The sequence below is a fragment of the Juglans microcarpa x Juglans regia genome, chromosome 3S (genome assembly GCF_004785595.1).
Source record: "Juglans microcarpa x Juglans regia isolate MS1-56 chromosome 3S, Jm3101_v1.0, whole genome shotgun sequence".
Taxonomy (NCBI): Eukaryota; Viridiplantae; Streptophyta; class Magnoliopsida; order Fagales; family Juglandaceae; genus Juglans; species Juglans microcarpa x Juglans regia.
In genome coordinates, this window is record NC_054599.1 from 14476859 (window position 1) to 14548947 (window position 72089).

The following is a 72089-nucleotide window of genomic DNA, read 5'->3' on the forward strand; positions in this document are numbered from 1 at the left end:
GTTTCAAACACGCCCAAAAATATTTTCTCACATGAAAACCCAGTCTTCAAATAAACACATGAACATGTATGCAATTATGCGAAAACCCAGTTTTCATTTACAAACATGAACATGCATGCAAATATGCCATATACATGAAATAACACCACAACAACCAACAATTCACAATACCAACCAAACACACAATTCCGTCCATAATCCATTCGACCCCTGAACTCCTCGGACTCAGTCCGGCATGTCCAACCAGATCACAATAATATGTGTTAGTGTAAAAATACATTTAAATCATGAAAGTTCTTTGGAAAAATACTTACAGTGCTATATAATAATTTCTGAAGGATCATGGAGCTGCAAAAGGTGGCGACACTGTGGCCGTGGGTCTCAAATACCCACTTTTGAATGGGGACAAACTAAGACCCGAAATTGATAGGGTATGGCCTAGAGAGGTCGGTGAAGCCAATGGTGGTGGTGGTTTGCCGTGGGTGGCGGCGCAAAAGGTGGTTTTAGGCCAAAAATACCCAAATCGGAAATGAGGTTGGATGTGCTTCACCGGTGACGGATCGGAGCTGGGGTTGGGTCCATTGGGTTGCTAGGAGGTCGAGGATGAAGTGGTGAAGAGATGGTGGCCGGAGGTGGCGCGACGGCGGCGCTGAAGCTCAAAATGAGCTGCGGCTTGGAGTGGTGCATGGAGGCTAACGGCGGCGATGGAGGAGCTGGAAATGGAGGGGGGTGGTCGCCGGCCGGTGGGGAAGCTGATGGGAGGGGCGGTGTCGCCCACGCGGCGTGACGGAGACTGGCTGGGTGGAGGAGAAATCGAACGGGAGAGAGGGAGGGGCCGCGCGCGCGGGGAGAGAAAAGGAAGAGGAAGAAAAAAAAGAACAAAAGGAAAAGAAAAGAAGAAAGAGGAAAGAGAAAAATGGAGGGAAAGAAATGAGGTTCAATCCTCACATCTTGGGTCACATAAATGATCCAATGGAAAAGATTTTAAAACCGCAAGTCAATTAAAATAATTTAAACGTAATGATACAATGCAAATAAAATAATTAAATCCAACACTCAATTAATTTAAAAGAAGAACAATTTAAATGCATAACAATAATGAATATTAGGGAAACATCGCAAATTAATTTTTTCACAATTTAAAGATCATAAAATAAAACATCTAAAAATAACCGATATATTTAAAACAAGAGAATAAATTTTTGAATTAATAAAAATAATCCTTCAGTGAAAATACACTAAAATACGGGGTGTTACAGAAACCTCTTACAAAAATGAAAAAAATAAACATATTTCATTATATTACAATACATAAAGCAATTATACAATTATCTTACTACACAATGCAAGATATCAAACCAAAATTTAAGAGAAGAGAAAAAAGAGACCATATTATAGATATAATACTGGACATGGATTTAGAAACATGAGAAGCCACCAACATGTACCAATTACGATCATGCTAAAATGAATAATCGATACTAGTAAAGCATCATACAATTATATACTCCATTTTGCAACAATTTCACATCCAAGCAAGATCAAATACAATACTCACTTTTCTATATTATACATAAACAACATGTATCAACAAAAACTGTAATTAAGAGGTCGGAGAATAAATATACAAACACATTCCAAACAAACGCACATGCATGCAATATAATTGTGCAAGTTGATATCATCCAGAATTTTATTTAAAGATATTCAATGCATGCATAAATCTATGCTCATACAAAAACAACATAAATTTCTTACAAGTTCACGAACAATAATGTTATAAAAGAACCACAAAAGTCCCATATATGCACACCTACAACAAGAACATGACAGGCGAACTTGTGCAATTAAATCAATAATCATGCAACTTCAAGTTCAAAACAACTTCAAGCTTTTAGGCTAGAGAAAAACCATAAGAAATCAAACAACGTCAAATTTCCCGGCAAACGTGGGGGAAATGTCTTCTGGAGTAATGACCAACGAAAACCTTATGTTATGTGCAGTGACAAATCATCCCTGCAAACATGTTGAAATTAACCATTTTGGATGGAACACAGTACATAAATGTTTCAAACACATGCCCAAATCAAAGTACGTGGAAAAAAATGTGTGGCACAAGCTAAAAGGATTGATCGATCTCAATTAGCTAATTAATAATCTCTGTGAATTTAGTGCTAATAAGAGGTGTATTTCCATATATTGTTTGCATTTGAAATACAAATTCTTGTCTCCCGATTGTGGAGCCAAAATGAAGACACATTTTTTCATCAAGCCAAAGATACTCAATGTTAGAGAATATAACTGTAACACACGGGTCCAGTGCCAAGCTGTTTTAAAAAACATTTTGGATTTATATGTGCGAAAAGTCCATTTGAGTTTTCAAATGTGTATTTTTTTAAGAAGACTAAGGGTCTAAAATCTCTGTTTTGGTGGATTATGATTTTCTTTGGGTTTGATATTTAAGTTAAAAATCTTTTTATGGGTGGAGATAATTTTTAAACAAGTTGGATTTTTTTATTTGAGTTGAGGTCCAAAATCCAGGGAAGAACATTTTATAGATTTCCTTCACTATTCAAACCATGGGCCCAAATATTTTAAATGTGCCCTAGCCGATCACTCAAAGGCCCAAACCTTGCACCAAAACCCAATCCCATGAGAATGAATTTCCAGACTCCACACCATGCACGTCTCCACACCTGTCCCCGTGCCATGCACATTTCTCATGCATGTCCCCCTTTCTTTTTGTTCTCATCTAGGATTTTCAATCACCTCTATAAATACAAATATTTCTCTAAAAGAAGTCACCGCTAGCCATTGCCCAAAGGTTAGTCTACCGCACCTCAACAAGCCATGGTGATCACCTCCGCAAGCCCAATGCCCCATTCACACAACCCGTAGCCCCTCTGCTCAAGCACCATGTCACCCAGCCAAACTACCCAACTCAGGCCGTGTGAATCACCTATTTTTGTTTCCCAAAACAGAGCACATCTCCTCATTCTCCTCCACCATAAGCAATGCAAAGCCACCACATAGTCAGTCACGACCCCAACCTGCTCAGCCGTTTGGTACCACCTCTATTTTTGCATCATTGAGTAGCAGTAGTTACAGAACAGCCCAAGCCACCATAAGCTCATCCACCTTGACTTCCTCCACCGTAAACTATCCCCACCACGTTTTTCATCACGAGAAATGCCGAGCACATGGATTGCATGGCAAGTTAATAACCACTGAAGACCCCTTTTTTAAGCAAGAAAAATAGAGCACATCTGTCTCCTCTCAACCTGCTGCACGACGGAAGTCTAGCGGTGTTGCCAGCCTCCCATGTCGCAGCTCCAACCTCTGACCATTGTTGTGCAACCACCAAAAATAAAACCATTGCAAGAGTTGCCCTGATCTGCCACACTGAAACAAAGAAATTATTTCCCCACCGTGAGTTAACCTAACCACCCCATGACATGAGTCCCCTCCACTTCGACGCCACCAATTGTAACGACCCGATCCTTTATTTTTAAGGATAAATTACAGATAATTTTTTTTTAAGCTTAATAAATGAGTTAAAGGTCATATGAGAATTATCAGATGATTTTTTTTAAACCTAGAGTTAAGGCTCCATTATTATTATTTTATTTTTTAGTTTTTTATTTTTTACTCCAAGCACGTGTGTGTTAGAGTCCAAACACGATTACTATTCTTATTTCCTCTTCATAATAAAACTCCTAACTACCAGATTTTATTCTATATATTTCAAACCCGCACGAAATCTAATCCACTTCCATGCTCGTACGTTTCTTCTCCTTCACTAGGGTTTTCACTGGTCTATATATAGAGCTAGGCTCATTACGTCCAACTCGAGCCAATTTTTCCAGCGTGAACCACCAGCCTCTCCTCAACGCCGCTGCCAGCCCACACCCCATAAGCCACGAACACACAACCTTCCTCCTCCACCTTCCCTTAGTTCGTCCACACACTGGCCAGTTGCACCCAAGACCTCCTCCGTGACGACCACCGAAAACCACAGCCACAGCCCCACGTTCTGTCCCGCAACACGGCTACCCCAATTCACCACCTAACGTTCACCCTCCAACACCCCTAGCTCACGTCTTCTCCCTCAGCCAACGCGTAACCAAGAACCACCAACTTTCCCACACGCAGCAACTGTAGCTCTTCCCTCCACCACCGTCGCCTAGCCGTTGAGAAAACACACCAACAAAATACTCTCTTTTACTGCACCGAAACAGAGGAAATATCCTCACCCAAACCCAGAGCCACGTTCTGCCACTGTTAGGTCGCGACGCCACCGCCAGCAGCAACAGATGACGTCGGAGATCTAGCCTCCACCACCCAGTGACGCCCCGCGCACTGCCCGAAGCCCCCATGCACACTACGTGGTGCGTAAACCTTCTCCCCGTAATCTCTCTCTCTAAGATTCAGTTTCTCTCTCTCTCTCATAACTCTCTCTCACTCTCAATTGCATAGCCGCCACTCGTCGGAGTTGACACCATGCCCAGCCACCAGACCCACCGTCGCGACTGCGTTCTTCCTCTCTTGGTAAGCATCGCACCACCCAACCTGAATGCATGCAACCCATTCACGCGTAAAACCCAACCCGAATGCATGCAACCGGTAAAATCAATTTTAGGTGGGTTAGTTAAATTACAAAAATGCCCTTTGTATTGTTTTCCAAAAATACCCATGCCTATTTAGGATTAAAAGATGAGAATATTTTAGTGCTAGGAAGAATCTAGGTTTAGGAATTATAGACTATTTTAGTATTTTAGGTTTTAAATAAAATCACATGTTTAATTAGAAATTTATGCAAATTAGGTGTATATTTTATAGGCGACCGATTACGTGCTGAAAATAGTGGATTATTACTGCAAGGTAAGTAACATGATCATACCCTTACACGTATGTACAGTAAATGGCATGTATTTTTATTAAAATATTTTGCATGTATGCCCTTCATTGGAAGCTCCTCTTTACGTACCCAATCATAATATGTTTATGAAAATCTATGATATGAAGATTTATCCATTAAATCCAGGATTTTTATGTGAGAGATTATTCATAAAATTATTTAGGAAATGCATGATTTTATGTAAGAGTTATTTCATAAAATTATTTATGAAATGCATTATTTTATATGAGAGTTATGCATAAAATTTTTCATGAAAAGTCATGAATTTATGTGAGGAAACATATATCACGATATTTATGAAGAATGCGATTTCATTTGTAATCTATGATACGATATGACAAGTATGTATGTGATTTCTTTTGAAATCTATGAAATGACAAGTATGCAAGTATGATTTTGATGAAATATGTAACGGCCTATGTTATAATATGGAGACCGTACCTATGTTATGGGCATATTACATTGTCAGGTCGTGCATACTGGTAGTGCACCCAGTATGTCTTCCTTATGTATGGATTCCATAACTCGCGGCCACGGGCAGAATCAGAATCTTCTTAGATTCGCTAACCGTAACTCACGGGGGTTAAGAGTGGGTAACAGCCTAAGATAAGTGAAAGATAAGTTCATGTTCATGTTCTTGTTAATTACATATATATTTGTGAGTATGCACGTTTTTCAAGAAACCTTATGTTTATTATGTTTACTGTATGATGTGTTGCTTATTGAGTATTCGACTCATTTTATTTTATTTTTATGTTTTAAACTATCCTAGGTGATGACATTTATGAGGATGAGACTGCAGGACAGGACTTGACCTCGAGAGGCGAGGCAGAGGCCTAGACAGATTATGCTATGATTATTTCTATAGTTTATAGTTTAAATAAATTATTTTGATAAGCACATGAGACTTTCGTACTTTTTTTTAAATAAGTGCTTTCGCAGACTTTATTTTGAATTTTTCAGTATTTATTAAAGGTTGTTATTTATGGTAATCTTTCGCATCTAGTGCTTTGTTAAAAAGAAAAGCTTTTAAGTTTAAGTTTAGTAGTAACACACTGACTTCCCGAAAATTTTAAAATGTCTTTTTGGGAAGCGGGGTGTTACACCTGCACAGAGAGTTTCGTCAGCCACCTCACGCCACCCTAAGCTGCCAGCTCCGCCCATGTCTCCGCCACCTCGCAGCTGCTCTTAAGTTAGTCTCCGTCACACAACTACCCTGGGTCTAGCGAGTATCTCCCTACAACAAGCTTTAGTTTATGTTTTTCACGTAAGCCCTTTACGTAGGAGGTAGGGAGGCATAGTTTTAGTAAATTACAACTTTGCCCTTTCGGCCACAAGGGCTTGTTTTCTACCGGTGTTCTTTTTGTATTTGAGTGTGTTTTGTTAAGTTATTTAGAAGTTAAATGTTTTGGGTCGGGCTTGGTTTCTAAATTATTTTGAGTTCGGGTTCTAAATTATTGAGTCAGGTAATATTTTTATTTCAGCAACTTTTCATTTTTAAATGGGTTGGCTTTTGATTTTTGTTAAATAAACTTGTGAATAAGTGGGAATTAGGTTAAGTGAATATTAAGTGGACATCGATGAATTTGGGAAGTGATAATATTTTAGAGTTACGAGAATTGTAGATTATTTTTTAAGGAAAAATAGATTACTTAGTATTTTAGGTTTAAGCGTTGATATACGTGTTCGATTGAAAATTTATGGGAAGTACATGGCTATTTTATATGTGACGATTGATTTTCATTCAGTACTGTTGTGAAGAAATTAAAAAAAAGTAAGAAGTTCAGGTAAGCGGGGTTCTTATACTAGACTTTGTATAAAAAGAAAATGAACTGAGGTTGATTTATAAAAATGTGCATTAAATATTTGCTTTTAAAAGAAATGTGAAAATAATCTCAGTTTTTTGCTCTGCATTACTTATGAGATCTGTAAGAAAGAGAAGAGTATTTTTGTCATGATTGGTGTAGACATGAGCTGGTTTTTTTTTGTGCATTCTGTTTCAGAATTGTGCAAAAGAGAGCGAATATGAAATTTTGTGTGAAAGTTTTGTTTTGTTGAAATAAAGATATTCTGATGCATGAGATCTAAAATTTTTGCTGCGAATAAATAAAGATGTTTTGATTCTGTTTATTTCGGAGATGTGAAATTATCTTGAGCTGTTCAGTATTTGGTTTTTGGTATGATGTGGCATCTGCAAACCTTGGCATGAGATTCTAATTCTATATTCTAATTAAAGTCAGATTTTGTTGGTTTTGTTCTATTCTGATAACGCCCAGCCACGGGTAATAATAGTGGATACGACCCAGCCATGTGTAATAATAGCGGCATACGACTGAACCACGGGTGATAATAGTGGATACGGCCTAATCACGGGTAATAATAGTGGATATGGCCTAACCATGGGTTATATTAGTGGATACGGCACTTCCACGGGTTATAATTGTGATTTATAATCCTACCACGGGGGTTAAACATGGTATACGACCTAACCACTGATGATAATAGTGGATACGACCCTTCTACGGGTTATAATTGTGGTTTATAACCCTACCACGGAGGTTAAACATAGTATATGTCCCGATGTGATGCTTCGATATGATGAAGATGAGATCTTAGACTTTGATATGCCAAAGGATTTTTTAATAAGATTGTTTTCTGCAAGTTTCGCTTTGTTATTTTTTATAACTAGTTCTGGTTTTGCATTCTAAAAGCAAATGTTTCTAATTATGCATTCTGAAATTAAATATTTTGTTCTACATTCTGAGTTCGGTAAATGCTCATGTTTACATGCTAGTATATGTTCTCTACTTACTAAATTGTTGATAACTCACCCCTTATCTCCATAATATTTTTTAGATAATTTTGATACCTCAGCTGGAAGTCAAGAGTAGGAAGAATTAGCATGGTTTGATGATCATAGAGAAATAAGCGTTAAAAGGTACACGTTTTTATTTGAGAGTCTTATTTAGTAGGTTGATAATTTTATGTTATTTGGTATTTGGAGTTATGGATATTTCCGAATCTTTATGGAGTTTTTAAATTATTTCATTGAATTATTTATTTGGTGTCCTGGTGGAGGAACATATATATTTGGTTTGAATAAATGGATTTGCATTTTGATGGAAAATTTGGAGTATATAAACATGTTATGAGATATGGTTGTAGGTTACAAGAGCTAACTCTTTGGACCTCTAGGAACGGGGCGTTACAATACTAGCCCTAAATTACAACATATATATTACTTTAGCAGAGAAAACAATTGATAATAGAATTTGTACTCTATCATAGTCCCAACTTTAAATCCAAAGTCAATTCTGAAAAAGCATAAGAAGAGGAGGAACCTTTTTCCATTGGGGTAGGCATATTCAAATCGAAGCTAGAACACAGCTCCTTTGACGTTCACTTAGCATTGATGGCTCATCCCCTTTCTCCCAATGGAGACCAAAGGTTTAGATCTAAATGCAAAAATAAAAAGCACCCAATAGGTAGCAAGGAAGCAAGCACACCAATATCGCGATATGAGATTTTTGTAGATATACTACAAGAACCAGTGAATATTTATTTCCCTAAGGAAGAAATCGACAATCAAGATCTAGATATAGAGATGAAGCTCTTGAGGAAGAAATCATTCGTGAGAGAAATAGAATGAAAGAGGGAAAATAGGAAGAGGGAGAGAACTTATTGAAATGGAGACCGGGTAGAGGAGATGGCAGAATACCTTGGACTGCGATGACACCAGGTGAGGTAGCCTAATCACGGAGGGAGAGAGAGCGGCAATAGTGTGTTAGTGGGTAGATGGCTTGGGGAGGGGCGCGAGAAAATTCAAATGAGAGAAATAGGGTATTGGCAGGGGGAGAAGAAATAAAGGGAACAAAAAACACACTGTTTTGATTTTTTTTTTTTTTAATTTCCATATCGAACTTTTGCGTCGGTTTAGTGTCGCCACAAAAGAAAAAAGACATAGTGTAATTAAATATTTTCTTTTATGGACTTTTGCTGTGGTTTAAAGTATCCGAAAAAAATTAAAATGCGTCAAAAATTATATTATGAATTTTCATTTATGGCGTTTTATGGCAATTTAATTTTGTTGCAAAAGACTAAAAAATGCGCGGGAATCTTTTTTCCCGTCACAACTATTTGCGACAATATATTTTCGAAGCAAAAAGTAACTTTTAGCGACTAGCCCTTGTTCACTAAAAATAAAACGACTGGAACATGAAAAAATTAGATTTTTTCGTCTAAAATTATATCACCACAAAAGAATTTGACCCAAAAATTCATATATGTTGTTGCTAACAACACCAACAATACAAGCTTAAACACTTTCAAACTACATCTAATTAGACTTTTTCCAAGAAATTCAAATAATTGAACCATTAAAACTGTAACACCCGAGTCTAGCAACAAGCCGTTCTATAAAAGTTTTGTTTTTGGACTTATACATATGAAGAGCTTAGTTATTTTTTTTTTAAAGCATTTTTTTTATTAGGGCCTAAAATCTTTGTTTTGACAGATTATGATTTTATTCGGCTTGATAATTAGGTTGTTTTTTTAAAGGGCCAATGTGAGAATTGAGCCGAAAAATTTCTAGAACAAGTTGGATTATTTTTAGAAATTGAGTCGAGACATATGACTCAAGAAAAAGCACAAGACCCAAGCCCACACCCGATTGTTTTTAAACCATGAAAACCAACTATCCATTTTATGATCATTTTCGCCGCCACGCATGACTCCACTCCCACACACGTCTCCCTCATTTTCTAGGGTTTCCATCGCCAATAAATATATATATATATATGTACCTGCACGTGATAGTTTACCAAGCCTATAGCCGCTGCAAACCTCCCATGGCAGTCTCCACCCACGCACACACAAAAGCAGCTCCATCCATAAACTATCGTCCACCACAAGCCGCCACCCTCCATAACCTCCATGTAGTCACCGTCGCTGTCTCTACACCTCCACACACACAACATTAGACCTCGCCTGTAGTTTAGTTGCACGACCTCACCATCACAAAAACCCACGCCCGTGTGCGCTCGGCAGAACGGAAACCACCCCCGTGCGAGTTTCCCCTGCACGACGGAAGCCTCTAGCCATTGCCTAGCCCCTTGTGAAACCGTAAGCCACCGTTGCCCAGCCATGTATCATCCCCAACCCCTTGGAGTACTCTGTTTTCTATACTAAAAGCAGAGCATCCCGAACGCCTCCTCCCTCTGCCACCATGCACCACCAAGCGACACCATCGGGTATAAGCCCCTTTCACCACCCAGAACCTCCCCCGTGACCACCACCTGAAGCCACCATGGCCCTGTTTATAGGAAGCGAAGCAAAGCTATTTTCTTGCTCCTCCACGCTGCACTGCACCTGACACAACCCAGGCGATGAGGTTTCACATAGAAGTCGCCGCACGTGGGGCCAACCACCATGCCCGGTCCTCCACCCCTCCCGATTCCCCTCTCATGCTCTGCCGTTCGGGATAGCCACCGTCACTCAACCATGCTGGAGATTCATGGCCGAACCCACAATGCACATCGCATACATACACTGCTCGTGTGTAAGTCACTCTCCTCCACTTCACTTATTGAGACGTTAAGCCCCTTATAAGTAAATTACATGTATGCCCCTCTTAGTAAGTGATATGCAGTATGTGTTATTTATAATGATTTTTGTAATAGGACGAGTACTTATATGTTGGAAGTCGCAGATATTTTAGGTGTTTTTAAAGTATTTTGGAGGATTTTATGTGTTCAATTGAAAATTTATGAAAGTTACGTGTGACTATCTTATAGGTGATGATCGATTTTCTTTTCTGTTGGCATTGTTGTGAGAAAATTCAGAGAATTTAAGAAGTCCAGGTAAGCGGGGTTCCTATACTTGACTTTGCATAAAAATAAAATGGATTGCGGTTGATTTTTAGAAAATATGCATGTTTTGTTATGAAGAGAAATTTGAAACGACCTTAGTTATTTGTTTTGCATTACTCATAAAATTTTGTATAAGAATAAGGTATTTTTTTGGCATGATTGGTGTAGACATGAGCTTATCTTTGGCATTCTATTATTGAACTGAGAAAAATGTGCGAATATGAAAATTTGATAAATTTGCATGTGACGTGAAAATGTTCTGAATCTGTTTTGGAAAATGTGAAATGATCTGAATTTCAGTACTCTATTTTGATATGATGTGTTATATGAAAAACCTTTGACATGACTTTTTGATTCTATTCTGACTCTAATTCTGATTCTGATTCTGTTTTGTCCTGATATGTGGCCCTATCACGGGATATAATAGTAACCTCTAGCCCTATCACGGGAAACAATAGTGACCTCTGGCCCTGTCACGGGATATATTAGTGACCTCTGGCCCTGTCCTGAGATACAATAGTGACCTCTGCCCCTGTCGCAGGATATAATAGTGACTTCTGACCTTGTCACGAGATATAATAGTGACTTCTGGCCTTGTTACAGGATATAATAGTGATATCTGTCCCTACCACTGGATATAATAGTGGTCTCTGCTCTGAGTGCAATCACTTTGATAACATGGTGATTTATGTCCTACTTGGCTTTCCGCAGAATGCACAACCCTACCGCAGAGGTTAAACATGGCCTCTGTTATGATATGATGCTCAGATATGATATGATAAGATGAAAATGTTCAGTCATGTCGTGCCAAAGGAGTATTTGAATATGAAAAGTTGGTTTTTGAATATGAAATGTTTGAAATATCACTCTAATTTTTTGATAATATGTATTTTTGAGATTTGTATATTGAAACTGAAATGTTTTGTTTCTGTATTCTGACTCCTATGAAAATGCTCATGTTTACATACTAGCATATGTTCTCTGCTTACTGAGTTGTTTATAACTCACCCCTTATCTCCATAACATTTTTTATATATTTTTATGGTTCAGCTAGAGAACAAGAGTAGAAAGTATTGGAAAAGTCTAATGATCATAGATGAATGAGTGCTAAGGGTGCAAGTATTTTGGAGGATCATATTTAGTAGGTTTATCTCTAGCGGTTATTTTAGTACATCAAGATATGAATAATTTGAGTCTTCGTGGAGATATTATTTTATTTTATTGAGGTTTTTGTTTAGTATTTCTATGGAGGAACACAGATGTTTAGATCGAACAAGTAAGTTAAGTATTTTGTGGAATTTCTGTTTATTTATTATTGATTATTGGAGATGTTCTTGAGTAATAAGAGTTAACTCTCCAGACCTTTGAGAACGGGGCTTTACAAAAACTCTCTAAGTTGATACAACCGAAGACTCATTAGATACTACCACTTCCAAATCTTTGAAATGGATGCCTCCTCCTCAAAATGCTATCAAATTAAATTGGCTGATGCTGCAATTGACAAAGTTAGCAGTCAGGTTGGTATTGGAGTTATAGCTAGAGATTGAGAAGGAAAAGTCATTGCAACAATGAGAATGAAAAGAAGTTTACTCCCTGATCCACTACTTGCAGAAACCTTTGGGGCTCTCCCAGCAACCATATTTGGTTCTGAGTTGAGGCTCACAATTACAATCATTCTTGAGGGTGATTCACTCCAAGTTATTCAAGCTATTTCCAAAGTGGAAGAATCATGTACCACTAGTAATGGGATGCTTTTTATTAGTGTCAGTACATCATGTTAGAAGAGATGTTAATGTACTAGCACATGTATAGGCTAAAGATGCTTTACACATTTATGATGTAATTGTGGAGATGCAGTGTGTGGCGCTTATACATTTTATAATTATAAATATTATTTTTTTTCTTTTTATAAAATTTTGCAGGTCCCAAAACTGTATATATAATTTCTCTTGGTCAGTTGCCACGTATAACTTTTGTATCTCTACTTTTATTAGTACTGGCCAACAAACCGCCCAATTAACTACGAACTTAATATTGAAAAACTTTTGAATTGCATACTTTTTTTCAAGAAGTACAAAAGACGTTAACAAATCTAAAAGCTGTACGTTAATGGGGCCTAAGTTATAAGTAAGTTCTAAGATTTATTCTTCCTTAATTAATATTTTACGGCACTAACAATAAATAGCAGCAACAACTTTTTGAAAATTAAAAAAAAAAAAAAAAACACCCTAAAAGGACGAGAATTACATCATAAAAAACAAATATAGAAGAGACTAATCCACTTTTAACAGCCCAAGGATGCTGGCCGGCGACTACCAGCAGGACGCATCCGGCAAGCTCGACAGTCCCGCTTGTCACCGGCTGGAGGACGAATTTGAGGAAGATAATTATATATATTTACAGTCATAAAATGTACAAGTATCGTACAATTCTTTTAAAAAAATGAGTTAATACGAGACTCACATGATATAAAACTAATTTTTTAATAATAGAACTTATATTTTTTTAAAATAATTATGTGGCGCTTACGCATTCTACTACTATATTTAGTATTACTCTTTGAGAAGAAAACAAAAGCAAGAGCAAGTGCCGACGGTCCCTCGTCTTTACCCAAAAATCAACCATTTTTTTTAATCGTCCATTTAAGTTATTTTTTCTTTTTATGATAATATTTCGCTGTCCATTTTAGAGATGATTCTATTTCTGATTTGGGGTCAAATTTTGACAAGATATTTATTTTATTCCATATGTTAATTTTATGGAATAATTAGAAATTTTCCTTCTCATGTAAAATTCTCAATATTGGTGATTGTGCAGACTTCCTTAACCATTTAAGCCCGATTTTTGAGTTTAATTCATATTGACATTGAACTAAATTCTATGATTATTGTTCAGTGGGTTCATAAATCACATTGTGGACTTTGGTACTTTGAAGATGTTTTGGAGGAAATTTTTGGTATTCTTAAAGGTTTGAACTACTCTATCACTACAACATAATTGTTTTTTAGTGACGGTTAAGAAATTGTGACAGTCCCTAGACCGTCATTAAAAGGTATTTTCTGTGACAGTTTCTGCAAACCGTCACTAAAGATAGAATGAGATTTTTTTACGTTCCAACGTATGGGAAATATGCGTTCGAACGTTACATATACGTTCGAACATTATGTCTGTTTACGTTTGAACGTAAAATGTTTTGGCGCAACCGTTTGAATGTTATTAATTTTACGTTCGAACGTAAAATGTTTGCACCAATGTTCGAACGTAAAGTAATAACATTCGAACGTTCATTGTAAATTTAAATTAAATGACTTTAATTTAAAAATTATGTGGTTTTTATTGTGCATAATTTGTGAACAAGTCTAAAAAATTGAATTGTATATATTTATATATACACACTTTGTAATATATAAATATATATTATTGATTTATATATATTTGAAATGTAGTGATTTAGTATTAAAGTTGAAAAATATAACATCAAAGAAGATTAAAAATTGAAATTAAAAAACGATAGAAATACTCAATAATATTTTTCGTTACAAATATTAAAAATAAAATACAAAATTTGATATTAACAGTCAGATGATAACGTTATCCGCAAAAGTCGAACTCCGTACCTCCTCAGTCAAGGTATCAACCTTGTCGTTAAGGATAGTTACACGATGGGTGAGTTCGGCAACAGACGCCGATATAGCTTCGAGCGATCGATCGATCTTATGATCGATATGCGCAGTCAGCTGTGAGATGACCGCATCAACCCAAGCAGGCCGCACATCTCCTGCAGACGTACTCGGCGTATGCTGACTACTACTCCCGACATGACCTGGCTCAGGCTGCGTCGGAGGAACTAGATCCTCTACAGGGGGTGGCTGACGTCCCCTCGCCTGTCCAATGCTACGTCGATGCGTGGTCATGTCGAGGGGGCTCATCTGATCTTTGACCCGCTCCTCTGGCTGGGTCGGCACTCCCCGTGCAAGTAATAGTCGGCTGATGAGGACACCATATAGGAGATTATCCGTGGAGACGATGCTCGCCTCGTAACGGATCCTCTGAAAGATGTGCAATGGCAAATCTATAGGATCTCCACGTGCCACTCGTATCAAAAATTGTGCCCGAAGCCGACTAAATGTGGTTTTATGAGCCACAGGATCGACATTTGTTGCAACAATAAGGTGCAACATACGGAAGAAATGCAGCAGATGGTTCTGGTTGAAGGCGTTCTTCCGCTCGATCTGCATGCGATCCCTCCCGGTGAGGATGTAGAAATCCTCGTCTCGGTCATCATCCCGAGCCTCGACGCCAGTATCCTCAGCCTCTGACTTGCCTGCATCTCTGGCTGATGCTGGCTCACATCCCCGACCAGTAGATGATGTAGAAGTGCCTACATCCTCACGGGGTGTCGAGTGTGCAAATGTCTCCACTCCTCGACGAATCCCAAGGTGCTCGCCGATGACATCTGTTGATACCTCAATGGAAATACCGCGTACAGTCACGGTGTGAGAGGATGCATCCTGAGGCATGTCACACATCCCCATATAGAATTCTTGAACCATTGAGGGGTATACCTTCCCCCTCAATCTGCAGATATTTCCCCAGCCTCTACTGAGGAAAACATCTCTCAGGTTCATCTGCTGCCAATAGAGTTCGTCGAACTCATTAATTAAGACCTCTCGCTCTACCATAACAGTACGAGCTCCGATACGGGCAGTGTCCGACGTGGCTCCTTCCCTCCCTCGTTTCCTAGTATGCAGTGGAAGAGCCATATCCTGAAAATATAAAAGGAAAAAAAAATTATTTACAATAATGCATTTTTTTGTATTAATTTTAAGATGCTCTGCCGTAACGTTCGAACGTTTTATCTTTAACGTTCAAACGTTAAAGATAAAACGTTTGGATGTTTATTTATACGTTCGCACGTAAAATAATGTCAATATATTTACATTCGAACGTAAAACAAATACGTTCGAATGTAACAATGTACGTTCGAACATAAGCAGTAAATAAATATTGGCTGACGTACGTTCGGATGTTAAAACAAATACGTTCGAACGTATTTGTTTTACGTGTGAACATAAATATGAACGTCCGAACGTCGAAGCATGAATAATGTAGAAAATCATTACGTTCGGATGTTATAATTAAACGTTCGAACGTGGAAGCCGTAACGGCTCTGTAATTTAAACGTCGTACGTTCGAACGTCTTGGTGAAACGTTCGAACGTTTCGATGCAGAATGGCTGAGTCGACTCAGCAATTATTGAAATCTCAAAAATTTCTCTACACGGTTCTAAATACCGAAATGTCACCGTGCAAATGAAGTATACACTTCAAGAAACATTTCTACGGTGACTATTCGGCCAATGACTAGCCGTGGTGGCCGGAAAATGAAGTTGAAAATCCGGCAACCACTTACCCGGTTTTAAACAAAACTCAATCCAAATCTCAATAAAATACATGTTACTTGAATAAAAGATGAATGCCTACATTCAGTGACGATTGTGGCGGAGTTGACGGCGGCGGTGAAGGAGGCGTGGCGGCGTGCTAGGAAACGACGATGATACGTATTGGAAATGTCGTTTCGACGTTCGGTTTTGGCCTTATATACACAGAACGTTCGAACGTACTTATTATTACGTTCGAACGTTTTTCAATTTAATATTATATAAATGTTTATGTTATATATTAGGATGTTATATAATATTATTGACAATTAGATTATTGGTTTTTTTGTGAGTGCTTGTTATATTTCTAAAGTTTAGCAATATGTTTATACATATTATTGTGATTTTATGCTTACTCTTGAAATAATTGTGATTATTGTTTGTGAATTTTGTGAATAGTTTATGAGCTTATGGTGTTTATTGATGATTTAATAAGTAGTATATAGTTATAAATAGATATATAAAATATAGTATAAATATTATATTATAAGTTAGTATATAATAAAGAATTTAATAAGTAACAATTTAATATATATTATTGATTTATATATATGGTATAATTTATATATTATATACATTTATGTTCTCATTTAAAATATTATGCTATCATACTATACAATGTAGTATATAGTTATAGATAGATATATAAAATGTAGTATATATATTATATTATAAGTTAGTATATAATAAAGAATTTAATAAGTAACAATTTAATATATATTATTGATTTATATATATGGTATAATTTATATATTATATACATTTATGTTCTCATTGAAAGTATTATGCTATCATACTATACAATGTAGTATATAGTTATAGATATATAAAATATAGTATACATATTATATTATAAGTTAGTATATAATAAAGAATTTAATAAGTAACAATTTAATATATATTATTGATTTATATATATGGTGTAATTTATATATTATATACATTTATGTTCTCATTGAAAGTATTATGCTATCATACTATACAATGTAGTATATAGTTATAGATAGATATATAAAATATAGTATACATATTATATTATAAGTTAGTATATAATAAAGAATTTAATAAGTAACAATTTAATATATATTATTGATTTATATATATGGTATAATTTATATATTATATACATTTATGTTCTCATTGAAAGTATTATGCTATCATACTATACAATGTAGTATATAGTTATAGATATATAAAATATAGTATACATATTATATTATAAGTTAGTATATAATAAAGAATTTAATAAGTAACAATTTAATATATATTATTGATTTATATATATGGTGTAATTTATATATTATATACATTTATGTTCTCATTGAAAGTATTATGCTATCATACTATACAATGTAGTATATAGTTATAGATAGATATATAAAATATAGTATACATATTATATTATAAGTTAGTATATAATAAAGAATTTAATAAGTAACAATTTAATATATATTATTGATTTATATATATGGTATAATTTATATATTATATACATTTATGTTCTCATTTAAAATATTATGCTATCATACTATACAATATATTATATAGTTATAAATATATATATATAAAATGTAGTATATATATTATATTATAAGTTAGTATAGTAGGAATCGTACGTTCGAACGTTTAAAGTTAACGTTCGAACGTTAAAATAAGAGCGAGAAATTTCCCGCTCGATTAAGGTATCTGTGTAATTATTCAGACGTTCGGACGTTTAGACTACACGTTCGAACGTTATTTGATGAAAATCACCAGAAAATTATGTACATCCGAACACCAAATATGTTAACGTTCGAACGTTAGTTAAATTAGTGCGGAAAATTTCCCGCTCAAATATGGTAACAATTTGATAAAATGTACGTTCGGAAGTTTAAGTTAAATGTTCGAACGTTTATCTGTAAATTTACGAACGTTCGAACGAAAAATTGTGATACATTCGAACATATATGAGGAAAGTGCGGGAACTTTCCCGCTAGATTTTATGTTATAAATAAGAAGGGTACGTTCGAACGTGTACTGTAAACGTCCGAACGTTATGAGCGGGAATAATTTTAGCAAATAACGTTCGGACGTACAACTTAAACGTTCGAACGTTTAAACTAATAATTTACGGTATTAATCAGTACGCGCACGGGAGGAAGCGGATCATTTCTTCTTCTCCCGTGGGCGCAACAGACAGAGAGAGAGAGACAGAGAGAGAGAGAGTTAGTGTGAGAGAGAGTTGAGTTAGAGAGTTAGAGAGAGTTGAGTTTTGGTAAGAAAAAATTTTTATTTCTTGTCTTTATTTGAATTTTATGATATTTATACAATGTGTTTTTGTTATAGAATATTTCTAATAAGTTAGTGTTGTATTTATTTGAAGGATTGCTTGTTTTGGGAAGTTGGAAGATTTTGATTTGTAAGAGGATATTGTGAGTGCTAGGTATATTTCTAAACTTTATCAATATATTGTTGTGATTTTATGCTTACTCTTGAAATATTGTGATTATTATTTGTATAGTTTGTAAATAGTTTGTGAGTTTTTGTAAATATGTTGTGATATGAATTTGAAATATTGTGTTTATTATTAGAAATATATTTTCATTAGGCTTTGTTAATACATATTTATTACTTACTCAACTTTAAAAATATGTTAATACATGTGGCATGTTATTTTGTGAATATACTGTGAGTTATTATGAATATGTTGTGATATGGACTTTAAATATTTAAATTATTATTTGTGAATGACGTTTGAATATATTTACATTATTACAAATAAGCAATAAGTTAGTATAGTAGGAATCGTACGTTCGAACGTTTCAAGTTAACGTTTGAACGTTAAAATAAGAGCGGGAAATTTTCCGCTCGATTAAGGTATCTGTGTGATTATTCAGACGTTCGGACGTTTAGACTATACGTTCGAACGTTATTTGATGAAAATCACCAGAAAATTATGTACATCCGAACACCAAATATATTAACGTTCGAACGTTGGGTAAATTAGTGCGGGAAATTTCCCGCTCAAATATGGAGAGACTTTGATGAAATGTACGTTCGGACGTTTAAGTTAAATGTCCGAACGTTTATCTGTAAATTTACGAACGTTCGAGCGAAAAATTGTGATACATTCGAACATATATGAGGAAAGTGCGGGAACTTTCCCGCTAGATTTTATGTTATAAATAAGAAGGGTACGTTCGAACGTGTACTGTAAACGTCCGAACGCTATGAGCGGGGGAAATTTTAGCTTATAACGTTCGGATGTACAACTTAAACGTCCGAACGTTTAAACTAATAATTTTAGCAAATAACGTTCAGACGTAAAACTTAAACGTTCGAACGTTTAAACTAATAATTTTAGAACTTAATCAGTACGCGCACGGGAGGAAGCGGATCATTTTTTCTTCTCTCGTGCGCGTAACACAGAGAGAGAGAGAGATAGTTGAGTTAGAGAGTTAGAGAGAGTTGAGTTTGGTAAGAAAAAATTTTTATTTCTTGTCTTTATTTGAATTTTATGATATTTATACAATGTGTTTTTGTGATATGGATTTGAAAAATTGTGATAATAATATTTCAAATTAAGTAATAACAAATAAAAGTAACTCTTTAAGAATTATAATAATTAAAATTATTGCATAACCATTGAAATTTAAGAATGATAATTAAATATTTATAATAATATTTAAAATTAAGTAATAACAAATAAAACTAACTCTTTAAGAATTATAATATTTAAAATAATATTATACTTCTTTTACAATTTAAGTATAACAATTTAAATTATATTTTAAGAATGATAATAATTAAAATTATAATATAACCTTTAAAATACTCTTCAATAAAAAAGTCTTGAAACTACTAAATAAGTTGAGTTTGAATATGTAAATATACTTATTTATTATAAACTAAAGAGAAAGGAAATAAGGATCAAATATATTCTTATATAAAAATTATATACTTATTGTCTATATAAGTAAATAACTCACTCAATTAAGTATAACAATTAAGATTATAATTGTGGAATGATAATAATTAAAATTATATAATAACCTTTAAAATTATATATAACAATTATAATCTGTAAATTTTGGTCTAATTGCTTGACTGTCATAGTCTCTTCGGCCTTGAGAGGAGAGTCGAGGTCGGACAGTTTGTGACGGTTAAGTAATTAGACCAATTTTTAAACATTTCTTTAAGATCATTCTCCCTCGTTGTGTACAAGACACGAAACGTAGGGTCACATAATCTTCCATCCCTCTTTAGTTTAACAATATGGAGATATTGTTGTATGATTATACTGCTAGATGTGTGTGACATTGCATAAATACCCTTAGACCCATTTGGGAATCAGTGTACATTTATGTGTCCACTGATTCCTGAATTGTCCAGTGTGGACAGTTTGAGATTATATTATCTGTATTGCACATTTTTGTTACACGCTACTTTCCACGTTTAATATGAAGTTTCGGTGTCTTCTTCTATTGTTCTTCGGGTATACTGTTCGTAGGGTCACAATCCCGATATTTGAACATGTATACTTGGAGAATTATGGGGAGGTGCTGCCGAAATTTCTACTAACGTAGAAATTAGTAGAGTGACGAGATTTGTGCAATATGGAGAATATAATCTCGAATGGGATAGGACCAACTACCTTATCAAAAATGTAATGACAATTGGAGCATGACATGCATGTGAATTTTCAATGTACATGTTATTAATATATAGATGTTTTTAGAAATGGACAAAAATTGGATGCGTCTGGACGATAGACTTGGAAAGGATTACGTACCCTATGCATGTGGAGTAAGAACTTTCATTGATTTTGCACGGGCTTCTGCTGATAGTCGTGGTTACATTAAGTGTCCATGTCGAGGGTGTAAAAATTTGTGTGCGATAGGATTGGATGAAGTAGAGCGTCATATATTTGTGAACGGTATGGATCTGGGGTATACGCGATGGGTACTGCATGGTGAGCCGTATGAAGGGTCAGCAGATGTATTGGTCGATCATCACAATTATTTGCGGCACATGGATGATGATTATGAGCACGATGAGATGGAGGAGATGTTGGGTGACATTGGAGCTGGGATGTTTATGGATGAGGTTAACGACAATGCCTCAACTGGTGGATCAGGGACTGATTGTGATAATTTCCCTTCACTGTGGGAAGATGCAAAGCGCGAGCTTTACCCAGGTTGTACAAAACATTCCAAAATGTCGTTTATTGTGCGGTTGCTTCACATTAAATCATTGTGTGGGATGTCGACGAAAGCAATAAACATGGTATTGGACTTATTTAACGAGGTTCTTCCCGAAGGGTCTGCATTGCCTAAGAACTTTTATGAAGCGAAGCAGTTGAGAAAGGGATTAGGATTTGAGTACAAGTCCATACATGCATGCAAGAATGATTGTGTATTGTTCTGGAAGGAGAACGAGGAGAAACAAGCATGTCCTGTATGTGGAGAGTCGAGGTGGAAAGGTAAGAAAAACGTCCCGGTTAAGGTGTTGCGGTATTTTCCCTTGAAACCTAGGTTGCAAAGACTATATATGTGTAAGAAAACAGCTCATGATATGAGGTGGCACGAGGAGAAAAGAGTTAAGAATGACGGGTATATGAGGCATCCAGCTGATTCACTTGCGTGGCAGTCTTTCGATAATCAGTATCCAGAGTTCGGGTTAGAAACTCGGAACGTGCGCCTGGGACTCACAACCGATGGATTCAACCCTTTTGGGAATATGAGTACAAGTTATAGCACTTGGCCCGTGGTATTGATTCCGTACAATCTTCCACCATGGAGGTGCATGAAGGCGCTAAACTTTTTGTTAACTTTACTCATCCCTGGCCCTAGATCACCTGGGAATGATATTGACGTATTCATGCAGCCGTTGATTGAAGAGCTGAAAGAGTTATGGGAAACAGGGGTTAGAACTTATGATGCATCTAAGTCGACATCTTTTCAGATGCATGCTGCGGTAATGTGGACCATAAATGATTTTCCGGCGTATGGGAATCTTTCCGGCTGGAGTACGAAAGGGAAGTTAGCGTGTCCGACGTGTAATAAAGAAACTGCTAGTGAGTGGCTAAAATTTTCTCAGAAGTTGTGTTTCATGGGTCATCGATGTTATTTACCAGCAAATCATGCATGGAGAAGAGAATGTGCCAAGTTTGATGGAAGAGTAGAGGATAGGATTGCACCAAAGAGTTGTCTGGAGAAGAGATAGTGGAACAACTGCAACATGTTAGAGCGAACAATTTTGGCAAAGGTCGGGGAAAGAACAAGAGAAAACGAGCCGTACAAGAATTGAATTGGACAAAGCGTAGTATTTTTTTTGACTTGCCGTATTGGTCGTCATGCAAGTTGCGACATAGTTTGGATGTAATGCACATAGAGAAGAATATTTGTGATAATATACTGGGTACATTGATGAGTATTAACAAAAAGACGAAAGACACGATCAAGACGAGGAAAGATCTTGAGAGAATGAGAATTAAACATAATCTGCATTTGCGGGTGGAAGGCAACAGGGTGGTCATGCCGCATGCATGTTTTACGATGACGAGGGAGGAGAGGATGGATTTCTGCAAATGGTTGCAAGGTGTGAAGTTGCCAGATGGTTATGCTTCAAATATTGGTAGATGCGTGAGTCCTGATGATTGGAAAATCAATGGATTGAAAAGTCATGATTGTCACGTATTTTTGCAGAAGTTATTACCTGTGGGAATTCGTGGGAAGCTTACATCTAATGTACGTGTGGCCATATCTGAACTATGTATGTTTTTCAAGGATTTGTGCGCTCGGGTAGTAAATCGAGATGTGTTGTCGAAATTGGAAGAAGACATTGCTATTATACTATGTAAATTCGAGCAGATCTTTCCACCATCATTTTTTGATGTCATGGTCCATTTAGCAATACATTTACCGCGAGAGGTACTTCTGGGTGGACCGGTGCAGTTCCGTTGGATGTATCCAGTTGAAAGATATTTGGGTCGATTGAAGCGCACTGTTGGGAATAAAGCCAAAGCTGAGGGTTCAATAGCAGAGGCCTATATACACGATGAATGGTTAACATTTTGCTCTCTATATCTTCGTGGTGTTGAGACACGATTTAATCGTCAAGAGCGAAATGCTGATCTTGCTACTCCGCCTCCTCGTGAGTTATCAGTGTTTTCCCAGAATGTACGACCCTTGGGTGAACAAACAGGTTACGATTTAATTGATGGAGAGTTGGGTAAAGTTCGGTGGTATGTGCTAAATAACTGCCGAGAGATTGATGATTATCTTAGGTATGTCATTTCATTTCTTTGAATAATTATAGTTTTCTTTAAATTAATTAGAATTGTTGTGCTCAAAATATATTTCTTTTGCAACATGTTATAACAGTGACCACATGGACAAACTTAGGACGGAAGGCGTAGAAAATATAGAGGCAAGACACGAGGAAGAATTTCCCGGATGGTTTGAAGAACGTGTATGAACTAAAATTATATATATGTTATATTGTGAAATTTTTAACTCTGGATAATGAAATAATAAATATATACTATTTCAATTTATAGATTTTGGAACAACGTGCTCGTGATCCCGGATCAATTTCTTCTGAATTGTATGCATTGGCCCGTGGTCCCTCAAATAGAGCACTTCGATATACTGCATGCACGGTTCGAGGTTATAGATTCCATACTTTGGACCGTGAACGTAATAGAAAGACTCAAAATTGTGGTGTGTTAGTCGAGGGGAGTCATGGAACAGATGATATTGACTATTATGGTGTCATACGTGATATTATCGGATTGAAATATCTAGGTGGGTCTGTAACATATGTCTTTAAATGTGATTGGTGGGATCTAGGCGGTGGTCGGGTTTCGATACATAGGGATAATCACTTTACGAGTGTCAATACTGCATCTAAATGGTACGAAGATGATCCATTTGTATTGGCTTGTCAAGCTACCCAAGTCTATTACTTGATTGATCCAATGAAAAGTGCTGATGAAGATAGTGGGGAGATAACTTGGCGAGTCGTACAAAAATTTGTTCCTCGAAATATATATGAAGCAGGAACGGGTGCAGATTACGAGAATAGTGGAGATGAAGATGACACTCCGATTGTTGAGGCATACGAGGAAGATGGAGAGGGTATTAATTTGTTTGTTGACCTCGGTGCACTCGAGTTGCTCCCCTTGTGTAGAGATGATGTCCCACCCGTACATCTCGACCCGTCTGTATTAAATGATCATTCAATTCAAGTCAGTGAGGAGGAAGAAGAAGACGAGTCAGAAGATGAAGACGAATCAGAATCCGGGCAGGAGGTGGATAAAGATGATGAAGAAGAGGTGCATGATGATGATGAAGATGTTATTGATGGAGATTCTGAAGCAAGCATGGAAAATTCATCTGAAGAATAAAAGTACTAAATATTTTATTCATATAGGTGACTAAAATATCTTGAATTTTCATAATTTCTTCTAATTAATTTTCTTTGATATAATTAATTATTTTCAAGAATGCCGCCAAAACGACAACGAAGAAATGTGCCTCCGCCAAGTCCAAGTCCTGAACCCATTGAGGACTTCCCACTCGAGGAATCCGTTCCTGAAGATGAAGCTAACACAGAAGAGAACAATAGCCAGTCGACACCTACCAGTAAGGAAATATTGTCGTTGATAATTATATATATAGTTAATATTTTTTTCTCAATAACTATATAATTATAATTATAGTATATCTATGATCATGTAGTTGATGCATCTGCACGTCGCGGTCGTGGCTATACACGTGGAATCTCTCTTGAAAAAAATAGAAGGCATGGTAAACTGAAGATCACAATTCCTGATAATTCCACTGGAGGAGTGGATGATAGTGCAGCAGCGCTTTCCTCCTATATTGGCACAGTAGTTCGAGCTTATGCTCCATTTTATGTGCGCTCATGGCGAGATGTTCCGATAGAGATTAAGGAGCACATTCGAAGTCGTGTGCTGGTGAGTTTACTTTTCAGTACATTTTTTTCACCTAGATTAATATATTATATTTTTTACCTGATTCCGTTATTAGGATGAATTCGACCTCGACTTTGGCCGTAGCGAGGATTTGAGAACCGTGAATGAGTTGATGGCTACACTATTCCGACGTCACAAAGGACGATGTCATGACCACGTCAAGAAGTTTGAGACGTTGGAAGAGGCTGCGCAGTCTCCTTTTCAGCAGATGAAGTTAGATGATTGGAGAAAGTGTTGTGATCTTTTCGCATCTCCAGATTATCAGGTATTTTACATTTATATCTTTTAATTATTTACATTCATATTCGTTTTATATATTATATGTATATATATTATAATTAACATTTTTAATATATTTTGTAGCACTTGAGTTCTACAAATGCACAGAATAGATCCGTTCTGACTGTCCACCATCGTGCCGGTTCAAGGTCATTCCACCGTCTTGCTGAAAAAATGGTAATTAAAAAATTATAGAATTCATTTATTTTCCTGATATTATTTCTGATAAGTACTAATATTATCTTTTTAAAATTGCTAATATTCTCGCTTTGTTAGAAACGTGATGATCCTGAAAACTTTTTCCTCATTCATGTCTATGCTGCTGCTCACACTAATGAGCATAGTGAGTGGATGGATCCTGTCGCTGCAGATAATTATGTAAGCAGTGTTAATTTTGTTAAATAAATTATTTATATAATATTTTAATAGTTTATTTCTTATTTCTATTTCTTTTAATACGTTACTAATTATTTACGATCATTACCTTTTAAATTGCAGAGCAAAATGTTGGAGATGCAGTCGGCTTTTGAGGAATCCTCTCCTAGTGACATAGACATATTCACGCAAGTGCTCGGGCCGCAGTCTAGTATGGCAAGAGGTTTGGGACGATCTATCAAGCATAAATGTTCATCCTCCTCAACCTCATCGGCTTCACAAATTAATAATCTTACGGCAGATTTAGAAGCTGCACAGCGTGAGAATGAGTATATGAGGTCGAGACAACAAGAGTTAGAGTCTCTCTTAAAACGACAGTCTCATTTAGAGACGCGTTTGCAGGACCAACAGAGAGACCAGGAGGAAAGAATACGCAATGAAGTGCAAGAGCAAGTGCAACGGGAGATGATGGTGCAAATGGAACGTGTTATGTCGTTGCAACAGAATCCCCGTGGGCGAGGGAAAAAGAAGAAATAAATTTTATCAATATTTCTGACTAGTTTTAATATCTAATTTTGTACTTTTATAAGACATTGTTACTTGTTAATTGGGTATGTAATATGATACAATTGGTATTATATTTTTAAATTTTATGAAATTAGTATTTCTGATCTGTACGTTCGAATGTAAATAAAAATCGTCACACTGTAACAAACGTTCGAACGTAAATACAATTGAATCGTTCGAACGTACTCACGCTAAAACGAACAAACCGTTCGAACGGTAAAGCGACTAACGTTCGAACAAAGAACTTGCATTCGGACGCTCCTTCATTTACATTCGAAATAACGTCCGAACATTAAACGCGCTACGTTTGAACATTTATGTTTACGTTCGAACAAATATTCGAACGTTTAATGTAATTAACGTTCGGACGCATTAACATTCGAACGTAAATTTTATACGTTCGAGCACGATATCCAACGAACGTCAACTTCACTCATTCGAACGCCAATCGGTCGGGTATAACGTCCGAACGTTTGATTCTACGTCCGAACGTGATTTTCTGTGACAGTTCATAACCGTCACAAAAAAAGGAACGTTCGAACGTTGTACCGAACGGAACACTTCCAACTGTCACTAAAAATATTTTTTGTGACGGTTGAACAGTAAACCGTCACCAAATATTTTCTGTGACGCACTTTAGGTGACGGTCATGGTGACGGTTTCAAACCGTCACCAAATATGTTTAGTGACGGTTTGCCATTTTTTTGTGACAGTTTTCTCTGTCACAAAACACACATTCTGTTGTAGTGTATTTCCCACATATTTAGACAAGGTAATGCTCCAGCTGATTTTTTGGCGAAGATGGGTGGGTGCTAAAGGTACTAGTGTCACATGGGATAATTTTTCTCATCTTCTTCATTTATTGAAAGGTATGTTGAAGACTGATAAGTTGGGACTTCCTTATTTAAGATTTGGCTAAGTTGTTTTCTTTGCTTTTAAAAAAAATAAAAATAAAATAGGCTTGTTAGAATTTGATTTTTGTTGGTTTTGTTTTTGATTTTATTGGTTTGTTTTGACACTTGATTTTGGGTTAGTTTATAGTGTTGTATCTTGTAAACCCTCAAGTGTAATATTATTTCCACGATATTCATCCGCCACAAGTAAGGATTTATTAATAAATTTGGGACGGGACTGCTATGTGTGTGGCTACCGGCTCTTCTAAAAAATAAAAAAAAAAAAAAAAAGGTCGATTTGTGGACTTCAAAATGGGCATTTAGACTTTTATCAATAAACCCTAATATCCGAGTTTATCTAAAAGTTCTCTCCCTAATTACATCTTTCTCAATTTCAATTCCTGGTTTCTATTACTTAGCTAACTAACCATCAGAATAATTTTTATTGATTTTCCCAACGTCAACTTTAAATTTAAATTAATCGGACATGTACAAGATCATTTAAGAATGGTTGAGAAGACAACGTACCTAGCTAAGATGTGAAAGAAAAAACTAATAAATTCCCTCAAAAGAGTTGAGGGAATAGTTGCAGCACCTTTTTTTTTTGAACTGTCCTTTTCTTTCTCTTTTGTTATAGAGGTAATATATAATATATATAATCTTGCACATACAAAAATAACTATATTTTCTCTTTTTCGTTTGTTTTTATAGATAAGATAAAATAAATTAAAATTAAAGTTAAAAGTTAAATATAATATAATTATCAGGATATATTTTTTAATATTATTTTTATTTTAAAAATTTGAAAAAATTAAATTATTTATTTTATTTTGTGTGATAAAGTTGTAATGATAGATTAAATGAGATGAGTTGAGAGGAATTGTGAAAACAAACGAAGCCTTATAGAGTTGAAGATGGCATGGACAATAGCAAACATAAAATTACTTAGAAAAATAGCTAACTCAAGATTACCTTTATATATATGATTTACAAAATCAAATTGCACTATAAAGTTTATTTAATTACAAAAGAGCTCTCAATTACTAAATATTGCATTTGATCCCTCCACAAAATATCCATAGAAAAATAAAGTATAATAAATATACTGTCACTTTTTTTCTCTACATCTTAATATCTTTGAGTTTCCAATTATTTAATAATTGAATCACATTCTTGAGATTCAGTATAACCAACTTCCATTAAATTTATCTCAAGGGGATATTTTGTATCTCAAGAGAGATTATGGATTCAGTGTTAAAGATCAGTATTCCCATAATGCTAAATTTGATTATCCAATGTATAATTAGGATATTAACCCAATAAGAGTGAATACATAATAATATAATAAAAGTCAATCTAGATATCACATTTGAGTTCACAACCATATATATATATATATATATATATATATCTTAGTAAGAGTGAATTATAAATTATCATTGTAATTAACATACCCATTTTATCTGATAAGATTATAACATGTCAATTAGAAGTCGCAAGTACTTTTATCATTACAATAAATCATCGTAATTAATTAACATGTTATAATCTAATTATCAGATAAAATTGATCCCGAATTTTATCACTAGCTACGATCTTGCGATTTTATAAGTTGTAAGGACTTGTGATTAATTTATAGCTTTTATATATTAATCTCATTAATATACTTAAATCACATACATTAATATAACTTATGGACTAAATAAATGTAATACCCAATATTGTTCATGTAATTTTCAGAAAAATAAATATTTAAATAAAATAAAATATTGTTGCAAAATTACGTTCAAATGGATTTTTAGGGTATTAACCCCAACTATATATATCTAAGCAACTTTTATTTAGAGAAATGATAGTTACACTCGTGAGTGCGCAAGTGTCGTGCAATCACTTTAAAAAAAGTGAATAAATACGAGACTCACTTGAAAAAAAATTAATTTTTTAATTAATAATAGACCTACTCTTTTATAAAATTACTACACGACGCTTACACATTATACAACTGCATGCACCATTACTCTTTTATTTTATGGCCTAAATATTCTTGCCTTACAAAAAATACGTGCGCCCACACACATATATATACACGTATATTACTAACAATCAACACAAGCAATAAATATTTAAAGAAGCCATAAATTAAAAAGTGAATGATCCACAAAAACCCATAATTATGTACTTGTATATTTATTATCGCTTTGATTTTATCAATTTTAAAGTACGTCCTAAGGATCCTACCATTTTAGTTTTAAAAAAAAGAGCAATGCTATAAACTATAATCTCATCCTACACTCAAGATAAAGAATTGAGGTTGTTTGGAGAAGATCAAGCCATATCACTACTTTCAGTGGCGGAGCCAGTAATTTTTCTGAGAAAGAGCCAACGTTTTTCTACCGTGCAACACATTTATGCCAGATAAAAAGAGATTAAAAATTAAAAATATATAACTATATATAAAATTTGATCTGATAATTTGCTATATATATACACGTATAAATAAAATTCTAAAAAAATAACTTAATATATGTTTCGGATTTCTGATGATAATATTTTATCAAATAGTATTTATCCATTATTATTTGTATAATGAAATATTTAGAATTTGCTTTATTCGTAAAAACTATTAAGTGATATTTTAGAACTTAATCTTTCATTATAATATATAAGCTACTTTATCAAGTTGCATGTAAAAACTAGATAGTTTCATGTCATATTAAGTATATAATGCTATAATTGAGATCTTAAATAATTTTTTTCTTGCTCAATGAGTTAGAGCATAAAACATTTCAGCTATTTTTCATATAGATCATCAACTTTAATGATTTTTCTTGTATTTTCACTTAGAATTCCAAGTTTAGAAGCCTAATATTGTATAATAAAAAACTTTGAGGTCCATGTTAATAAGTTTATTATTTTTCTTAAACTTAGTTTTAACTTAATTTTGGTGAGGACACATCATTAAAAATAGATAATACATATAAATTCTACAAAATTTTGGGACTATAGGAAAATAATTTTGGAAAGAGGTATTTCTATGTATATTGAAATTTTAGAAAAAATTAGAGAGTATATGGAGATTATAAATTTTTTGGGGGCCATTTTCTATATTTATAAAATGATGAATAAGAGATGAAATCTGAAAAGTGTTTATACTTTAAAGTTTAAACACATCTAACTCTACTTTTATTAATTCTAGCTAACAACCCGCACAATACGGCTTATTATATATTTGTGTGTGTGTGGGTGTGTTTATTACTTGAATACCATTGAAAGAACACAACAGTGGTGAGCGAACAAAATAGCCATGGAGATCAAAGTTGAGATCATCAATAGAGAGCTAATAAAACCTTCTTCTCCAACTCCCCATCACCTTAGATGCTTCGACCTCTGCCTCCTAGATCAGCTCCAACCCAAAGTTTTTATACCATTGGTGCTATTCTACTCCAACAACAGTACTGTCAACCCTTCTGATCTTCCCCATTTCAAGGCTGCAGATATATCCCATAGGCTAAAGACATCATTGTCTGAAACTCTGAGTCGTTTCTACCCACTTGCTGGGAGAGTCAAAGATAATGTCTCAATCGAGTGCAACGATGCTGGAATTGATTATTTGGAAGCTCGAGTCAACTGCAGTCAATCAGACATTCTTGAACGACCTGAACAGAAAATGTTGTACCACTTTCTTCCGAAAGAGATTGTATGTCCGCAACCAAGCACAGAACGTTTGGTTCTAGTTCAAGTTACTTTCTTTGATTGTGGAGGAATGGCCATTGGGGTCTGCGTTTCCCACATGTTAGCCGATGCAGCCACGACTTGCATGTTTATAGACAGCTGGGCTCGCGCGGCACTTGCTACACGTGCGTCTGATATAGCAGTGCTTCTACCTGAATTCAGTGCAGCATCTCGCATACCACCGAGAATAGAGTTCAACATCAGATCGCCATCCAGGAGATTGGGGAACGGGACGACTGTTACAAGAAGGTATGTGTTCCATGCATCAAACATTGCTGCTCTGAAGGCAAAAGCCGCCAGCACTAAAGTTCCGCAGCCCACACGCATAGAAGCAGTGTCATCTCTCATTTGGAAATGTGCGATAATCGCCTCAAGGTCAAACCACCGATCTCTAATGCCATCTATGCTGACCCAAATGATGAATATCCGCGAAAAGCTTGTCCCACCATTTCCCAAAAATGCTTTTGGGAATCTCGTGTGCACTTTTGGGGCACAAACAACGGAGAGTGAGATACAGTTGCACAACTTGGTTATTGAGTTAAGGAAAAGGAAAGAAGCCATTTGTGAAGATTATGCAACAAAATTATATGGGGACGAGGCTTTCTCTATTGTTAGTGAGAAATTCAAACAGCTTGGTAATCTTCTGGCCTCAAAGGATATACACAACATTTTCTTTTCCAGCTGGTGCAGAAATCCACTATATGACGCTGACTTTGGGTGGGGGAAGCCAACGTGGGTGACTGTCGCTACTATGGTGTTAAATAATCCCATAGTTTTGATGGATACGAGAGATGGGAGTGGAATAGAAGCTTGGATTACTCTCAGTGAAGAAGACATGGCATTATTTGAACATGACAAAGAGCTGCTTGAATTTGCATCCTTCAATCCCAGTGTTCTGAATTAAATATATGGTCAGAATTATATATAACATGGGAACATATAATATATAGAAAAATAACATTAGACAAGGCATGCATGCATGTTTTGCCCTCTGCCCAGCTGCCCTGCTATTGTCCAATTTAAAGGGATCAAAATAATATTGTACTCGCGTGATCTTGAGATCCTCTACATGATATAGTTATAATAAGCTGTGTTCACTACGTGATTATTTAATAAGACATACAAATTTAAAAGATTATAGCTCAAGACTAGTCGATACAGTACTACTTTTTCCTGAATTAATAAAATATTTAATGCCTATATATGTATGCTGATTAATTAGTACATGATGGCTTATTAATTGTATATTTGTTCCTTGGCATGCATGCATGAGTATATTACTTAAATTAATTAGTACATGATGGCCGCGTTGATTGTCGATGTGTAAGACTATTGCTTATTTGGCGTTACCCACTTCATTCCTATATAATGCATATTTATAAATGAGAAGTACTAACAAATAGATTTTTTAAAAGAAAACTCACAAACTGCTCATTGTGAATTTATGATATGATACGTTAGATTATAAAACACTTTTAACTATAAACTAGATCTAGCATATCACATCTAATTAACCACGCTAATTTATGAATTTACGTTTATGATATCTCTTTATTGATCTAGCATTTCTACAATCCAAAAGTTACAAGCACAACTCTAATGACCCTACTGGCTATTGCATGGAGACAGTACGGGGGAAGAGATTTACAGTAGGAAAATCACATACGGTAGAGTGAATATGAGTTCAGGATGCCACATAGTTTTGTAAATAGAGCCAAGCAAGAGATTTACATAATTAAATAAAAATATTATTTATCTCATAATGGAGTGAATAAAATAAGCCATGTCTAAAACATAATCATAGTTTTCCAAACTAACTAGAAGCATGAAACTAAGTTCATCAGTCTGCTCCACCTAAGCCTGGCCCATCTGCTCATCCTTATATATCTTCTTCTATTTTTGTTTTCCAACAAAAATTTCTTTTCCTTGAAACTTTTTATATTTTTTGAAAAATGTTTTCCTTTGTTTCATTTTGAAGAGTTTACAAAGACTTGGGCTTTGATACCATATTGAGATGTGATAACCCGTATTTGCGTATGTTTTGACTAAGTAAATTATTGCATTTATTAAGATTATGAGCTTTCTTGTTTTAAATTTTAGATGATTTACATTATATTATTTTAAGATTTTTAAATTTTGATTCAATATGTTTTCTTGTTATTAATTATTGTTCATTATTTAAATTTCTATTTATTTTAAATTAGTTTATTGTTGGATTTAATTATTTTATTTTTGTTTAGTCACTATGTTTAAATTATTTTATTTTACTCATTGTTTTGAAATTATTTTCGTGGGATCATTTTTGTGTCTCAAGATGTGAGGATTGGACCTTATTTCTTTCATTCACTTTTTTCTTTTTCCTTTTTTCTCTTTTTTTCCACTTTTTGTTTTCTTCTTTTCTTCTTCTCTTCTTTTCCTTTTTCCTCATTTCTTTTTTCTCCTCTCTCTCTCCCCCAATCTGCGTCATCCTCCACAGCACCGGCGTGCGCCACCCACTTCTGTCACCGCCCCTCCCATTCATCTCCCCACTGGCCGGCGACTCCACCTCCCAATTTCCAGCCCCTCTCATGCCACCGTCAGCCCCCACACATGGCTTTAAGCCGCGACACCCCTTGTGTTCGCGTGCTGCCATCACGCCACCATTGGCCACCACCTCTTCACCACATCACCGGCTATCCCCCAGCTACCTAACCCACCCATCCTCAGCTCCGATCCGCCATTGGTGAAGTCCATCCAAGTCCATTTCTGTTTTGGGCTTTTTGGATTTCAATTGCCTTCTACGCCGCCACCTACTGCCAACCACCACCACCATTAGCTTCACCAGCACCCCTAAGCCATTCTCTTGTAATCTCAAGTCTTCGTTTGTTCCCGTTCAAAATCTAGCATTTTGAGACCCACAGCCATAGTGCATTTTGCATTGTTACGTTATTGTGTCGCCACTTCTAGCACCTCTGTGATCCTTCAAAAATTATATTATAGCAATGTGAGTATTTTTTCAAAGAACTTTTAATATTTAAATGTATTTTTGTACTAACTCATATTTACTGCGAATTGGTTGGTTGTGTCGGACTGAGTCCGAGGAGTAAGGGGGTTGGTTAGATTGGAGGATGAAGTTGTTTGTATGATTGGACTATGTTGTGATTTGCTGGTTGTTGAATAGTTGTGTTATGCCATATACAATGTATTTACATGCATGTTCATGTTTATAACTAAAAACTGAGTTTTCACATAATTGATACATGTTCATGTGTATACTTAAAATATTGAGTTTTCATATGAGAAATGATTTTGAGTATATTTGTAATGATTGGATTGACTGGTTTGAGAGAAAGGAAAAGAGACTATAGGGATGGTGGTAAGTCTCACTTATGATTACCGCCTACGGTGCACGCGGTAGAGATGGTGGTATAGTCCTGCCTGTGATTCCCGTCTACGGGGCATGCAGTAGCGATGGTGGTAAGCAGGGATGGTGGTAGAGTCTCGCCTGTGATTCTCGCCTACAGTGCTCTGATAAGTATGTCTTGTGTGAAAAGGAACTGTAGGGATGGTGGTATAGTCCTGCCTATGATTCCCGCCTACGGTGCATGCGGTAAGGATGGTGGTGTAGTCCCGCCTGTGATTCCCACCTACGGTACATGCAGTAGGGATGATGGTAGAGTCCCACCTATGATTCCCACCTATAATGCTCTGATAAGTATCTCTTGTGTGAAAATGAACTGTAGGGATGGTGGTATAGTCCCGCTTGTGATTCTTGCCTACAGTGCATGCGATAGAGATGGTGGTAAGCAGGGATGGTGGTAGAGTCCCGCCTGTGATTCCCGCCTACAGTGTCTGATAAATGATTATGTTGTCAGTTTATGATTTAATGGTTACGAGCACATTTTTTTGGGAAAATGAAGGATATTATTCATGGCGTGTTTTTGGTCAAATGGGGTTTTTGGCGTGCATTGGAAAATAATTATTTTCGGAGAAAATGAGGTTTTGGGTCACATTTGTATTTCATCATGCACTCATGTTTGTTGGCTGCATTAATTCATTTTTATCTCTTGGAGCTGCTTGGTTCATTCCTTGTTGAGATTCATAATCTCACGGTATTCGATACCCTGCAGTACCGTTTTATGGTATCACAGATTTTGATGCAGATGTGGATGAAGAGCCTGAGGGTTCGGCTCCGCCGGAGAAGTGATTTGGGATCACTTGCTCTTGTATTGGGATTTGTCTCCCACTTTTTGGCTATGCATTTGGTTTGTATTATATTTATATTAGATAACTATATAACTTTTTAAAGACAATTTATTTTGGATATCTGTATTTAAATTTCTGGTACTTAGTTGGCTAACTTTTATTTAACTGCTGCAACTTTTGTTGTGCACTTGTTGCATGTTGCACACACTTAAGTACTTTTTGTTGGGATACGTGACTCGTGTTGTCATTATCCCAATGCCACGATTCTCGCGTTTTTGTACATGGGAGTTGGGACGTCACATTGAGACACAGAGATTTATGTGGTTTAACATAGCCTACGCCCACAGGTCATTTGGTGGCGAGAAATCCACTATGTTTGGTGATCGTACATTTTCTTAGATACAATCCCTGTAGAAATCTAGAGAGAGAGAGAGAGAGAGAGAGAGAGTCCCAGAGAGTGTAGAGAAGTCTTTCTTGCTAAAGTTGTTAGACTTTTAGAGTCTTTGGAGTTATTTATAGATAGTTGCTATAATGAGTTTAGATTTTTATGGTTTGATTATGTTGATGTCTTAGCTTGATTTTAGAACCTTAGATGTTATTCTTGTGTATTATAAAAATCGGGTTAAGCATGTTAGATGGGAGGTTTGGTCTAGATGCAACAAAAACCTTGTTTTTGGCCTTTAAGTGAATTAGCCCAAGCATGGTTTATATAGTTGTGATTTGGAGATAGTATGCAAAATCCTTTTTAGGGGCAAGATTGTAATTTTCCACATGCAGAGGGGCAAGTTTGCAATTTAGCCCCAAGATTTTTTTTCTTTTTAGTTTTTTTATTTTTTTAAAAGAGTTAGGGCCAAGTGACCCATTTCTTAAATTTATTAAGAACAAACCCTCACTTATGGCGGATGAATACCTGAGTTATAAATCAAGCATATAAAAAATACACAACAAGCAATATGCCACAAAAAACTAAATCTCCCCAAGAAAAGACTAAAAACAAGAATGATATAATAAGACCAACAACTCAAAGACCTCTTAGATAAGGCAATGACAATTTATTCGGCTGGGGGCAAGTTGATTTTGTTGAAGCATGTGTTAGCTAGTATGCCGATACATATTATGTCTATCCTTCAATTGCCAAAAGGGATCTTGAAGAATCTGAACAAGCTTCTTAGTTCATTTTTTTGGGGGAAAAAGATGGAAAGGAAAAAAATAAATGGGTTGCTTGGAAGTCGATGTGCAAGCCAACTATTGAGGGGGAATTGGGATTCGAGACTTTGATGAGGTACAAACTTCTCTTCAAATGAAATTTGCATAGAAGGTTTTGACTGGAGAGGATCTTTGGTCAAAATTTTTTCGGGCTAAATATATTGGGGATAAACATGTTTCTTTATTAGATCCTAAAAAAAGGCTCAAGGTTTTGGAAGATGGTGATAAAGTGCATCCCAGAGGTTTTGGAAAATTCGAAATGGAGGGTACGGGATAGTAATATTTCTTTTTGGTGGGATCACTGGTTGAATGAAGGTCCTCTTGCTAATTGTTTATATTTTTATAAGTCTTAGTGAGATATTCTAACTTAAGAAAAATATCTCAAGTTTACGCGTTGTACGTTACGCTACAAACACTGTAAGTTAGACTCTAATTTACTCCTAGTGTATTTCTGTATGTACGGTGGTAAGCCTATAAATGTCATATTCTTGTCACTTATGAATATTATAAATGTTTTATTATGCCATGCCATGTCAATTATTTCAGGTATATATTTATCTGTTACACGTCATGCCATATCTCATGCATAAAGTATGTCACAAGAAACATTTTTCAAATCAGTGGAGTCTTTAATTTTTATCACAATCCCAAGTGCTAAGATGTATATTATCCTAGTGGAACTCCATTGTCCATGCTGTAGTGTTTAAACTGGTATGAAATTTCCTAGGTTGACAAAGTACTGCCAACAGGCTTCAAATGAGACCTAAGTAATTGGTTGCTGGAGTGAAGTCAAGCACCCAACGCCAGTGGTGCCAATCTCATGTTTATTAGTTTTTAATCAGTTTGGTTACCATGTTTTACTCACGATTGGCGCAGATGCCCTTGATGTGATGCGGTATCAGTAGGAGCAATGACTCAAGGGGACCTATGTAACATTCACATGTTCATGTAAATTAACCAAGCTTAAATTGAACAAGATTCCAAGTCCTTATTTAGTTCATGTCAGTTTTCAGTTAATTTTAGTCCATGTCATGCTATTTGCCAAGTCATGTCACACACACTCTTGTTCATGTCATGACACATTCATGTTATTTTACTATCATACATGCATCACATATTACTTGTAAGTTGGTGGTTGACATGCTGAGATTTGTAATCAAATCTCACTTAGTAGTAAAGGACAACTAGCTAAGGATCTGGAGAACTTGCTAAGGACAAACTAGGTGAGGTCAATTAGGCCCCAACTCGATGGCTACAAGATTATTACTTCAGTTCTCCAGTTTATTGATAGGATTATAGCTATCATAGCCAAGTTGCAGGAGCAACTTAGCGGGTTAGCTCAGTGGTTATGTTATTCATTACTATGCTTATGGAGCATCGTCTCCAGAACTTATTTATGTTACCTTCATGATGGACAAGTTTTGTAACATTACAGTTATCAGTCTGTTATAAATTTATGAAGCATGTTATGTTTTGGGATATAGCTTCTAGTACGCTGTTATTTATTCGAGAAAAAAAATTATTCGTTGCATATATTGCATACTGTTAGAGGCATGTTATGTGTATTGAATCTTTAATTGTCATGAACGAGGGCATGTAACCTTATGTTCCATGTTCCAACACTTTAGTGTCCACCGATCCCAAGCAGAATCTAGTGACGTCACATAATATAGCTAGAAACATAGTGCTGGAAATATTTATTTATGCTTTTAGAAAAAAAGATTTATGTGGTTCGACATAAAGCCTACGCTCATGGGTCATTTGGTGGCGAGAAATCCACTATGTTTGGGGATCGTACAGTTTCTCATTGACTCATATAGCTCTCAATATAATGGACAAAATAGAGTTGATGAGAGATTAAATAAGATATCGTCCCTGTAGAAATCGAGAGAGAGAGAGAGAGTCCCAGAGAGTGTAGAGAAGTCTTTCTTGCTAGAGTTGTTAGATTCTCACATTTGTAATGGCCATCTCCATTTATAGAGGTTTTATTTCTTTTCTAGCGAAGTTGAGTCCTACTTGCCTTTTGTTAGTTTCAACTTTTCGTATGTGTTGTGGCCCATACCTTGAAGATTACTTAAAATCACATCTCACAATACAGGTATAAACTCCAAAGCCTCAAAGACACAAAACTCATTGGTTCAAATCAAATATATAAATTCCTCTACAAGAACATCAAAGAACTAGTCCAACATAATTAACTAGGAACACCACAAAGTCTAAATAATATCATCAATATCCGAAAATAACACTCAAAGAAAATGACTAGTTTCTTGAATAAAATCCTCTTATAGACTTTTGTAACCTTGGGCACATATTCCACTATGCTCAATTAATCTAGCATATGCTTTATATTCTTAATCTTCAGCTGAAATATACAGATCACCTGAAAAATATAGCTAAGCTAATTGGGTGAGTTATCAATAACTCAGTAAGAAGTGAACATATACTATTATATAAACATCAACTAGCTATAGAATGTAGAACAAAAAAAATTATCAAAATACTAGAGTGACAATTTTGAAATATTGATATATAAAAGTCAGAAACAGAATGTGAAATCTTCCACTTAGTATTCTTAAAGGTCCGAGTGTGAACACAGGAAAGACAACGCAGAATAACACTTTCTTTCCAAAGTGGGAGCATCAGAGATAGAGATGTTGGTTCCAACACAATAACAGAGGCCACAATTTTACACCTGAGGTAAGGTCAGGATAGAAGCAAAAATAAAATGTCATGCTAGAAGGTTTTCTGATACAATATCATATCATAACAGAATACTAAATAGATATAGATCATATTCAAATCATCATGTATAAAAATCTCCAATTTCATATTCACTGTTTTTATACGGTTGAGAAACAGAGTGTCATGCTCATGTTTACACTAGTCATGACATCAAATATTTTTCATTTCTTATTTGAATGCAGTGAGTTATGTAGGAAAATGACCAAGGTTGTTTTTTTCCTTTTTGTTTTTTTTTTTAGGAAGAGAGAGTTAAAACTGTTCATCCGGGTTCTAGACTGGATATCTGGGTATATGATAAAGTGTCAAAAATTACATGATTAAGCTGCTAAAGTGAATGAATTGTTTAACTAAAAAATGAATTAAGCACTTAATTATGTAGTAATTTTTAGTACTTGATTCAATGTTAAATTTTGGTATTTTGCATTTGAAAAGAGTTGTATTGCAACTAATCCACACCAAGATTAATATCTCAAAATTTTACTCTTCTCATATTTTATTTATGTTGCAGGGCATTATGAGAAATAAGTTAAAACAAATGGGTATTTTTGAAATTACCCAACTGACACGGCAGTTCCCAAAGAAGGCTCTGGAAACTCACGCAGAACGCTAATGGCTTGAGAGGCAGATGAGGACACGCGTATCGTGGCTTCAAACCATGGCAGGAGACGCAGCACGCGGGATGAACCTGGGCTGGATTGATCGGCTCAAGAGATGCACTGCAAGGGAAAGAAAAGTGGAGTAAGGCGCGCGCTGCAGAAGTGGGACCGGAGCTTCACACCAACGCATCTCACGTGTAAGAGGAACGTGGCAACTGCGGGACCTTCAGTGACGCAAAATGCAGGGGAGAGACGTGCAATAGGGAGATGAAACGCGCAGCGGGAGACGCGAAACGCAGCTGGAACGAGTGATGTACAGTATAAAAGTAAAGCTTTTGCCGTGCGCCCCTCTTCTTCTTTTCTTCTGGATTTCTTCGGTTTTTAGATTTTCATTTTTTTCTTTGGAGATTTTCTGTTTCAGACCCCTGTTTTGGGAGATTAGTGTTCTTTATTTATTTTCTGTCTGATAGATTCAAGAAGGTGGATGAAGTATTTAGATTCAAAGATGCTAGCCTAAATTTCTAAGCCTAGGTTGTGGGGAGTAATCCAGAAACAGATTGGCATAACTTTGCTCATTTTCTATTGATTTTTATTTCACATCTTATTGAGTTGTAATGTTGTTATATTTGGAGAAGCTTGGAATTCTTTCTCATGCAGTTTGATTTGTTGTAGACGTTAGGCACAACTGATGCTTGATCTGATTTAAGATTCTGATAGTCTTTTTTTATTGTTCAACTGACTTTACAACTCATTAGAGAATTTGGGGGTAAGAGATAACTTGTGCTTGATTTGTTACATTTTCCGATCATTATCCTTTCGTATGGGTTAGTGGTTGAGTAGAAGAGAGATTTTAGTATTTTTATTGTCAATATGTGAGAGGATGAAAACTGCAGCTTAGGTATTTATTTTTCTGCAATTTCTAATTCCTTGCAATCATTTCTCTAGCATTTATTTCTTTCAATTTTTATTTCTTTTAAGTCTACAAGCATTTAAAAAATTATTCAAAAACTAAAATAGAGAAATGATCCAAACCATTCTTCATTAATCCATTTCAAATCAGTATATTAATTTACTTTATTTGTTTCTTTTCTTGGTTTTGTAAATATCCATTTTCACAAACAATTTCTTCACACTAAATACACTTCATTATACGTTTGCTCAGTATGAATACTATTATCCCTGTGGAAATGATCATAGAACTCATCTATGTACTACTTTGATAGCTTCTGCACTTGGAAGACAAATTTAGAAAGCCATCAGTATACCTGGCTCGAGACCTGGATTTTAAGTGCTTTTTTTTCCCCACCACCATATGGCCTTGTGCATCAATATGGATAGGTTCTATACATGTCCTACTAAGTGGAGTTGATACTGGACATGCATCACAATGTAAAAGTGGATAATCAAATGATGGTTCATTTTCTTGATAGACATCATCCTCACTTGTTCGCTATCAATATCGTCCAGAACCCTTGGCACTGGTGGAATGTCATACACATTCCTATTATTATATTTTTGCACAACATACCAGTTCCCCTTCGACCATATATCTCTAATGTAAAAACATTAGGAAGCCTGGCATGCCAACACAAATGGTTCGTTCTTATACCAAGTTCTGTCCATGTAACGCCCGTTCTTGTGGTGAGACTTTTTATAAAATGATTTTAGAAAAGATGACGGGAATTACCGTTTGATTTAAAACTTTTTACTTCTATACCCAAGGTGCAAGACTCTATGTTATAAAATAAATGTGCTTTGAGAATAAAAGAGTTTTACAGTAGAAAACATTAATCTTACAATAAAATAAAGGCTTATCATGCAATTAAAACTCTCATGCCTAGACTTCCGTACTCTTCCTCATGGGCCGTGTCCGTCCTGACGCGTACTGCTTATTCAGTCCCTGTAGAGGGAGGGACATACATAAAAACTAAAATGAGTCGATGACTCGTAAGAATTACTTCATACAGTTAAAATATAATAACATAGGTTTTCAGTCATGCATTCATCATTCCATACATACATACTATACGTACATGCATGCATGTGTTCGTTTGAAAACGTCACTAGACGGGATTTTTCTATAAAAAATGGGCTTTCTCTTCGTAAAACATTTCTCTCGTCAGTGCCGTCATTTTTTAAAGAATGCCATGCATTCGTACATTCTTTCTTATCACTTTCATTGGCTGGTACACACTGTTACGCCCCGTGTGTTGGGGTTAGCGGTCTTCTTTTAGACCAAGACTCCGCCCGTGGCCACAGGTTAGGAATCCATTTTCAGTTAGGGGACAATACTGGGTGCACTACCAGTACTACTTACCCGGTATTGCAATATGCCCATTTCATTGGTACCATTTCCATTCATTCATATAGCTGTTACGTATTTTCATACATGAAGCATTCAGTCATTTCATTCAGTTCAGTCTTTTCCTTTTCAGTCCTTTTCATTTAACAGTTCATTCATGGAGAAACATTATTTAAGAGCATGAACTTAAACATCATCTTTCATGACATCATTTAAAATCATCAATTCATAGGGACGTTTGGAAACACTTTTCTTTCATGGTATCCACAAAATATCAGTTCATGGCATCCTTAAAACCATACTTTTTTCGTGTCATGTAAAGCATCAATTAAAGCTCGGGGCATAAGCCTTTTCTTTTCCTAGAAAATACAGACAATAGATACTGCGTATAATCATCCATTCACGTGCGTACAATTAATACTTTGGGTGCGTAAAATGGGTTGTCAAGGAGGGGCCTTTACATACTTATACCTTTGAACACTTAACATGCTTTCGCAAAAACATCGTTTCGTAAGGCATCATAAGGAAAAAGCGTTTCGTTTTCATTTTATTATATTTTAGAAAACTCTAGAAGAGTATGAACGCAATACTTACCTTGACTCCATGCTACTTTCATATCATGCAGTCCATTCATATGCGCGTCAGATGGCAACCTACATGCATACACATAACCTTGACGTCATTCTCTATCTAATGCATAAGCAACTTAAACTAGAAATAGAACTATGCTTCACTTGGAACACACTTCTTCTATCCTGTACTCTTACGTACCCTTTACTATGCTACGACCTTCAGGGACCACTTACGATCACTATTTCTTCCGAACTCGACGTTCTTACCTCGAGTGCTCATCCACTAAAGTAAACCCATGATTAACCTTAGGGTTAAGACACTAGGACTTCCGTCTTACTTTTCCTATTGACCACATTCCGACGCAAGATTCCAACAGACGAAATCACGCATCCCAATCCTAATAATACACCCGTCATTGCCTCCATGCATCTTAGCCCATACTAAATCCTCATTTCTATCCATAGAAATCACACGGCTCTAAGCCAACTCTGAGGCTTAAGCACTGTGTAACTGTGCTTAGGACAGAGTACCCATTACATATGGTGAATCCATCCAATACATGTGTCTCACCAGATTACACACGTACCTTAACCCCTTATCACTTAAGACCAACATATAACACGTTGATCACCTGCTTGTGTGAACTAGCACCATACTCCGATACCAACCTTTTCTTAACTCGACTAACATGACTCTTCATGCTATCCGTCCCTTTTGACATTTCATCCCAACACTTAACACGGCAAGACTACGTTCACAACCACGCCTTACATCATGTCATATAGCTCAAAATTACTCCCAAGCTACATCATGACCGTGTCACGTCACCTGACATCCTGCTATGCCATTTCTACGCCAACTCCTAACTCATTACGAGTACGGTTCCTCACATACTCCTATCACATCGTGACATCTCATCACAATCCCTGCTATGCCATTCCTATGCTAACTCCTCACCTATCATAAGCATGACTGCTGGTAACCATGTCACTTCGTAACATTCCCCATTCATGCTTTTGTTACGCACTCTTACACTTGTTTTTCTACTTCACCCATACTCCCAACTATGAGTCAACTACATGGTGACATTGTTCCACAGTTCCCAACACTACTCATAACGCTCTACGCCCATCAACCACACAATCATCCTTATCTCTGCGACACACTACGCGGTGTGTCGCTGCACCTCTTGGAGTTCACTCCATGTGTACTCCTTCTCACACGCTATGCCACATCACCAATATGGCATACACGCCATATGATGCATCACTCCATCACATGGAGTACACTCCGCGCGTACTCCCTTCATACACACTACACCATACAAAGTACACTCAGTGTGTACTCTTCCCATCCCACAATACACCAGGAGGGCATATTTTAATATACTCTCCTTATCTCACACTACGCCATGAGAGTACACATTTTCTTCCCAATCCACATGACGCCACACTACTATTACAACACATATTCCACAACCACACTACACAGTACAATCCATAACACTTCACAGCACACTTCCTAACTATGCCCAACACTTCACTACACAGAATGCCCAAGACTTCATTGCACAACACATCACAATACAACAAACTACACAATACTAACAGCACAGTCCACAACCTAATCAGCTAATTAACATCTAACATAAATAATGAGGGATAAAGGGTTATACCATCGACATAATAACCCATGCGTTGCTTGCTGATCGTCACAATTGATGATGTCGGAAGGGTCGTACGTGGCGACTAACCCATGTATAGTGGCTGTCTTGGCCCTTAGAGGTGGCTAGAGGTGCGAGTCTAAGCGTAGGAGGGTCGGGTCGTGGTTCTGGAGTGGTGGTCTCATGGTGGTGCTGAGGTGGCACACGTCAGAGACACAACGGCTCATGGAGGAGCTAAGGTTGTGGGTCTCGATATGGGAATTCGGAGGGAGGCTCGGCTGGTCATGGTTGGCCATGGAGGAGCTGAGGGAGGTGTGATGGAACTTGTGGTGGCGCTGGGGTGGCGCCACGATGGTCTACGGCAGAGAATCTAAGCCGTGAAGTGGAGAGGAGCCGTGGGAGAGTGAGAGAGAATGAGGGAGCTAGGTGGCTCGGTTGGACCTGGGAGTGGCTAGGGGAGGTTGCTGGTGGAAGGGGAAGCTCTTGGTGGTCGTACAGTGACCATGGGAGGTGGAGCTCTGTCGTGGGCATGGCAGCGTTAGGGCCGCCGGTGGCCTTGAAGCCGTAAGAAACCCGTTTATGGGTTGGGTGCATGTGTGCGATGGAGAGGGAGAGGGAGGTTGTCGTGGCTTGGGTTCCATGGAAGGGGTTCACCGGTGAGAGGGGAGGTCGTTGGTGGCGGTGTGGTGGCCATGTACGACGGTGCACGGAAGAGAGAAATGGGTTTAACCCATTTCGATTACTCACCGTGAGAAGAGAGAGGTGGTTGTGCGTGGGGGCGGTTGGAGATAGCTGGCTTGCTCGCCGGGGTGAGAGGTCGCCGGTGGTGGTGGTGAGGCCAGGCGGCGCCAGGCTAGGTTGTGGAAGAATTAGGGAGGAGAGGGACAGTGTGTAGCGTGCGACTTAAGGGAGAGGGAGGAGAGAGAGAGGGGATGGAAAAGTGAGGGAGAAAGAGAAGGGGCTGGGCATTTAATCCAGTCCCTTCGTGTTGGGATCTTCAAAATGATCTAACGATGAGAGATTAAAACACTGATTTGAAATGCATAAACATTAACTTATTTAAAAGTATTGAGAGGAATTAAGGTAGAATATTATTTAAACAAAACTTTAGTTTATAAAATAATATTCATTCATCATTAATAAAATAATGAAGTTTTATTTAATATCTTTAAAATGATAAAACCATTTAATTTAATTAGAGTTTTAAACATAATTTTAAATCAGATAATATTTTAAATAACTATAATCATTTTAATAAATGATATTAAAATAATTTTTGACAATTATAATATTTTTGGAGCTCTTCAAAAATATTATAATTGTCTTATTTAAAATCAAGTTTAGTTCAATAACACTAGAAATACCTGAGCATACTTTAGAAATCTCATAGTATCTTTGAAAACATGCCATCGGGGTTTAGCATGCATAACGAGGCTCACAGTCGCTAGAGAGAAGGGCAAATTGTTACATAATTTCTGTCCTTGAAACTTACATCCGAAAGGAGCGTATGTAAGAAGGAAGGAGCGGGGTTCTACATTCTCTCCACCTTAAATAAATTCTGTCCTCGAAATTTGCTTAAGGTCCTAGAAATTTTGGTTAGCGTTCTAGGAATTTGCACAGCGTTCTAAGAATTTGCTTACCCTTACTATGGGCTCGTTCATACTAGTCCTCGCGTTGTGTTCATGCGTCTCCAAGCACGTTTAGCATCTCAGTCACGTCTTGTACAGTACTTTTTCCTCACGTCTTGTCACTCCTCCGTCGACATGCCTAAAGTCAGTCGAAAGTACTTGAACCCATCCATCACGTAGCGCTCGTACCTTCCACTCTAACGTTCTTGCCAATGAGGCTTGAAATTGCCATCTCATTTTCCGTTTCGGTCCTAGCTTAGCTCGTAGTCGTTCATGCATTCCTTAACTATTACAGTCTTTCTAACGTTTCCAGTCAGTTCCTCAATTAGCAAGTGTAGCAATGGTTGCTTGCTAATTTCTAACGTTCCATCGTCCATTCCTTATCCTCTAGCTATGTTCAGTCTCTAATACCTCTTACATTCTATGCACTTAGCATTACTACCTCTTTCTAGTTGCCAGTCTGACATGCATGCATTAATTAGGTCATACTTTGAAAATATCATAGCATTAGAATAAAATGTTTTCTTGTACTTACTACAGGACAATACATGCCTTGGGAAGACGTCAGTTTATATCTTTAAAAGGATAAATACTTTCTTGTATTTAAACCAAACTTTAGTTTATAAAATAATATTCCTTCATTATTAATTAAATGATGAAGTCTTATTTAATATCTTTAAAAGGATAAAACCATTTAATTTAATTAGAGTTTTAAATATAATTTTAAATCACATAATATTTTAAATAACTGGAATAATTTTAATAAATGATATTAAAATGATTTTTGACAATTATAATATTTTTGGAGCTCAATAAATATTATTTAAAATCAAGTTTAGTTCAATAACACTGGAAATACTTCATATAAATATTTTCAGTGCATTTAAAACACCAGGCGTACTTTAGAAATCACATAGTATCTTTGAAAACACACCATCGGGGTTCGTCACGCATAATGAAGCTCGCAGTCGCTAGAGAGAAGGGCAAACTGTTACATAATTTCTGTCCTCGAAACTTGCTTACGTCAGAAAGGAGCGTACGTAAGAAGGAATGAGCGGAGTGTTACAGGCCATGTTGACACTAGTTATATGATCGTCTACTTGTACCCCATGTTTCTTATCACCAACATCAAGCCAATCACAATTGAACAAGTACACTCGATGACCTCTCATGTAGTGTAACTCCACAATATCATTAAGAATACCATAAAAGTCTAAATTATTAGTATCTTCATCACTAGTTACCAAAACCCCTGAATTTTGTGATTGTCGGCGAAGTTCAAGCTGCTTCGTATGGAACCGTTTACCATTTATAATGCAGCTAGCATATGATGCAACCCAAGGATCAGGACTACAAGCTAACGCATACAAATCAGCAGACACACGTGGTGGGTTTCCCGTATGCTGGTCTTGAACCTACAGGAATATCGGGCTAAATTGGGAACTTATACGTTGTTTGAACCAAGTTGGAAACTTAGTTTGATTTGTGCAGTCGACAGAATTTGGGTTTGACTCCTTACATTTGTCGTAGTGCTCCTTGCATTTAGAGAACACAATCGGCCAATCAATATTAGTTAGTTATGTAAAGTCTTATGGATAGTAGTAGGTCGTTTCGAAAAAGCACGAAGGAAGTCATGATTGCTTACTCTAGATAGGGTCCAATCTCGGTACAGTTGTTAAGCACGTACCATATGGTTGAGGTACGAAGTCTATCTCCTAATTGCACATTACAGGCTATACCCGAGGGACGAAGTTTCTAGTTGAAAATTTTAAATCCATCTATAGTATCCTCTTCTCCACCATTAATGTTGCGGTCCACTCGATTAAACTTCATCTCAACATCTTGGAGATACATCGAGCAAAATGTCAAACACTCGATGTGAATGTTGGCTTCAGCTATTGAATCTTCTGGACGAGCTTTATTCTTAACATACCACTTGAATTTGCTGAGATACTTTCCGAACAGGTACATCCACCGATATTGAACTAGACCTCCGAGTATGGCCTTACCCGGTAAATGGACAGCTAGCTGGACTATAATATCGAAAAAAGGAGGGAATATCATCTCCAATTTGCATAGAATGGTGACGATATCAAGTTGAAGCTGGGATAAGTGATTCACATCCAGTGTTCGGGTGCACAACTCTTTGAAGAAACTGCTAGGTTCAATCAAAGCCAATGCAATATCACTCCTTAAGAACCCCCCAACAGCAATAAGAAGAAGTCATTGCAAGAAAACATGATGGTCATGGCTTTTGAGCCCAGAGATTTTGCAATCACGTATAAATACACAATGCGTGACATTAGTGGCAAACCCATCTGAAAATTTAACCTCAGGGAGCCACTCACAAAATTTATTCATTTGATCTCCATGTAATGTGTACACTGCACGTGGCATTGTAACATGTCCACCTTCATGCTTAAGATGTAATTCTTTTCTGAAGCCCAAGTTCTCCAGGTCACGCCGAGAATTTATATTATTTTTTGTTTTGCCAGGAATGTCCATTAAAGTGCCCAATAGCTATCAGAAATGTTCTTCTCAATATGCATAACATCTAGATTATGTCGAAGCCGCAACATTGACCAATAAGGTAGCTTGAAGAAGAAGCTTTTCTTTGTCCAGTTCAACTGAACTGCAGTGCATTTTCTCTTCCTACAAGATTATCCAAATTGGACATCTCCAAGCATTTGTAGTTGAGTTAAGAGACCCGCTCCTTCGACCCAATTTGGTGGCATGCGATGATCTTCTCTACCGTTGAACTACCCTTTTCTCGTCCGCCAAATGTGACCTGCCGGTAAGAGACGTCGATGTCCCATATAACATTATTTTTCACCATACTTCAACTAATTGGAATATGTACTTACATTGCAAGAGGGACATGTCAATTTCCCTTTTGTTGATCACCTAGAAAGATTCCTATAAGAAGGAAAGTCATTAATTGTCCACAATAAGGCAGCATGCAACATGAACATTTCCTTAGTGGAAGCATCATATGTAGGTACCCTATGTTCCCAGAGTTCAAGCAAGTCATCAATTAACGGCTGCAAAGACACATCAATGTCATTCCCTAGTGATTTTAGGCCAGGAATAATGAGCGATGTCATGAAGAACTGGTCTTTCATGCATAACCACGGCGGCAAGTTATACAGGACCAAAATCACTAGGTTGTTGAAGGGATTGAAGTCGTCGCTTGCCAAACCGAGCCTAACATTGCGAGCATCCCTAGCAACCCAACAATGGGCTTGATCAAATGTCTTCCAGGACTGAGAGTCAGCAGGATGTCTCATACTAGTCTCATTGGGTACCCGCTGCTCCTTATGCCATCTTATATTACATGCTATCTTGTCTGTCACAAAGAGACGCTGCAATCTTGGCTTCAAAGGAAAATGCCGAAACACTTTTGTGGGATCACTCGTGACCCATGTGTATTTGACATCCAACACGAAGCCTTACATATAGGGCACTCATTAAGATTTGCATATTCCTTCCAGAATAAAATGCGGTCATTCGGGCATGCGTGAATTTTGTGGTACTTGAAACCCAATCCTCGCTCCAATGACCTTTCCTCCTCATATGAACTAGGCAATTTAACATCAGGAAGGGCAGATCGCAGAAGGCTTATGAGCATATCAAAAGACTTGATTGACCACCCACTGAGCATTTTAATGTGTAATAACTTCACAACAAATGAAAGCTTTGAGAATTTAGTGCAGCTGTCGAAAAGAGGACGTCGAGTATCCTATAATAGTTAGTCAAAAGTTGAGTTTGGGGAGGGATGTGGTATTGATGGCTGAGTTGGTGATGTAGTGTTGTCTTCAGGAGCATCTTAGAATGTGCCTGCTCATATGTCATCTAACATATGGTCCATGTCATCAATGTACTTGTCTTCAACTCCAACCTCGGGATCGGTGTCGTCGTCAATGATGGGAACTGTTTCCTCCTTCCCATGAAATATCCACTTAGTGTAATTTGGATTGATTCCTTTTATGAACAAGTGAGTCTCCACCTCAAATATAGGCAAGAAGAGGTTATTGCAACATATACGGCAGGGACACCGAATGCGATCACTTCCCTCACAATAGTTTTGTGCCATTATGAGGAAATTCTTAACCCCTTTAGCATATGCAGGTGACACAAGTCTATCACCCAAATTCATCCAGCTTTTGTCCATATAAATAAAAAGAAGAGTCGTCAAATTCTTTATTCGACTCGGTGAACGATGATATGACAGGTTATTATGATGTTCTACTTACATATGGGATAAGAAAGTGTAAAGATGGATTTATGAGGTGCGAAAAAATCGCCGCTAGATTTAGCACGAGGAAGTGATCATGCATGTGGATTTCAGACTTGCTTAATACATATTAATATTAATTTATGATATGTAGTACTTGACAAACCCAAAATTTATTTAACAATCTCGTAACCTAACATGATCATCTTGAACTCGTAGATATGCATCGAACTTAGCATGACATATAATTTGATAGATACATATATATAACCTCCAAGATTAATATGCAGGACCTAGAAAGATAACGCAATCAAACTCAATCCATGTTGTTAGTTACAAGTTGTTGCGATGTAAATTAATCAAATTGGGAGATGAAGTGACAAAAACATGACAAGTATGATCCCATGCCAAACCACCCAATCGTCCCCCTTCCCATCAATTGTTTTGTCATTTTGATCAAAGACAATTATAAGCATTGAAAATACAAAACGAAGGCACCCAAGCACTGAGATTTATTCGTGTACTTTAAAGGCAAGGTCATCAACTATAAGTAACATATACTTGTCATTGAAGTACTCGAAAAACTCAAAAGACTAATCCTGTATATATTAAAGGAAAAAACAGCTATAAACTTGTCATGGTTAGTCAAACATAGATGTGATTTTCGTGCTAGGAAAGCTTTCAGCAATTGATTAAACTCATCATGGTCTTTTTTCCCAAATAGAGAACAAATTTATTGCATAATATGAAGAATATCCAAAAATTCATGAAGTGATTGATTTCTGAAGTAGAAAATTTCAGTTTACTTATATCATTAGTGACTGGGTAGTAAATAATCATATTTTGAGCGAGATATCCGTGTTTGTGTCATTTAAACAATAATGAAGGATATCAAGACTTTGAAACCATGCATGCAACTGCATAAGAAATCTCTATGTAGAACCTTTTTAAAATACCATGAAAATAAACCAAAGACATCACCTCAAATGAATTTAAAATTTTTGTGACAGGAACGTGCAAAGCTGCTGAGCAAAGAAAAGTAGTCCAAGAAGATGAATGAGCTCCATAGCAAAATATCAAATTTAAACAAGACATCGATCGTATCAATTGATTTAACCTCAGCGAGCTGACATAATTTATATCTCTGGATTGTTAAAAGTTGTAGAAGTGGAAAAAGGTTATTTCAATTATTTATTTATTTTCTGTATCTCAATCACATAACAAAGTTTTATTAATTCATTTGTTCTAGAAATATTTGCACAAAGGCCTTAATACGTTGACCCACATTTTCATGATCACTAGCTATTGATTTGGTTCTTTCACATGAACTCGTGATCATGATCATGATCATCATCATCATGAGTTAAATGTACATACTACAAAAATAATATTGGAATAAAAGAGCAAAAGGGTTTAATTCGCCGCAATTATCATTAAAATCGCTGCAAAAGTTAAAATAATATTTGTAGCGAAAATTTAGCGCCACAAGTGTGTTTAAAATCGCTGCAAAAGGTAAAAATAAAAAAGCACGGGTTGGAAGCTGAGTCGACCAAGAAATTGCCATGAATAATGACTTATTGCGGCGATATTAATTCCAGTAGACCAAAAATCGCCGCACTAGAGCCATGTTCTTGTAGTGTTAAAAACGATTATTTTTAGGATAAATGTGGGAACACCTTGTTGGCTGTTATGTAACATGTGTCAAGTTCCTTGTTTGTTTCCATCATGAGCTTGTTACTTGAGAATAAAAGAGATCTAAGTGATGGATGCCACCTGTTGTAGTTTTGCATATATCATGCATGGTTGTAATCTTATTATGAAAGTTGACATCATTAATTATAGTTGTTTTCCTATAAACTCTTTTACTAAGACTTGCCATTAATTTGTTGGATGCTATATAAGAATAATTTGTTTATTCCCAGTAATCAATTGTTAATTGTACTTTGGTCAGGGATTCCTTCCAAATAAATCAAATTGATCAAATCTCATATAGAGGTGAAATGGGCAAGTTCAAAGAAGAAAAGTACTGGGATATTTTTGCCTGTTTCTGTCTGCAAATACATGGATGTATGTGTTTCATTTTTAGTCCCCCTTATATATAATTAATGGCACCAATCATTTGATCTCATGTCAACTCAATCTGTGAGATTTGTGTTATCCAAACTAAACATCAAGTATAGGTACTAATAAATACCTTAGTATTTTTAAAAGCAAAACCTTTCTTATTTCTGAACTCAATATGTATAGTGATTAATTTTTAAATCAGAATTTTCTCTTGCAGGCTTGATTAAACTACCTAGGACGAATAAAGAAATCAACAAGTTGTAACTCATTGGGACCAAAATACATTACTTCTCATCTTAGAATGTTCATAATTTTCCTATTGCAACTATTAACCAAAATCATTTTCAATTTAAAACATGCTATATGTTCAACTGTTCAACCAACGTTCGTTGTAATATGTTATTCACAGGAATCCCCTTCCCCCACCTATGCATACAACAGATTCTTTCAGTACCAAAGAAACTAACATTTGATAGTAAACAATTAAATAGATGAATGTATTCTAACTATAATCAGTTCAAGTAAACAAATATATAAATGTATTATAACTATAATCAGTTCAACAAATATAGATAATGAAACTCGGAACCAATCTGTGACGCCCACAGATTCCGCTTGGGATCGAACGAACATCTGAAGCGTCAGGACATGCAACGCAAGGTTACATGCCTCTGTTCATTACATATAAGATGCAATGATCCTAACATGCATCTAGCATCATGCACTATTCGCAGCGGATAATTTTATTTTATTTTTAATAATACTATGCACCAAATTTATAATATGCATGGCAATAAAGGCATGAATGCACAATCAAAATCAATAGTAAACATAACATAACCTGAGATAATATGGTATTAAACAATAAGCATAACGTGACTTGACATAACATGGCATGAAATAATACCCATATCGTGACTTGACATAACATGGCATGAGCTGACATAACTTAAACTGAAACTGAAACTTAGCTTGACGTGACACAAACTTGAAACTTGACATGAATGTAAACTTGAACATAACATAACGTGAAACATGACTTGAACGTGAAATACATGAACTTGGAATCTTATTCAGTAGACTTAATCATAAAGTGACCATACGGGTGTTACACGGGTCTCCTTGAGCTTGGTGTCCCTGCCGATTACCGCATCACAACACAAATGTCTATACCAGCTGTGCGTGCGTTAATACGTACTCCTTATTTGTTGTGGCTCCACGTATCCTACGTGTCATAATTGCTGTGTCTCATGTAGTGCATACTCCAGAGTTGTTGTGGCCCCATACTTCATACTCCAAAGTTGTTGTGGCCCCATGAATTGTTTGTGCCACACTTGCTGTGGACACACGTAAAATGAAGTGTGGCTCCATCGGCGTCAGTGCCTGGTGCGCTCTGGTGACCAGCTAGTTAGGCCCCATTCGCAACCTGTTGACTGTACTTCGTCAACCCAGGGAATTTCACACCTATTTAGACACTCCAGCATAAACAAATGAGTTCCACTAGGATATTACCCCATCCTAGAGCTTAGGGTCGTCATTGACATGAATAACTTAACAAGACTGTTCTCGAGATACACAAATTGTATTCGAGACGAGATAACATGAATACGAAAAGAAAGAAGTCAGCTTAATGTGGCGTGAACGTAAGATGACAGACATGACATACTTTGAGACATAAATGTAACAAAAAGTATTTCATAATATGGCATACATGTAACAGACAATTTTTCATAGCATGGCATAACTTGTGACAGACAATATTTTGTAAGATGACATAATATGTGACAGTGAATATTATGTGACATGATATACATGTGATAGATGGCGTATGTAATGTGACAAACTTGCAACAGATAGTAACATGTGACAGAATATATTATGTAACAGATAAGATTTTCGTGACAAAATAAGTCATGTAATAGATAAACATGCGATGACATGGCATATATAACAATATACGAACATAAACTGTAGTTCACTTACCTATCACACATACACCGTAAACTAATAGTAAGTTAAGAGTTAACTTACCTCGATAGTCGTGTTCTATGATAATAAAGTGCGAAATACGAAGAACTATAAGAGGGTATTCTAAAAGTTATAAATTAATTTACTAACAATTTGAAATGTGAAAGAGACAACTTAGAGTAAAATGACCATTTTACCCCTAACTTAAGGATTTCATATCCTAACTCTAAAAATTACCAAAATTTACATCTCTCATGTAAATTTTGTCATAAACTCAAGTATTAAATCAGACAGATTTAAAACCATTCACAACTATGGAAAATTCACTATGGCCAAAACATCCATAGGGTTTTTTCCTCGATTTTTGGTTGCAATTTCTTCCATCTTCAAAACCCATGATTAAACCAAAATTTTGTAACATAGATCTTCCAATCCTAAGTTTAAAAACACACTTAAAATATCCATTAAGAAAGAGCTAATCATCAACACTAAATTTTTTTTTTAAAGACCCAAACTTTTTAACAAAAAGTAAACCCTTGAATCACAAGTTTTGACCTTAATAAAAACATCTCCAACAATTAAAAAAAATTAAATCTTACTTCTAACACATTCATAACATCATCCTAAGATCAAATATGTTTTAAATCATCAAACAAAAGTCAACAAAAATACGAAACAATACTTGGAGTTTTTGGTTTTAAACTTAGTCCAAAACAAAAACTTTTCTCTCCACTAACTTAATCTCTTGATCCATGGCTTAAATACATCTGACCATCAAACTAAAACATCTCATGGTTTAAAAATATGTCCTAAAGAAGATCTAACCATCAAACTTAAAATCACATGGCTAAAATTCAACAAAAGAAGGATCTAACCCAAAAACATCAAATCGTAGGCCAAACCAAAATCCTCTTGCATAGAAAATCATATCTTTAAAACTAATACTATATATTTTCGAAATAACATCCTAACAGGTATATAAGAGGCTTAGGATCATCATATAAAAATATCGAAGCCTTTGGAATAAGATTAAATCATGAAATATTCAAACTTTCGCAAAATAAAAACTGTTTTTCCACTTCCAGTTTTATGGTTTCTAAAGCTAGGGAAATATATCATCAAAAGCTTTATTCATGCAACAAAAACTCAATGAACATTCTTAAACACATGCTAGAAACACTCCATAAAATTTTCGGACCAAGATATGTCCATTAGCTTGGTAAAAAATTTCAAAACATATCGTACTCTCCAGTTTCATGCCCAGAATGACCTTTCCATGGTTAAAAATACTTTTGACCGACCAATGAGTATGGAATGAGACTAATAAGATATCCACGAAAACTAGACGCAAAGAAGAATAACTTTTATGAAGGAGTCATCATGAGAAAGTATATACAAAGGGTCAAAAATGGTCATGTAAAAATACACAGAAATATGCCCGAGAGAGCTCTTTTGGATTTCTCTCTAAGAATGGGGGAAAGAAGTGATAAAATGGAGAGAAGTGTGTCTTGCACTACTTTAGACTCCTGGAGGGGAAAGTTATGAGCCTGAAAGACCCTTGATTGGAGTTGGCTATGTGACATAAAGTGGAGAGTAATGAGGGCAAAGGATTGTCTGGAACAGCTATGAGAGATGGAGGTTGATCGAGTGGACTTCTCATTCACATCAAGGCACTAATGGGTGCAGCGATTGGCAATGGATGGTCTGCCATGTGGAGGAGGAAACTTCTTCAAGAAGCTTTGCCAAGGTGGCCAATTTCGTGGGCCTTGGTAGGCTCCAAGTGGGCTTCAATTTGGGGTTTAAAAGGTGTTTGGTTAGGGTTTGAGATGCTATCAAGCCCAAAACTATTTCTTCTTGGCCCAATCAAAATTTTTAAGGTTTAAAAGGTTGGATAATGATGTCATAATAAGGATTTGATTAATTAATTGCATGTGGAAGTGGTTTAATCAAGTGATTAAACACAATGCTAGAAATCATGTTAGAAAGGATTTGGAGGCCAACTTTAGGGTTTGGGAAACCGTTTAGGGTTTCGGTTTCAACCACGCTTTTGGGGTTTCAATTGGATTCCAACCATTTAGGGTTTTGCTAGGATTGAAACCTTGTTTAGTTTGTCACAATTTGGATGAATAGATGAAATAAAGTTTTGCTTAGGTGGCATAATCTCACACCTTGATTTCCTTCACAAATCTATCTAATGGTTCCTCTTTGTGCCCAGTGTCTAATACCATTCACTATGTGTGGCTAAGATCTTGCCAAGTGTCTAAATAAAACTTCTCTAACCTAATTTGGACATTCCACACTGTGATTTTGAAAACACTGCACTGGGTGCGTTTATCAAGGTTACTATTCACTAAAACAAATGCATAAAAACTTAGTATTAAAAAATTCTAAATATTCATATTAACCTATAGTGAAAATTATCGTCTTTCATTTCCCAAGTTGCCTCTTGAATATTATGGTTTTGCCAAAGTACTTTGACCAATTGAATCTTACGATTCCGTAATTCTTTTTCCTTCCAGTCAAGGATCTATATTGGCTTCTCCTCATAGGTCAAGTTGGACTGTAAAGGTACACTAGTGGGATCCCCCACTGCCGGTATCAGGTTCCCAAAACTCTTCTTCAATGAGGACACGTGGAATACATTGTGGATTCCATGGAACTCAGTTGCCAACTTCAGACGGTATGCAACTGTTCCCACCTTCTCCACTATTTCATAGGATCCCACGTATCTTAGACTTAATTTTCCCCTCACTCCAAAACGGTTTACTCCTCTGATAGGGGATACATTCACATAGACCCAATCTCCAACTTCGAATTCTATACTCCTCCTTCGATTGCCAGCGTAACTATTTTGTCAGCTCTGTGCAGTTTTCATCCTTTCTCTGATCACGTGGACTTGATCCTTTATCTCTTGCAAGACTTCAGGCCCAAACACTTTAATTTCCCCTACTTCGTCCGAATACAAAGGCGATCTATGCTTTTCGGCTGTACAAGGCTTCATAAGGTGCCATCTGAATTGTAGCCCGGAAACTATTGTTGTAAGCAAATTCTATCAGAGGTAGTTGCTTCTCCCTGTGCCCCTCATTTTCCAATACACAGGCTCTTAGCCTATCTTCCAAAGTTTGTATCGTCCTTTCTGTTTGCCCATCTGTTTATGGATGGTAAGCACTAATGAACTTCAATCTAGTTCCCATCAGGTCTTGCAAACTTTGCCAGAAACGTGACGTGAAATGAGGGTCTCTATTGGACACAATCGTCTTAGGCACTCCATGCAATCTGACAATCTCTACTATATAAATCCTCGTTAATCTCTCCAAAGAATCTGTATTCTTGATGGGTATAAAGTGATCACCTTTTGTCAAATGGTCCACTATCACCCAGATAGCATTATTTTCGGCTGAGGTTCTTGGAAATCCCATTACAAAATCCATCGAGATATCCTCCCATTTCCATTCCAGGATTGGCAGTAGCTGCAATTCACATGCTGGTTTCTGGTGTTCTGCTTTAACTAATCTGCATACTGAACACTTGTTCACAAATTCTGCTACGTCCTTCTTCATTCCTTCCCACAAAAAATGTTGCTTTAGATCCTAGTACATCTTTGTACTATCGGGATGAGCAGTGTAAGGTGTGTTATGAGCTTCCTTCCTTACCTTTCCTTTTAGCTCTTGGTCTACTGGGATGACCCTTCGGTTCTTGGAATACAAAGTTCCATCCTCTTTGATACTAAAGTCCTTCGGTCCTTTCGACTTCTCAATTTTCCCGATGATTTATGCAAGCTTACTGTCTTTCTTCTGACGGTCTTTCAGTTCTTCTCAATCCAATGGAATGAACTCCTGAATGGTGGTCAGAATGACTTCCCGACTACGGTTCTCGATCAACAGTTTCCTCATACTACATAAGAGTGAATTTACGTCTAACGACAAGATAGATGAATCCTCTGATCTGCTCTTACGACTCAAAGCATTGCTACCACATTGGCCTTTCCAGGGTGGTACTTGATGTTGCACTGATAATCACTGATTAATTCCAACCATCTTCTCTGCCTCATATTAAGGTTCTTCAGCTCGAACAGATACTGGAGGCTTTTGTGATCTGTGAAAACTTCACACTTTTCGCAATACAAGTAGTGTCTCCAAATCTTAAGAGCGAAAACCATTGCAACTAATTCCAAATCGTGCGTAGGATAATTCTGCTCATGATTCTTCAATTGACGTGAAGCATAAGCAACTTCTTTCCCTTCTTGCATCAGTACACATCCGAGTCTTGCTTTAGATACGTCACTACACACTACAAAAGGCTTAAGAGGCTCCGACAGTGTAAGTACCAGTGTGGTCGTATGTCTTTTCTTCAACTCAAGAAAACTTGCCTTGCACTTATTGTTCCAAACAAATTTCACGTTCTTCTTAGTGAAGGTCGTAAGTGGTCCAGACAAACTAGAGAATCCTTCAACAAACCTCCTATAATAACCAGCTAGTCGTAAGAAACTTTGAATCTCATGCACATTGGTCGGTCTTTGGCAGTTCATTATGGCTTCAATCTTGCTTGGGTCCACTGCTACTCCTCCACTAGAGATCACGTGACCTAAAAACTTTAATTCATCAAGCCAGAACTCGCATTTGCTGAGGTTGGCATATAGGTTTTTGTCCTTGAGTATAGTCAAAGCCATAATTAGATGTTTTTTGTGCTCCTCCTCGCTCTTCGAGTCAATTAGGATGTCATCAATGAAAGCAACAACAAAACTATCCAGATAAGGTTTGAATATTATGTTCATCAAGTCCATGAATGCGGCTGGAGCATTGGTTAACCCAAAAGGCATTACCAAAAACTCGTAGTGGCAGTACCTTGTCCTAAAGGCAGTTTTCGGCACATCATGTTCCTTAACTTTAAGCTGATGATAATCGGATCGCAGGTCGATCTTCGAAAACACTAATGCTCCTTGCAATTGATCCAACAAATCGTCGATCCTGGGTAATGGATACTTATTCTTGATCGTCACCTTGTTCAGCTAGGGCAGATAAAACCCTTCTCTAAAAGTTCTTCCAACTGCACCTTGAGCTCCTTCAATTTGGCAGGGGCCATACAATATGTGGCCTTGTGAGTTAGAGTTGTTGCCGGTTCCAACTCTATCTTGAACTCAGTTTCTCTATCCGATGGTAAACCAGGTAGCTTGTTGACAAAATCTTCAGGAAAGTCTTCAACTATGGGTATCCCACGGATTTCTTCACTCCCAACTGTCTTCTCCACAAACATCAACAATACACTTCCTGACTTGTAAAGCCGAAATCACTAGAGGGGTGGCCTTAACTGATGCTCCCGGGTAGCTAATTATGTCTTCACTTGGGGATTCAAACACCACTTCTCACTTTTGACAGTCTATCTTAGCATAATGCTTGAAAAGCCAGTCCGCACCTAAGATTAGGTCAAACTCCATCTAACTGAATACTAGTACGTCAACCTTCAGCGCCCTCGCTTCTAGCTCTACAGGACAATCCTTAACTAAACGGGTACAAGTTACTGTATTCTCGTCAGGAGTTAACACTACAACCTGTCGAGGTAATAGATCAGTTTGTAAACTACAAATCCGTGCAAACGCTGTAGACACAAAGGACTGCGACGCGCCTCAATCAAATAGAGCACAAGTTGTGAACCTTAATAGATTGACGTTTCCTAATAAAATATAACGCGATTCTATTAATAACTACATTTCCAACTCTCAAGTTAATAGTAAAAGCATAAAGACTTTAAGGAAAATACCAGTGATGATGCCAGCTTCCTCAACCTCTGATGCGTCAGCATCGATATCACCTGGGGTTACAACATACACGCGTGCGGGGATGTGGGGCCTTGGCTTGTGATCACCAGCTCCACTACCTTGTGCAGTGTTAGGACAATCTCTAATCAAATGTCCTGGTTTCCCGCAACGATAACAAACTCCATAACCACTGCGACATTCTCCAGGATGATGCTTTCCACACTTAGGGCATAATGGATAAGCAGACGACATATGTCCTCCTGTCACTATTCCCTTGCCTTTCGCTGGGCTGGAAAAAGACCTTTTCTTCTCGGCACTACCGCTTGTAGCAAATGGCATGGTCCTCTTTCGTTCAGAATTGATCTGGATAGCCAGACCTCTCTGCTCAGCCTCTGCTATCATGGCCACATTTACCAACTCTTAGTAATTCTCTATTCTTAGGCAGGCAACTTGACTACGGATCCTTTGCTGAAGTCCTGCTTGAAACTTCTGTGCCTGCACCCTTTGAGTAGAAATCAAGTGTGGTGCAAACTTTCCTAACATCATGAACTTAGCAGCATACTGTTCTACGGTCAGACTGCCTTGAGTTAAACTCGCAAACTCCTGCGCCTTCAGCTGTTTGGCAAAATTCGGGTAGAATCTATTGTCAAACTCTTCCTTAAATCTTTCCAATGAAAGTACAGCGAGACTTCCTAGTTCCCTAGCTAGGAGCTGCCTTCATGTATCCCACCATATTCTAGCTTCTCCTTGGAATAGGTATCCAGCGTATAGAACCTTCTGGTCCTCAATACAACCACAGATCTCGTATGTCCTTTCGAGATCCATAATCCATTTCTCGGCTTTCAGTTGCTTTTCACTACCAGAAAAGTTTGGATAGCGATGGATCAAGAACTTTTCATATGGACAACGCCTAACTTTGGGTCTGGGTACATGCACTTGCGGCTGCTGATGTTGTCTAAGCACATCAGCCAGTAAACGTATAGCTTCAGCTAATCGTCCATCCATTGGGGGATTTTGATTCTCTTGATTGATGCCTCCCTTCGGCTTTCGAGGTATCCTACCATGAGTCATGTGTCACTTCCTGAAACACATGAGTACACATATTAGAACACGTATTATCTCCCATACTTCAACAACTTCAAGCCTAATATTTGGTGCATTCCCTAAGGACATGTGGATATAAAACCCAAAGACGTATTACTTTGATACCACCCTGTCACGCCAATAGATTCCGCTTGGGATTGGACAAACATCTGAAGCGTCGGGACATACAATACAAGGTTACCTACCCCTGTTCATTACATATAAGATACAATGATCCTAACATGCATCTAGCATTATGCAATATTCGCAGTGAATAATTTTTTTTTTAGCAGTACTATGCACTAAACTTATAATATCCCAAATACTTAAAACATACTTCATACATAAAGACATACTAAACAACTAAGATCACAACACTAGTCCAAAATGGTTGTGAACAAAAGAGTGCTGGAGATTGAACTCCACAAAATACAAGTAGTAATCTAAGACAACTACATCTACGTCGCACTGTCGCTTAGTCGACCGTTTCCAGTTGGTTGATTCCCAATTCTCCTTCAAATCCTGTAACAAGATCTTCCATTAGGGGGGAATGGTAATTGGGACTACCACAGTGAGATTTGATTACAAATCTCAGCAAGTTAACAAAAAACTTTCACAAAGGTTAATGATGTATGCATGGCAATAAAGATATGAATGCACAATCAAAGTCAATAGTGAACATAACATAACCTGACATAACATGGTATTAAATAATAAGCATAACGTGAGCTGACATAACATGGCATGAAATAATACACATATCGTGACTTGACATAACATGGCATGAGCTGACATAACTTGAACTAAAACTGAAACTTAGCTTGACATGACATAAACTTGAAACTTGACATGGACGTAAACTTTAGGGTTTGGGAAACCATTTAGGGTTTCCCAAAACCATTTTTTCTTGGCCCAATCAAGTTTTCAAGGTTTAAAAGGTTGGATAATGATTTCATAACAAGGATTTGATTAATTAATAGTATGTGGAAGTGATTTAATCAAGCGATTAAATACAATGCTAGAAATCGGGTTAGAAAGGGTTTGGAGGCCAACTTTAGGGTTTGGGAAACCGTTTAGGGTTTCGGTTTCAACCAAGCTTTTGGTGTTTCAATTGGATTCCAACCATTTAGGATTTTGCTAGGATTGAAACCTTCTTTGGTCTGTCACAATTTGATTGAACAGATGAATCAAAGTTTTGCTTAGGTGACATAATCTCATAACTTGATTTCCTTCACAAATCTATCTAATGGTTTCTCTTTGTGCCAAATGTCTAATACCAATCACTATGTGTGACTAAGATCTTCTCATGTATCCAAATAAAGCTTCTCAAACCTAATTTGGACATTCCACATTGTGATTTTGAAAACACTGCATTGGGTGCGCTTATCGAGGTTACTATTCACTCTAAAAAATGCATAAAAACTTAGTATTGAAAAATTCTAAATATTCATATTAACCTATAGTGAAAATCGTTTACTGAAATTCAACCCCGAAATAGTGAAAATCGTTTACCTAAAAATAATTTCACAATTTCGAACAGCCATTTCGTCCGAAATTATGAAAATGGGTTATTGCGTCATAAAATCCTAAATAATCAACTGAATCGACTATAACGCATTCTGACACTTCTAACTGCCTCGAATAATTAAACTCATATTTCTAGCATCGTAGTGAGTGATAATAAGTGAGTGATAACATTTACCATATTGATAGATTAAAACCTGAGCAATTGGTCGATTCGTAAAAACTTATGAGGTTTTCACGAGATTCCTAAAGTCATTAGAAATTCTACCTGTGAATTTCTAGTGGGCCGTTACACAATCACAGGTCTTGAGGCATAATATCTACTTTCCCCCGGACGCAATAAAGATTGTATTTGGTTGCATAAATTAGCTAAAATGAAAAGGACAAGCATTATTCAGATGTATGGACAAAAGGGGCTTCATTAAAATAGACAAAGACAACTTTAACATAATATAAGGATAGCTAAGCTAGTGCCAACGATTTTTAACTAAAATCTTGCACTTGAATATAGCAAAAAACATAAAAGACATTCCCTTTCCTTTAAATGCATCAGTTTGGAACTTCAACGACAGTTTGTAACTTCTTTTACCCAGCATTTTTACTAATTTTAAATAGGTGATAGTTTGGAAGTTCAAAGACAGTCGAAGGAGACAAACACAAACACTGCACCAGTGAAGGGGCCATGAATAAACCAAACGGAGGGAAAAAAATCCATAAGCTACAGATCAACAACAAAAAAAAAAAAGGTTCACTTAGAAACAAGGATGCTTACACGCCCAGAAAGGACATGAATTTAGACACACTCTTAATCAGTACCTACCAAAATGCATAATTTTTGCAATAAGCAACTCATGCAAGGATGAAGGGGGAGAGATATTTCTTAAAGGGAACCACAGATACCTGCGATGCATGAAAGAGAGTCCCCACTCTGTCGATGGATGATCTCGACTGCCGATAGTGGACTTCCCAAAACAATCACTCGAAAATGGATGTGGAGGCAAATACTTTGGTTCACTTCGAGTTTGGAATGAGGGTCTCGGACTCCGGAAAAGGAGACCAAGAAACAGACGAGTTCGCAACGGTATGGAAACTAGAGCTCCTAAATAGCCGTGGGCAAACCGGGGGGTGTGTCTTACTGGTAGGTACAAATGGGGACGAAGGGGAAATCGAGATTTGGGGGGAAATATGATTTTCTGTGGTATTGGCATCGTTTACATTAAAATGAGAATTGCAGCGAAAGAAATTGTGTGTCGGCATAAGGTTTTGACATTTTGCGGTGGTTTAATTCGTCGCAATTATCATTAAAATCACTGCAAAAGGTAAAATTAAAACGCAGGGGTTGGAAGCTATGTCGACCAAGAAATCGCCGTGAATAATGACTTATTGCGGCGATATTAATTGCAGCAGACCAAAAATCGCCGCAATAGAGCCATTTTCTTGTAGTGACAACAATGTTGGGTTGCAATAGACGTTGCCAACGAGAGTCCACAAACATCTTTGTAAGTCCACAATCAGTTGGGCTTAACAATAAGCCTACTTCACTAAAATAGGGACTGAAATAATTGGTAGAAGCTCTTCTACTAGTGTTCCATATATATTTGTATTTTGAAAAGCCCCTAAACTGCGGCTAAGGTGGTTGGACTTATTTTTGGAAAGCCCCTAAAGAATAGTTAGCTTATATTAAATCTATATGATCGCAAGACTTCAAACTTAGCTTTATAAACCTCTACAAGCCTAAGCTGCTTTAATAAGGTTAGAAACCTCCATAGCTAACTAGTAATGACTTAGCAAAATAGGGCTTCCCAACTTGTGAACACACCAAATTCTTCCAAATCTTGGAACCTTACGAAGCTCTTTCCCTGTATATGCATAAAAAATGACAATATTCTGTGTTGACATAAGGTGTTGATGCAATTTTATGGCATGACCTGAACCCAACAATACATTTGAATGGCACATGATGATTGATTGGGCATTGATAGAGTGCTCGGATGCTCATCCGTGAAATAAATAATAAATAAAATATATAAAATACGAATAAAGAGAGAGGCTTCCCTAAGGCTCGGGATGTCACGTACATTCATAAATAAAGTTGGGCGAGAGATTTGCATAATTAAATAAAAATATTATTTATCTCATAATGGAGTTAATAAAATAAACCATGTCTAAAACATAATCATAGTTTCCCAAACCAACTAAAGGCGTGAAACTAAGTTCATCAGTTTGCTCCATCTAAGTCTGGCCCATCTGCTCATCCTTATATATGTTCTTTAGTTTTTGTTTTCCAAACAAAATTTCTTTTCCTTCAAAAATTTTATTTCTTTGTAAAATGTTATCCGCTATTTCATTTTGAAGAGTCTACAAAATCTTTCGACTTGGGCTTTGATACCATATTGAGACACAGAGATTTATGTGGTTCGACATCAAGCCTACGCCCACAGGTCATTTGGTGGCGAGAAATCTACTATGTTTGGTGATCGTACAGTTTCTCAAGTACCATCCCTGTAGAAATCTAGAGAGAGAGTCCCAAAGAGTGTAGAGAAGTCTTTCTTGCTAAAGTTGTTAGATTCTCACATTTATAATGGCCCTCTCCATTTGTAGAGGTTTTATTTCTTTTCTAGCATAGTTGAGTCCTACTTGCCGTCTGTCACTTTCACTTTTTGTGTGTAATGGCCGTACCTTGAAGGTCACTTAAAATCACATCCCATAATATAGGTATAAACTCCAAAGCCTCAATGGCACAAAACTCATTGGTTCAAATCAAATATATCAATTCCTCTACAAGAACATCAATAAACTAGTCCAACATAATTAACTAGGAACACCACAAAGTCTTAATAATATCATCGATATCTGAAAATAACACTCAAAGAAAATGACTAGTTTCTTGAATAAAATTCTCTTATAGACTTTTGCAAGCTTGGGCACATATTCCACTATGCTCAATTAATCTCACATATGCTTCATATTTTCAATCCTCAATAGAAACATGCAAATCATCTAAAAAATATAGTGGAGCTAATTGGGTGAGTTATCAACATCTCAGTAAGCAGTAAACATATACTATTATATAAACATCAGCCAGCTATAGAATGTAGAACGAAACAAATTATCAAAATACTAGAGTTACAATTTAGAAATATTAATATACAAAAGTCATTTGGCATAGCAGAACTGAACAACATCATATCAGAACGGATTCCATGTTTACCTCCGAGATAGGATTGTGCAAACCCCAGCAGCCAACCAAGCATAAACAGAATGTGAAATCTTCCACTTATTATTCTCGGAGGCCCGAGTGTGAACACAGAAAATACAACATAGAATACCCCTTTCTTTTCGAAGTGGACGCATTAGAAATAGAGATGTTGTTACCAACACAATAAGAGAGGCCACAGCTTTACACCTGAGGTAAGGTCGGGATAAAAGCAGAAATAGAATGTCATGTCAGAGGGTTTTCCGATACAACATCATGTCAAAACAGAGTACTAAATAGATACAGATCATATTCATATCATAATGTGTAAAAATCTCAGATTTCTTATTCACTCTTTTTATAATGTTGAGAAACAGACTACCATTCTAATGTCTATACCAGTCATGACATAAAATATTTTTCTTTTCTTATTTGAAGACAGGGAGTTATGTAGGAAAATAACCAAGATTGTTTCCAATATTCCATAACAAAATGTGCAAGCTTTTTATAAAAATTAACCTTAGTCTGTTTAGGCAAAGTCTAGCATAGGAGCATGGCTTACCTGACTCTTGCAGTTTATTGTCTAGGCCTTGAATCCAAACTCTATTAATATCAACAGCTTAATCAGAAAATATTCACTGGCATATTAACAACCTACACAAAACCAAAACAAATACAACTAACAGAGATTATAGGATCATAATGATAGAATAATGTAAGCCCTCCAACAACTTAGTTCTTAAAGAGCCCATAATTACCAATTAATTCATCATAGTGCCTCATACTTCTAAAATTGTACAAAACAACCTCCACCCTCAATGCACCAATAATTTAGCTTAGCCTCCTCACTTTTTCCTTAACCATTCACCACACCCCGTCAAGAGAAGCAACCACATTTTTAGGCCAAGCAACTTGCTCCGGACATGTCAAACAACCAAATAGCCCCACAAACAACATATGAAACAATCGAACAGTCCAAACAACCACACATAAAAGTGGTGTTACTATTAACTTTGGAAATGGTAAAAATAACTTTGCACCATAAAATCCTAAACAATCCTAAGAAACTAAGAGCGTACTTCCCTTTGTGAAATCCAACTCCTAAGTGTCTCAAACAAATCAAAACTCATTTTCGAATAGTAGATGACATTGATGATCTTGACTGCTCAGGCTTTGGATCGATGGTTGTTGCGCGCTCCTTAGCTGCTTGATTGGACTTAGCTCCATCCCGTGACGTCCTCATCATCAAACTATCCCGATCTGTCCACACAGTTGGGTGAAAATGTGGATAACGGTCCTCATGAGGTAAAGCCTTACTCTCATAGCCTATTCCTTTCCTATCTATATCCATCACATGGGTTCATAAGATAACTACTACCATATAAAAGGAGCATATAACACTCACAAAGGCAACTGCCTAAACTGGACAAGTTCTAGGCCAACCGTCTAGGACACTGAATCCTTACCTAAGCAAAGTCACTACTTTCCTTGTTGCTTAAAGAGTTACACACCATAGATATTTCCACCATTGAGTTCTTGCCTTTCCTTGATTCTCTCTCACTCAAGTCAACAAATTTTACTAGAATCCTTCTATGAAGTAGGTTGAGGTTTACCAGTATACTCTCTGAATCTAAAACTTCAGATGGCTCATCTCCAAACTTCTTCCCTAGAAAAATACACGCGATACACTTCAGGTGTCCCTTTAATTCAATTAGAAAAAATTTAATCCATACATAACTGGATGGAGTTTCTCTATTCCCTCAAGGAATTCTATCTGTGTAGGACTAGCTTACTCCTTCATAACGAAAACGAATCGTTCCTCCTAGTAGATGATACCTTGATAGTCGTTTAGGTATGAATCTAAACTCAAGGCTTTCTCTTTTATGGGTTAGCATAGCTCTTCTATCCATCAAGAGTTGTTTCTAATTTTGACTGTAAACAAAATAATCTATTTCTATTGAACACAAAACCTCAAAACTAAGACTTTACTCTCCTCATTTTTGTCTCCAATATAAGGGCGATCTATGTTTTCACAAATACAGATTCGCGAGAGACCATTTAATGTCAACCAAGTGAAACTATTATCATAAATGAATCCTATTAAGGCCAATGTTTCTCCCAACCACTTTACTCTTCCGAACACAACGCAATCGCATCCTCTAAGTTTGGATACTTCGTTTCCTCCATTTATCTTCAAGACCCAATTAAACTCCAATATGCAGAATACTCTTTAGTTGACCTTAAATATTAATCGTCATACTACTAAAGGGTATTCTATGTCTACACTGATATGGACAGTAATACTCCTAATCAAAATTGTTACTCTTACCTCCTAGGTAACAATTCGGCTAGCAAACTGAACTCTCTTGCGATGCCGCAGTCACTAAAAATAGTGACGTGCTTGAATCAATTAGCGTACAAGCTACAACCCTTAACGACTTGACATTATCCCCATAATGACTATAATGGAATAATATCATTAGTTGCAATCCAAACAATCTTAGCTAAGTTTAACAATACACATATCTTAGAAAATACCATAAATGACTCATGCTCTATATGTTCTTGGGGCGTCAGCATCCACCTCTCCAAGAGTAACTGCATACGCTTAAGCTGGTACTAGAGGCCGTGGCTTTGGTTTGGAGTCTCCATTGGGAACAGTCCCAACTCTCCGTGCTCTTTTGGGTCAATTTTTTATTAGGTGGTCGGGTTGCCCACATCCAAAGCAGAGTCCTAAGATAAATTTGCACTTGCCTATATGGTTCTTTCCGCGCATCCCACATATTGGGTATATGGTCAACATTGAGCTTCCAGTCTTGATGCCTTTCTCCTTATCTAGTCCAGTAGACATCTTCTTCATTTCTAAACTTTCTTCAGTTGCATACGGTAAAGTCCTCTTTCATTCCGAAATAATATGGCCAGTTAAACCCCTCTGCCTTGCCTCTGCTATGACAGTAACGTTTACCAACTCCTAGTAATTTTCAATCCTAAGACAAGCCACTTGGCTGCGGATTCTTGGCTGAGGTCCTCCCTAGAACTTCTATACTTCCATCTTCTTTGTAGAAATTAGGTGAGGTACGAACCTTCCTAATGCCATGAATCTGGTAGCGTTAAGCTACCTTGTGATAGAGACAAACTCTTGCGCCTTCTGTTGCTTAACTGAATCTGGAAAGCATCGGTTGTCAAATTCCTCCTTAGATCTTCCCCTAATCAAAGCGGTTAGGGTTCCCAGCTCCTCACTAGAAGCTGCCTCTGTGTATCTCACTAAATGCCAGATCTCATATGTCCTTTCATGATCGATAATCCTCTTTTCCACTGTCAGGGGCCCTTCGTTACTAGAAAAGTTCAAGTATCTATGAACTATAAACTTTTAATACGAACAACCCTTAACTTCGAGTCTAGTGCATGCACTTGCTGTTGTTGTTGATGTCTAAGCACACCAGTCAGCAGACGTACAGTTTTAGCCAATCCTTGTCCTCCGTCCATTTGAGGATTTTGATCTTCTTAGTTATTATCTCTACCAGCGTTCCCAGGTACTCTACCACTCGTCGTGTGTTACTTCCTAAAACACATGTGTACGCGTATCAGATACACATACTAACTCTTATACTTAGGAAATTCAGGCCTAAAAAGAGATTAAAATTTCAATCCTATACTCTGGTACAATTCCTAGGGACATGTGGGTTTGACCAAGAGTCATATTGCTCTAATAACATTTTGTGACACCCATAGGTTTCGCTTGGGATTTGGCGGATGTTGAAGCGTGAGGACAAGCAGCACAAGGTTACCTTCCCCTGTTCATGACAAATAAATATAAAATACACCTGACATGCAACTAATAATATGCAATATTTGTAGCAGATAATTTTTTTTTTAAGCAATACTATGTAGCGGAAGTAATATATCCCAAAACATAAGCATGCTTCATAAAATTCAAATGATAAAAAAAAAAAAAAAAGATATCCAAAATGTTACAATACTTGTCCAATAGGTCTGTAATATAAAAAGTACAGGAGATAGCGCTCAATGACTACAATTTCGAAATAAAAACTATTATGCTAAATCGCTGGGTTGCTCATGCAGCTCAACTATGATATCCAATCTGACGTCTAGAAAATGGGTGGTAGACTGCATCAATTCCTACTCTGTGCTCCACATTCTATTCAACCACGTCCAATATCCCATGCGTGGGTTCTCCAAATTTTGATGCATCGTCTATCATTCTGGGAGAAATGGTAGTTGAGATTATCAAGTAAGACTTGATTACAAATCTGAACAAGTTGACAAATAACTTTAACTAGTAGGGTACAGATGCATGCATGACAGTAAAAACATGAATGCTAAAGTGAACATGAATAAACATGACTTGACTTGACAAACAACATGACATGAGCTGACATGACTTGAACTAACATGAACTGAACTAAATTGATGTGATCTTGTGACTAAACTAACATGAACTTGAACTGAATGTGAAATTACATGCACTGAATCTTGAGACTGACTTGAAAATGAACTTGAACATGAATTGAACAAGAACTTAGAATCTTGTTAATATATAACTGATTAATTAAATATGAACTGTAACTGACATGAACTAAACTTTAAAATGAACTAGAACTTAAAATGAACTGAATGTGAAACTGAACATGAATTGAACGTGAAACTAAACATGAAACTGAACATGAACTTTGACAATTAAAATGATTTCACCAGTTGTTTGATCAAGAATAGTGAACAATCAAAATGATTTCGCCCGACATAATCCTTCAAATATACACAGACAATCAGAATGATTATGCCATGAGTATTTTAAATGAGATACCATAATAATCAGAATGATTAAGCCAGGAGTACCTAATAATAACTTTAATGAAAATACTCTGACAATCAAAATGATTTTTCCAATAGCATTTCGGTAGAGGTACTCTAATAATCAAAATGATTATATCAAAAGTACCTTGCATGAATTATCAATAGAGATACTCGGACAATCATAGTGATTACGCCACAAGTATCCCAGACTTGACTAACTGAGGAAATACTGTTTATCATGACATACTCTATACTTGAGACATGACGTGACGTGAAATGAAATGATAGATGATAGGACATAACGTAACGTGACATATACATGTGATGAATGACATGGCATAACATGAAACAGATAAACATTTTGTGACATGGCGTATTGTGTAACATATATGCTTTTCATCACATAGCATAATGTTTAATAGATAAACGTTTCATGACATAGTATAACGTGACATGTATAATAGCATAAGAACATGAATAATTGTCCTCTTACCATCACACATACAAAACATCTTTTTTTTTTCTTTTATAAAATTCTCCGGCTTTTATTAAACTACCACTCACATATCTAGCATTTTCCCCTCCCTCACCCCTGTGCATCAAAAAATCCGCAGCTTGATTCCCTTCTCGAAATTGGTGCACTATCCAAAAATTAATACCCTGAAGCTCTCGAAGAAGTTCCTCCCAAAAGTCCCACAGGTAGCACACCGTGCACCTACGGTTGATTAACCAGTCAACTACTACTTTCGAGTCACACTCAATAATCACCTGCGTAAATCCCATCTCCTTGCAAGAAATCACACCCTCCTTAAGAGCCCTCAATTCAGCCTCATTGTTATTGCCATGACCAAAGTACTGTGAGAAAGCCCCCTGTACACTCCCAGTATGATCTAGAACCACTCATTCGCCTCCACAGCTCCAGGGATTTCCCCTGTGGCTACCATCGACATTAAGCTTCATCCATTCCTCCGTTGGCTTGCACCACCTGATATGCCTTTGTCGTCGTTCTCTCTTTGAGACCAAATGAATTTGAATTTCCCAAAGGACCTGTTCATCCACTGAGGATAAATCCTTTGTTTTATTTAGCTCCTCAGCCAACCTCTGAATCCAGACTTTAATGGAGAGCCAAACTGCATCTACCATCTCCATTTCTCCCTCCATGCGAGCCTTACACTACCGATACCACAGTCTCCATGTGATCAAACTCGGAATGAGGCCTATGATAATGCCCCATTGCGACGATTTCCTGGCACAAGCTTGGCAATGTAAAACACATGCCCACCACGTCCCCATCTGCATGCATAGAACTCCCAAAGCCTTTGTCACTTTAAACCAAATTTCTTTAACAAACTCCCCCATAATGAGTACAGGGTCCATCGTTTCTACCTTATGTTGAACACAACAATCGCATTGTGATGCTAAAAGAAGCCCACGACCTTGCACTCTAATATCCACAGGTAGGCATCGAAACCTTGCCTTCCACATACAGACCGTGATCTTC

At 36.7% G+C, this 72089-nt stretch overlaps 1 protein-coding gene across 1 annotated transcript; it reads left to right on the top strand.

The window, feature by feature from the left end:
• Positions 1–30576: 30576 nt before the first annotated feature.
• LOC121258564 (BAHD acyltransferase BIA1-like) lies at positions 30577–32189 on the top strand. Its single transcript, XM_041160098.1, has one exon. The coding sequence runs from the start codon at positions 30624–30626 to the stop codon at positions 31953–31955; it is 1332 nt and encodes a 443-aa protein (XP_041016032.1). The 5' UTR covers positions 30577–30623; the 3' UTR covers positions 31956–32189.
• Positions 32190–72089: the final 39900 nt, after the last annotated feature.

What these genes read in the sequence shown, in the direction of transcription:
- LOC121258564 (XM_041160098.1), top strand. Translation starts at nt 30,624, where the DNA reads ATGGAGATCAAAGTTGAGATCATCAATAGAGAGCTAATAAAACCTTCT.